Below are 72,089 nucleotides of genomic sequence, written 5' to 3'. Positions count from 1 at the left end.
TGTTTCGTAAACTAATGCCACACCTCCAAAGTGGCTAGAAAATGCTAGGGGACATGGTGTTAGGAGACTTGTGTAATGTGTTGCATATTACTTGCAAAAGGCACCCTTGACCGTTAGTATGGCCACGAAGGAGAGCTACATTTTTAACTTGTGGGTGTATGTGTGTGTGTGTGTGTGTGTGTTTTTGTAACAATTTGGATGTTGAAAATCCAAATTGCTACAAAAGTTGTCAAATTTTGTAGCAATTTGGATCTTCAACATCCAAATTGCTATTAAAAAAAACACCTCTTCCCAAAAAATAGAGAAAAGTAGAGGGTGATTTTCATAGTGTGGTTCCCCTCCTACGCTTTCTGCTATTATGACCTCCATCGGATGCTCACGAGCTGCTCCTATGCTTTCTGCTGCTGTGACCTACATCACTCAGGCCGGTGAGCTGCTCCACCACTTGGGCCACTGCACACAACTCACAAAAAGCAGCGGGAAGGCAAAACAAAAATGATGCACTCGACGGAGGCAACAAAGCGGCTGGCGAGCTTGTTTTGGTAGAGCCTTGTAGGCTGTGAGAAGTCCCCAAGGTGCTTGGCAACCATGGCTCCAACCAAAGGGTCCCCAAGGGCCAAGGATGTGTTCATATAAGAGTGTTGAACCTTTTTTTTTTTAATTGAAAATCCCATGTAAAACACATCACTCACAAGCTTCAAGTTCTTCTTGCTTGGTTGTGCGCTTGGCAACCATCGCTCCAACCAAAGGGTCCCCAAGGTCCAAGGGTGTGTTCATGTCAGATTGTCCCGAACCTTCACAAGCTTAAAGTGGCCAAGGGTGCAAGGGTGCCTACACAAAGCCGGTCTACACAAAGCCATCCCATTCGTATTGCCCCCACCTCTTCCCTCTTTGCCTTTCCACCCACCTTTGGCCTCTCACCCCCCTCCCCCTCAAAGCATCCTACCCACTTGTGTTTGTTTCCCTCTTGCTAGAATCTTGAAACTTTGAGCAAGTCCAAATTTTAAATAACAATTCTGTATGTTTTTCTTTAACTCTATTTGTGTACCTAAGATTTGTGTAAACTTTTGATATATTTTTTGCTGATTTATTCCTTGCAATGCAATGTTTCTTTTTATTTAAGGGAAACGAAAGTAAGAACTCAACAAAAAGAGTGACTGAAGAGACAAAAGGATTTGATTCTCCACCGCAAGTAGAGATTATCAAGAAGGCCAGAAAAGCAGGCTCTGAACCAATAGGAAATATTACTTTGGCCTCAACCATACCAAAGAACAAGTCCTTGTTTTCTTCGTCAACAAAATCATCTGTATCTCAAGAAAAGAAAGACTCAAGTGTTCAATATTCTCAAGATCCACAAAAGGCTCTAGGTTCACAGGCCACCTTTGGAACTATATACAACTATATACAACTTTCCAAAGAACACCATATTAGATAATTTGGGAAAAATATAACACCATATTAGATAATTTGGGAAAAATATCACTCCTATTTGAAAAATGGGATCATGGTAAAGTCTAAAATTTTGTCAAAACCCCCTTATGTGACATATCATTGGAAAGATCTTGAAAAGTAAATCTCTAACAAATTTGAAGTTGGTATGTTTAAGATATATCCAAAATTGAATGGAGTGTTTGATTCCCAGAATATGACATTTTTCCCAAATTATCTAATATTGACTTAAAGGGTTCTTCCCATGACAAGGCAAGTAAAGAACCAATCCCAGCTTCTCCAATGTTTCCTAGTGGTGGAGAAGAAATATCTCCTTCTCAAGAGAATTCAAAGTTTGATGATAGATTGATGATTGTTACAAAGATGGATCCAAACCATCCCAAAGGAGTAATTTCAAAACAACAAGCTACTATGTGGCTCCTTCATAGAGGTACCAGGGTTTTATTCATGCTCCATCTCAAATACCCTCCCTTTTTGATGGTTTTGATGTGTCAAGACATTCATATCCAAATCACGAGTGGTATCTTAATTTTCAAGATAACTCAAATTTATATTTTGTTATTGCAAAACTTAGTGAGGACAGAAGCTTGAAGATGGTTAAAAGATTTGTGGAAAAGTCTTGAATGTTGACTATACAGGAGAAGATGAAGCAGGAGAACATGTTCTTCTTTACAATTGCTACAAAGGATTGTGTAATTGATTTTCTTATGCAGCAATGAACTCTCCTTGATTCACTCCACCTCTTCACTTTTCCCAGAATATCTACACACATCCTAAATCTTCTCATACTACCCTTTATTCTCTCCCAGTAGATACCTCTCACCTTTACACTACTTCTCAGTCATTTACAGATTCTCTTTTACAACCTCTTAACTAAGGGCTTGTTCCCGCACACACCCTATTCACTTGTATATTTCAACACCTCCCCTCAAGTGAATAATCCAAGCACACCTGGATCCTATACCAAGTTTCCCTCTTACTTGGTAGTTTGCGACTAGTGCCTCAAGTCCCTAAACTCATAGTCCTTGACACACTCTCTCTCTATGTGTCCAAGGCTACTACAAGTGCCCGTGACCTTGACTAAAGTGCTCACATATACATCTACAGCATGGCCTACATCATCGGTGGCTGAGAGGTGGTTTTACTCTGTTGGGGCAGGTTACATTGGGTTGTGGGATTCTCTCTCTCTCTCTCTCTCTCTCTCTCTCTCTCTCTCTCTCTCTCTCTCTCTCTCTCTCTCTCTCTCTCTCTCTCTCTCTCAGAAAAGATGATCTGACTCCACTTCCTTAGGAGTCTCCATGAAGTTTGCCGATGTCATTCCTTCTCCACTGGGTTTGCTGTAGAGCAGTCTCTTACCATGTGTCATGGCTTCCCACACTTGTGGCAAGTGAAGGTCCTTCCTCCTACTCTGCCTCTTCCTCGTCCTCATCCTCATGAGAATCCTCCTCAGGTGAAGAATACTTTTTCCTCACTAGCTGTTGAGTCCAGCCATTTCTTCTCTTTGACCTTGGTCTCTTGCTTTAGAGCTCCTTCTATCTCATGCAGCTTCAATTCAGGTACATTCTTTAAGGTTGCTACAATGTTTTCATATTCGCCTTTGTCCACACTTTTCAGAAGCACTGCTAGTGCCTCATCATCCTTTACCTTCTTGCCAATGGCTGCCAGTTGTTGCTTAATGCTTTTGTATTTATTCAAGTGTGTGATTAAAGGTTCACTTTCCTTCATGTAAAGTTTGTAGAAATGAATTAACAGATTTATCTTTGAATTTTTTGCTTGAGTGCCAAATAATTTATTTTCATCCCATGCATCTTTTGCCCATTGTATCCATGTGATGTGGTGAATGATTTCAACATTTAAACTGAGTGCGATGTGGTGAATGATTTCAACATTTAAACTGAGTGCGATGAGTCCTAATGCTTTCTCATTCCTGCTCTTCCACTCATTTTTCCCACTCACCTCTGGGCATTCATATCTTCCCTCAACTAGCCCCCACAGACTTTTCCTCATGAGCAAATACATGGTTTTTGTTTGCCATTTGTTCCCCATTAAATTTGGCTATCTCTTGTGCCGTGCTCATGATGATGTGAAGGGGGTCTTACCTCTTGATCCAATTTCAAGATTCAAGGGCAGTGTCTACCCTTTTATAACTCAATCTGGTGTTTAGGTGATGATTACAACAGATTTATCTGCATAAATTCACAAAAAATTACATAAAGCCCTTGGGTAACAAATCTGTACTGAATGGTTGGAGTATCAAACCATCTCCGAATTGTAATATGAAGTTATAGGGATCTGTATCAGATACCCAATGGTAAATTCGAACCCTCAATTGTACCAAAATACAATGATTAGTACTGATTAATCATTGATTAGCAAAATAATCCTCTATTTTGTGTACAAAAAATAGAGTATGTGGGGAGGCCAGGTCCGGGGCCTTAGAGTTCAAATGAGCTCAACTCCTTTCAAAGCTATTAATAGCAGTTAGTCTAGTAGAGGATCAAGCCAAGAAACACAAGATTTGACCAAACATTGAATGCTTAATCTATGTTTTACCAAAGTCACCTGCAGATTTGATGCAGAGCTTGATGCCACTTCTCCTTGAGGAATTTCACAAATCTAACATCATCAGCATGTAGAGCACCCTTGAAAACCCCTATGTTTAAGAGGAATTAGACTAATTGCTTTTGTGGAGGAGTAGATCTGCAGATTTCTTCCAGAAATAGGCGCTTAAAAAATCATGATTTTCAGCAGCACCCGGTAGTGGTTTGGCAATTTGATGCAATGGGCTGAAGCTTGGGGAGTGTAGCTATGTGTGGCTAAGAGGCTATTACCTAATGTTAAGCCTGGAGGGAGATCAAGCCCCTCCTCCAACTGGGGGTGCAGAGAGCTTGTTGAAAATTAACTAAAAGTTTGATTATCTATTAATCCTAATTAATTGTGTGATTAGCAAGATAATGAGATCATAAATTTGATGGATTCTAACCTGGCTCTGATACCATGTTAAATTTACAGTAATGTGATGAGCTATGGGGGATCAAATATAAGAATCAACATCATTAACAAAGAGATTAGATGAGATTAGTGAGTAATTAACTGATAGCTTAATGTAGACATGGATAATAAAAAACAAGCAAATTCTTATTAGGCCAATGTCTCAATTAATAGAGTTTACATCTAAGCATCTAATCCCACTGATCTCTCCTTGATTCACTCCAGCTCTTTTGCTTGATTCTTTCCACCTCTTCACTTTTCCCAGAATATTTCCTAAAGTTTATTCCAAACACGACAATGAAGGTAGCTAAGATGACACATTTAGAGAGCTCCAAACAAGTAAAGGAGGCAACAAAGACTGGTCGTGGGGTGTGGATTTTAAGAAGTGTATTGAGGAGAGGAAGGAGTTGATTGAGAAGGAAAAGCAATATGCATGTGATCAAGCAAAAGAATGGTGGGATGACTTCTTCATAGAACAAGAATACATACTTGAGAGGTGTCTTCATAAAAATTGGGATTTAAACACTACATTTGTATGGCCATTGATAAGTGCTACATGGTGAATCACGAGAGATGTATTTAGGATCTCAACGCTCCACTGAAAGGAGGTTACGACTTCAAGAGATGTGGAATGGTGATACACAAGACATAAAGCAGGCGCTCTGCTAGCTTCCATTCCTGTGAAGCACCAAAGAAGTTTCAAAACCTTAGAAAAAAATGGATTTAAATGCTACATATCAAATTAAAACCTATCAAACTTAAGAAACTTAATGCATGCTACAATTATTGATGCTTCACATAGTTTTCTTGAATAGCGGGGGCCTCACTTGCATTTACTTAATCCATATAGAAGCTCGACTTAAGCTGGAGCCTAGATCTAAGTTGTGCACTCATATGCTAGGGGTACGCTAGCATAGAGAGGTAAAGCTCAAACTCAAGTTTTAGCCTTAAGGAGGCGAAGTTCCATGTATGGGAGGCTTAAACTTAAGCTGGAGTCTAGATACAAGTTGTGCACTCATATGCCAGGGGTACACTAGTATATTGGAGCCTTAAGGCCAAGTTCCATATAGGGAAAATCCAAACTTAAGCTAGAGCCTAGATCCAAGTTGTGCACTCATATGATAGGGGTACACTAGCATATAGAGACAAGGCTCAAGCTCAAGTTCGAGCCTTTAGGCCAAGTTTTATGTAGGAGAGGCTCGAACTTAAGTTGGAGCCTAGATCCAAGTTGTGCACTCATATGCTAGGGATACGCTAGCATAGATAGGGAAGGCTCCAACTCAAGTTGGAGCCTTAAGGCCAAGTTCCATGTAAAGTTAAGCATGGAGAATGAGCCTTAACACATAAGTTCCATGTAGGGGAGATTCAATCTGAAGTTTGAGCCTTAAGACTGGTGTACACTAGCATCGAGAGCAAAGGCTCCAACTCAAATTTGAGCCTTAAGGTCGGGGTACACTAGCATGGAGAATAAAGGCTCAATCTGAAGTTCGAGCCTTAAGGCCGGGGTGCACTAGCATGGACAGCAAAGGCTCAAACTCAATTTCGAGCCTTAAGACCGGGGTGCACTAGCATGGAGAGCAAAGGCTCAAACTCAAGTTCAAGCCTTAAGGCCGGGGTGCACTAGCATGGAGAGCTAAGGCTCAAACTCAAGATCGAGCGTTAAGGCCGGGGTGCACTAGCATGGAGAACGAAGGCTCAATCTGCAGTTCGAGCATTAAGGCCGGGGTGCACTAGCATGGAGAGCAAAGGGGCAAAGGCTCAAACTCAAGTTCAATTCTTAAGGCCGGGGTGCACTAGCATGGAGAGCAAAGGCTCAAACTCAAGTTCGAGCCTTAAGGCCGGGGTGCACTAACATGGAGAACAAAGACTCAATCTAGGTCGAGCCTTAAGGCCGGGGTACACTAGCATGGAGAACGAAGGCTCAATCTGAAGTTCGAGCCTTAAGGCCGGGGTGCACTAGCATGGAGGGCAAAGGCTCAAACTCAAGTTCAAGCCTTAAGGCCGGGGTGCACTAGCATGGAGAACGAAGGCTCAATCTGAAGTTCGAGCGTTCAGGCCGGGGTGCACTAGTATGGAGAGCAAAGGAGCAAAGGCTCAAACTGAAGTTCGAGCCTTAAGGCCGGGGTGCACTAGCATGGAGAGCAAAGGCTCAAACTCAAGTTCGAGCCTTAAGGCCGGGGTGCACTAACATGGACAACAAAAACTCAATCTAGGTCAAGCCTTAAGGTCGGGGTACACTAGCATGGAGAACAAAGGCTCAATCTGAAGTTCAAGCCTTAATACTGGGGTGCACTAGCATGGAGAGCAAAGGAGCAAAGGCTCAAACTCAAGTTCGAGCCTTAACGCCGGGGTGCACTAGCATGGAGAGCAAAGGCTCAAACTCAAGTTCGAGCCTTAAGGCCGGGGTGCACTAACATGGAGAGCAAAGGCTCAAACTCAAGTTCGAGCCTTAAGGCCGAGGTGCACTAACATGGAGAACAAAGACTCAATCTAGGTCGAGCCTTAAGGTCGGGGTACACTAGCATGGAGAACGAAGGCTCAATCTGAAGTTGGAGCCTTAAGGCCGGGGTGCACTAGCATGGAGAGCAAAGGCTCAAACTCAAGTTCGAGCCTTAAGGCCGGGGTGCACTAACATGGAGAACAAAGACAGGTCGAGCCTTAAGGCCGGGGTACACTAGCATGGAGAATGAAGGGTCAATCTGAAGTTCGAGCCTTAAGACTGGGGTGCACTAGCATGGAGAGCAAAGGCTCAAACTCAATTTCGAGTCTTAAGACCGGGGTGCACTAGCATGGAGAGCAAAGACTCAAACTCAAGTTCGAGCCTTAAGGCCGGGGTGCACTAGCATGGAGAGCAAAGGCTCAAACTCAAGTTCGAGCCTTAAGGCTGGGGTGCACTAGCATGGAGAACGAAGGCTCAATCTGAAGTTCGAGCCTTAAGGCCGAGGTGCACTAGCATGGAGAGCAAAGGAGCAAAGGAGCAAAGGCTCAAACTCAAGTTCGAGCCTTAACGCCGGGGTGCACTAGCATGGAGAGCAAAGGCTCAAACTCAAGTTCGAGCCTTAAGGCCGGGGTGCACTAACATGGAGAGCAAAGGCTCAAACTCAAATTTGAGCCTTAAGGCCGGGGTGCACTAACATGGAGAACAAAGACTCAATCTAGTTTAAGCCTTAAGGCCGGGGTACACTAGCATGAAGAACAAAGGCTCAATCTGAAGTTTGAGCCTTAAAACTGGGGTGCACTAGCATGGAGAGCAAAGGCTCAAACTCAATTTCGAGCCTTAAGACCGAGGTGCACTAGCATGGAGAGCAAAGGCTCAAACTCAAGTTCGAGCCAGCATGGAGAGCAAAGGCTCAAACTGAAGTTCAAGCCTTAAGGCCGGGGTGCACTAGCATGGAGAACGAAGGCTCAATCTGAAGTTCGAGCCTTAAGGCCGGGGTACACTAGCATGGAGAGCAAAGGAGCAAAGGCTCAAACTCAGGTTCGAGCCTTAACGCCGGGGTGCACTAGCATGGAGAGCAAAGGCTCAAACTCAAGTTCGAGCCTTAAGGTCGGGGTGTACTAACATGGAGAGCAAAGTCTCAAACTCAAGTTCGAGCCTTAAGGCCGGGGTGCACTAACATGGAGAACAAAGACTCAATCTAGGTGGAGCCTGAAGGCCAGGATACACTAGCATGGAGAACGAAGGCTCAATCTGAAGTTCGAGCCTTAAGACTGGGGTGCACTAGCATGGAGAGCAAAGGCTCAAACTCAATTTTGAGCCTTAAGACCGAGGTGCACTAGCATGGAGAGCAAAGACTCAAACTCAAGTTCCAGCCTTAAGGCCGGGGTGCACTAGCATGGAGAGCAAAGGCTCAAACTCAAGTTCGAGCCTTAAGGCCGGGGTGCACTAGCATGGAGAACGAAGGCTCAATCTGAAGTTCAAGCCTTAAGGCCGGGGTGCACTAGCATGGAGAGCAAAGGAGCAAAGGAGCAAAGGCTCAAACTCAAGTTCGAGCCTTTACGCCAGGGTGCACTAACATGGAGAGCAAAGGCTCAAACTCAAGTTCGAGCCTTAAGGTCGGGGTGCACTAACATGGAGAGCAAAGGCTCAAACTCAAGTTCGAGCCTTAAGGCCGGGGTGCACTAACATGGAGAACAAAGACTCAATCTAGGTCGAGCCTGAAGGCCGGGATACACTAGCATGGAGAACGAAGGCTCAATCTGAAGTTCGAGCCTTAAGACTGGGGTGCACTAGCATGGAGAGCAAAGGCTCAAACTCAATTTTGAGCCTTAAGACCGAGGTGCACTAGCATGGAGAGCAAAGACTCAAACTCAAGTTCCAGCCTTAAGGCCGGGGTGCACTAGCATGGAGAGCAAAGGCTCAAACTCAAGTTCGAGCCTTAAGGCCGGGGTGCACTAGCATGGAGAACGAAGGCTCAATCTGAAGTTCGAGCCTTAAGGCCGGGGTGCACTAGCATGGAGAGCAAAGGAGCAAAGGCTCAAACTCAAGTTCGAGCCTTAACGCCGGGGTGCACTAGCATGGAGAGCAAAGGCTCAAACTCAAGTTCGAGCCTTAAGGCCGGGGTGCACTAACATGGAGAGCAAAGGCTCAAACTCAAGTTCAAGCCTTAAGGCCGGGGTGCACTAACATGGAGAACAAAGACTCAATGGCCGGGGTACACTAGCATGGAGAACGAAGGCTCAATCTGAAGTTCGAGCCTTAAGACTGGGGTGCACTAGCATGGAGAGCAAAGGCTCAAACTCAATTTTGAGCCTTAAGACCGGGGTGCACTAGCATGGAGAGCAAAGGCTCAAACTCAAGTTCGAGCCGCATTAAGGCCGGGGTGCACTAGCATGGAGAGCAAAGGCTCAAACTCAAGCTCGAGCCTTAAGGCCGGGGTGCACTAGCATGGAGAACGAAGACTCAATCTGAAGTTCGAGCCTTAAGGCCGGGGTGCACTAGCATGGAGAGCAAAGGAGCAAGGGCTCAAACTCAAGTTCGAACCTTAATGCCGGGGTGCACTAGCATGGAGAGCAAAGGCTTAAACTCAAGTTCGAGCCTTAAGGCCGGGGTGCACTAACATGGAGAGCAAAGGCTCAAACTCAAGTTCGAGCCTTAAGGCCGGGGTGCACTAACATGGAGAACAAAGACTCAATCTAGGTCGAGCCTTAAGGCCAGGGTGCACTAACATGGAGAACAAAGACTCAATCTAGGTCGAGCCTTAAGGCCGGGGTACACTAGCATGGAGAACGAAGGCTCAATCTGAAGTTCGAGCCTTAAGACTGGGGTGCACTAGCATGGAGAGCAAATGCTCAAACTCAATTTCGAGCCTTAAGACCGGGGTGCACTAGCATGGAGAGCAAAGGCTCAAACTCAAGTTCGAGTGCACCCCGCCTTAAGGCCGGGGTGCACTAGCATGGAGAGCAAAGGCTCAAACTCAAGTTCGAGCCTTAAGGCCGGGGTGCACTAGCATGGAGAACGAAGGCTCAATCTGAAGTTCGAGCCTTAAGGCTGGGGTGCACTAGCATGGAGAGCAAAGGAGTAAAGGCTCAAACTCAAGTTCGAGCCTTAACACCGGGGTGCACTAGCATGGAGAGTAAAGGCTCAAACTCAAGTTCGAGCCTTAAGGCCGGGGTGCACTAACATGGAGAGCAAAGGCTCAAACTCAAGTTCGAGCCTTAAGGCCGGGGTGCACTAACATGGAGAACAAAGACTCAATCTAGGTCAAGCCTTAAGGCCGGGGTACACTAGCATGGAGAACGAAGGCTCAATCTGAAGTTCGAGCCTTAAGACTGGGGTGCACTAGCATGGAGAGCAAAGGCTCAAACTCAATTTCGAGCCTTAAGACCGGGGTGCACTAGCATGGAGAGCAAAGGCTCAAACTCAAGTTCGAGCCTTAAGGCCGGGGTGCACTAGCATGGAGAGCAAAGGAGCAAAGGCTCAAACTCAAGTTCGAGCCTTAACGCCGGGGTACACTAGCATGGAGAGCAAAGGCTCAAACTCAAGTTCGAGCCTTAAGGCCGCCAGGGTGCACTAACATGGAGAGCAAAGGCTCAAACTCAAGTTCGAGCCTTAAGGCCGGGGTGCACTAACATGGAGAGCAAAGGCTCAAACTCAAGTTCGAGCCTTAAGGCCGGGGTGCACTAACATGGAGAACAAAGACTCAATCTAGGTCGAGCCTTAAGGCCGGGGTACACTAGCATGGAGAACGAAGGCTCAATCTGAAGTTCGAGCCTTAAGACTGGGGTGCACTAGCATGGAGAGCAAAGGCTCAAACTCAATTTCGAGCCTGAAGACCGGGGTGCACTAGCATGGAGAGCAAAGTCTCAAACTCAAGTTCGAGCCTTAAGGCCGGGGTGCACTAGCATGGAGAGCAAAGGCTCAAACTCAAGTTCGAGCCTTAAGGCCGGGGTGTACTAGCATGGAGAGAAAAGGCTCAAACTCAAGTTCGAGCCTTAAGGCCGGAGTGCAGTAGCATGGAGAACGAAGGCTCAATCTGAAGTTTGAGCCTTAAGGCCGGGGTGCACTAGCATGGAGAGCAAAGGAGCAAAGGCTCAAACTCAAGTTCGAGCCTTAACGCCGGGGTGCACTAGCATGGAGAGCAAAGGCTCAAACTCAAGTTCGAGCCTTAAGATCGGGGTGCACTAACATGGAGAACAAAGACTCAATCTAGGTCGAGCCTTAAGACCGGGGTACACTAGCATGGAGAACAAAGGCTCAATCTGAAGTTCGAGCCTTAAGGCCGAGGTGTACTAGCATGGAGTGCAAACAATCTACGACGAGCAACGATTGACAAATGGCACACTTAGCGTGCAATCAAGTAAGCGTTTATATTGATATAGACAATCAATTAAAGAAGGACTTACTTGTTGCATAAAGTATTCAATTAGATAAGGGAACACACGAAACGTAGATAGGCGCACGAAAGTCTCCGATGTCACACATACGTGACGGATGCTTGAAGTCTTCGATGGTGTGTGGGCATGGTGGTTTTGTAGGAAACAGAGGTCGAAACCAACGCAGGGCTGAGCGAGTACTTCACAGATAGGAAACACAGATGATTACGCGGGCACCGAGCGGGGGGAATTTGAAATCCAAATTTGAATTTGGTGAAAATTTGAAATTCAAATTTCAAATAGAGAGGGTCGAAATTGTGGCACGAGTGCCGAGCAGGAGAAAATTTGAAATTCAAATTTGAATTTGGTGGAACAAATGGAGAGGGGGGAAATTTGAAATTCAAATTTCAAATGGGGGGGCGGGGCGCTGGTGATGATGAGAGGAAGGGGGGCGGTTTGCGAGAGGGGGGCTGGCATGGGAGACGAGAGGGAGAGGGGGAAATTTGAAATTCAAATTTCAAAAGGGGAAAATTTGAAATTCAAATGGGGGGAGCAGGGCACTAGTGATGGCGAGAGGGGGAAATTTGAAATTCAAATTTCAAATGGGGGTCTGGCGATGGCATGGCTGCGAGAGGGAGGGGGGCTGGCGAGTCTACGAGAGGCAGGGGGGTTGGCGATGGCGTGGAGATGAGAGGGGGGGTGGGCGTGGCTGCGAGAGGGAGAGGGGGGGTTGCTACGAGAGACGAGAGGGAGAGGGGGGGTGGGCGTGGCAGCGAGAGACGAGGGGGAGTCTGGGCGTGGAGATGGCGATGGCGATGGCGTGGAGACGAGGGGGGGTGGGCGTGGTTGCGAGAGGGAGAGGGGGGGTCTGGGCGTGGCTGCGAGAGGGAGAGGGGGGGTCTGGGCGTGGAGACGAGGGGGAGTCTGTCTGGGCATGGAGATGGCGATGGCGATGGCGATGGCTGCGAGAGGCAGAGGGGGGGGTGGGCGTGGCTACGAGAGGCAGAGGGGGGGGTGGGCGTGGCTACGAGAGGGAGGGTGGAGGGGGCTGGTGATGGTCCGAGAGGGGTCTGGGCATGGAGATGGTCTGAATCGATAGGGAGGGGGCTGGCGATGGTCCGATTGATAGGGAGGGGACTGGCGATGGTCCGAGAGGGGTCTGGGCATGGAGATGGTCTGAACTGATAGGCATAGGCTCCGATCAATTGCGATGGTTCTTGGATAAATTGATACTTCTTGTCCTCTGACATTCAACGAGGGCGCAGGCTTTGTCATGCAGAAAGGAATTTCGATTTTGATTTCATTCCCCAAGCCCAAGCCCAAGCCCAAGCCCAGGCCCCAGGTCCCAGGTCTTTTGATTATAGTTAGTTTCACTTTTGTCTATATACCCTTCTTCACCCACACCCCACTTGTTCTCTGGGATTATTCTAGCTTCCCTTCTATTCCTACTTGCTTGTGTAATAGACAAGGCTCAAACTCAAGTTTGAGCCTTGAGCTTGAGCTTGAGATTTCTTCTTCTCTTCCCTCTTCCCCACACCCAAATATACTTTCTAGCTTCCCTCTCTATTCCTACTTGCTTGTGTAATAGACAAGGCTCAAACTCAAGTTTGAGCCTTGAGCTTGAGCTTGAGATTTCTTCTTTTCTTCCCTCTTTCCCCATACACCCAAATATACTTTCTAGCTTCCCTCTCTATTCCTACTTGCTTGTGTAATAGACAAGGCTCAAACTCAAGTTTGAGCCTTGAGCTTGAGCTTGAGATTTCTTCTTTTCTTCCCTCTTTTCCCATACACCCAAATATACTTTCAGCTTCCTACAACTTTACTTTCAGCTTCCTAGAAGCAAACTAGCATCCGCGGGTGAGGCTCAAACTTTTGTTGGAGGAGCCTACCCTTCTAGCTAACATATGCAAACTAATATATTATGCAAGTGAGGATGATAACTTTAATTGGAGCCTCCTAATAACATATGATGGTGAGGCTCATGAAGCCTCACTGTATGATGGTGAGGCTCATGAAGCCTCCTACTAACAAGCTAGCATTAGATGGATGGAGCCTAGCCTCCTAGCAAACTAGCATTGATAGGTGAGATTCAAACTTTGGTTAGAGCCTTAACTCGTGTTGAGATTGAATTACATTTATAGTTCTGTGTACTACCGTAAAAACATCGCTTTAATCTTTCTTATTGAGATCTTGATTTTCTCAGGGATTGGAGGGTCTAAAACAAGGTGCTTCAGTGTTTCTCATTGATGGTTCTGCAAAGGAAGGTACGCGGGGTTATTCATTCCATTGATGCATCTCAAACATGACATTGTGGTTTTCAATTCATTGGTGAGACATGTGCAGCAATACATGTTCAACAAAGCTTTGATGACACATTTCTCATTCCATTTGCCACAATGGATGCAAGAACAATGTCTCAAGCAGTTGGAAGCATCATCAAATGGCCATTGGTCAACCTTGTTATGGACAAAGACATTACTAATACCAAAGAGGATAATTTTGCGGAACTTCTTGTTGATCAAGAAGATCACTTTATAGATAGGGAGAGCTGAAAAGAGAAAAGTGTCATCCTCTAGGATGACAACAGATCTACAAAACTTGGCAATGGAGTAGGTATTGCTGGTCCACCCATACAAGGCTATAAATTATAGAGAACTAGGGGAGAGTAGCTTGGGTGTCATTATAGAAGGATCTTTGCATCCTAGTTCAACTTGTGTTTCAAGTCTGAATTTGGCTAGTTTGTCGATCAGGCAACTCACATTTGAGAATGGTGAACCATTAGTGAAGGACACAGAATCTTCTTCTATTGATGAGGGTATTCAAGATCACTTCATGCAAAAAAATATTGACAGCCTAAACAATTCAAGTGATGAAAAAGAGGATGATGATGTAGAGAGCAATGATGGCGATAGTTCTGATGAGACAGACACCATGATGCCATGATCACTGACTATGATATCATTGAAGGGACAAATAAGAAAAGGAGCTATGTCCATAGGGTAAGGGTAATGAAAATTTACGATAAAACCCATGGAGCTAGCAAAAAATGTGATGTTGCAAACATTGACAACGTCACAACCATTGATTGTTGCGAGAAGCGATGTTGTCAATTTGGAGATAGATCCAAAATCATGTAAGCTAGGGTACACTTTTGGGGACCAGAGCTATAGTACACGATACACATTTGTACGAGATTGCATGGGCATGGCCTATAGACAAGGTCAAGATGACGAGTGCTTTGAGTTCACATTTGATGGGAAGAAGGTTTGTAGTAAAGCATGGTATGTAATGCATGGCATTGGTAAGTCAACGTTCTATAGGCTCAGAAAGAAGTTCTTGAATGGTGCATGTAATGTCAGCCATGGCAACAGTGGGATAATACGGAAGGGCATGACACATGTTGAGATGGCAAAATCAATCATACAGGGCTTCATAGATAATAATGCCGATCAAATGCCACATAGGTCAAGGACAACTATGCATGGAGCCCGCGAGACCCAACGTGTTCTACCAACAATGTACAAACAGGTGGACATATTGCGTGAAGTGAATGACACACTTGTCTCATTCGAATACCGGCCACTGTCACAACCATCATTCGAATATCGGCCACTATCACAACCATCATTCTCTCAAGATTGTGGAACACAGAGTTCAAGACAGTTAGTTTATCAAAAACCAGCACCTTCTCAAAATGCCACATTTGTATGGCAATCAAGGTCAAGTTGGAATCAACAAAAAATCAAGAGAAGCGTGCTAGATACATGGCACAAAGAAGGGCACACATGTTGCAGCAAATGAGTTGTAGAAATCTATACTATGCTTGGAGGAGCTCTTCCGAAATGAACCCAAATAGGTATTTGTGTATTATACATGATAAGATGGACCAAAGCAAGACTGCCATACCACAAATTAAACCAGTTCCTAAATCTCTCAATGGGGTTGAGAGGCTTCCAGTATCCTTAAGAGGAATGCTCACTCATGGTGGACATGGACAAACAGCTTATGGTCACTTTGCCTTGGGGTTATGGCCAAGTGATCCCAACTTCACAATTTCATCTCTCTCAAAATGTTTAAGAAACTTAGAAAGAGGAGAGCAACACATGTATGGTGACTTGAGCTCACAAAACTCAGATGCAGAACCACGAACAGATCTTTTTTATTGTGTTTTGTCTACTATGGCCCTGTATTAGCATATGGAAGTGCTAAAGGAGAGAAACGCATATTGTAAGCAGAGCATTGAGGATGCACATGCAAAGACACATGTAGAAACAAATGTGGATACAGAGGGAAATTGTTCTTCACATATGCAGTCAGTCTTTCATATGGAAGTGCTAAAGGAGAGAAACGCATATTGCAAGCAGAGCATTGAGGATGCAGATGCAGAGACACATGTAGAAACAAATGTGGATACAGAGGGAAATTGTTCTTCACATATGCAGTCAGTCTTTCATATGGAAGTGCTAAAGGAGAGAAACGCATATTGCAAGCAGAGCATTAAGGATGCAGATGCAGAGACACATGTAGAAACAAATGTGGATACAGAGGGAAATTGTTCTTCACATATGCAGTTAGTCTTTCATATGGAAGTGCTAAAGGAGAGAAACGCATATTGCAAGCAGAGCATTAAGGATGCAGATACAGAGACACATGTAGAAACAAATGTGGATACAGAGGGAAATTGTTCTTCACATATGCAGTCAGTCTTTCGTACTAACACACGTGCAGGATAGGGGCAATGTCAATGCCTCAAGTTTAATGCCATCAAATTCAAGGACATTTTTCAAGAGATTGCCAAGGACGTTGTTGTTACAACTTGACAATTGTGGTTCTGAAAATAAGAATTGTTATGTATTTGCCACCCTTTAAGTATGTTAAGGAAAATGAGAAGGTTGTGGAGGGCTTAAAAAACATGTCAATTGGTGGAAAGAGCACTTGCAAGAGAAAGGAGACCAAAGTGATTATGCTAAGTGGATCAATCCGGACCTTGCCTATTGGGAGAATCTTATGCTAAACATGCAAACCCCTAGTGCAAGGGAAGACATTGGATTTCATGACTTTTGGCCAAGGAGTGTATGCAAAAAAGCTGAGCCTCTTAACCTTCAAGTGGAGGATGATGTAGATGAAAGGTTTGATGTAAATGAGGACCATTATTGTGGTCCAATGCACAACAGACCTGCTGAAGAGTTCAACCCGACTCTTGATGTGTCTAAAGGAGATTTTGTGCTTGTACAACCTTGTGATGCAAATTATCCAATATGGTTGGGAGTGACAACAAGTGATGTTGATCAAAACAACAACTCGATAAACTACCTACAAGTTCAAATACAATATTGGGCACCAATTTCAAAGAAGAAGAATGCAAGTGATGTGGAGGTTTATAAGGATTGCTAGAACAAGTATTGGCGAGAGAACAGAAATGATCCTCAGTGCTGGGAAGACACTAGCTGCATCATTTGGGCATGGAAGCCCAAGGGTGGACGACTTCCAGAGAAAATCAAGATTCCAAAGGCTATAATACTCAAGGCCAAACAGAATCAATTAATCAACATGAAAGTGAGGCACCATCACACGTCAGTGCAGTTGAGCAAGAATGATTTGTTAGCACATGGGCAACTAGCTTCGTAATCTTTTAGCAATGTTGTATGAAGCTACCAAACTCATAGTTCAATCATTATTCAGATTGTAAGGCTTTCTTAAGCTTTTAAATTTATGGTTCACCCATTGTTCAAGAATTTTGATTCAATACAGATGGGGATCTTTCTAATTCTATCACCTAGTCTTTCTTACAACTTAAAGTTACATTGAATATCCTTTCTTTGTTGAAGTTTCTGTGTTTGATGGTCAACTGGAGGCTGTGTGATATAAACAAACTTAATTCTTGGTGTGCATGTGTGTGTGTGTGTGCAGGCAAATTTACATCCCACCAACATTCATATATACTTGTTACAAATGTACAATAGTACATAACTCATATCACATTATTCAAATGCTTGTTGAGAACATCCAATAATAAATCTTGCATATCGCACAGTAAACATTATATTGGATCTAACAAAGAATTGTCCCAAAATTGTGCATATTTCCCAAAATTCCTAAATTTGAGTTACAGTTAAAACTATTCAAGTAAGCAAACCATCAAGCATGAAGTTTATAACAGAACACAAGCAAGAGAAGAGAATAATGATAGCTCATAAAAGAAGCTAATAAAAGGGACAAGCCTACATGTAAACCTATTCAAGAAATAAAATCATCAAACATGAAAGAGTCCAATAAAACACAAGCAAGCGAGAGTGGAGAAGAAGGAGAGCTCACAAATATTATATTATAAGGGAATAAACGTGTATTGCTTAATGTAAAAATGACCTTTATACAAATGACTAGCTTTCACACTGGGCTACATAAAAACATATAAATAGTCCCTTAGTACTAGTTCTAGTCTTAAGTAAATATATATGTGAAGTTTATGACTTTCCTATTTGGCATTAAGCTTAAAGTAAGGTTTCTTTATAAATTCCAACATCATCTTAGAAGAATTTGGCTTTTCACTACACGACGTGGGTAAGATGACAAAGCGCCTTATGATTGAGTAAAACCATGTTAACGTGTGAAGTGATTATAACAAAGCATATTGAGATGGCTGTATGAACTTAACGCTTGGTGAAGATAATAATAACGTAATATCATTATGGCATTTTAAACTTGAAATTGTTATTACAAAATATTTAGTATGGCTTTATTTTTATCAAAATATTTTAGTGCAACTTACTATGAGTGTACTATTTTTAGAATTCTTAATGCTTTCTTATTAAAGTACATTTTAAAAAGAACAGGTCCTTAAATGACATTTTGTTGGCATTCTCGAAATGCCACTCAGCATGGGAGCATATGATTTACCATTTATAATGATGCTCGTCATTTGAAGTAAACATTTATGTTATCTTTCTCAAAAGCTACTCTTAGAAAGCAATGGTATTTAGTAAATGTTTTCATACACTCAAAAAGTTTAATAGGAAAATTTTAGTTCAAACTTAATCCAACAAAATATTTTCAGTATGATACTGACCTTGCAAGTTGGCCATTTCAACTTGGTAGACCTATGCATTTTTTTCTAATTTGGTTTAGAGTTGATTCAACATAATGTTTTCTATTCGATGTTGTAATTGGGTTGCCTTGATATTTGTGATGAGTTTTAAAGTTGAAATTTATAATATGCAATTATAAAAAAATTGTACCTTAAATATTTCTTATCCTTGTGTCTAATGGGTATGTATCATGCTTGCAAAAAAGTCAAGGATTGAGATTATGCTTGTGCATTAGATTGAAGCTCAAGTCTTTTCATGAACACATGAAATGACTTATTAGTGTATCTTGTGTATGTTTTCTTTAGCAAATAATAAAGAAAACTCATAACCATTCACAAAGCCAATACAACCAACAAAAAAAAATAAAACATGCTCTGTCTTGGTTAGGTAGTTTTGAGGCATAGTTTATGCATGAATATCATAATAAAGTTCAAGTGCCATCCGTTCCACGTAAATATTGATAATAAAAATGAAGTGTCAAAATTATGCACCAAATATGGATTTCAAAGGTGGATGATAAAACACATCACACTTTTTTTATTCTATTAGTTTTTAGATTCCAAAGATTAAACAACATAATTGTTATAGGCGCTCATAGCCTATCATAATATAAAAATTATGCAAGTTGCTAGGTTTCAACTACTCCATGTTCTTGGAACTATATGAGCACATGAAGGACATGTCAAAAGTGTGTGCACTAGAATGAATAGGATGCAAATGAAAAAAAAACTCTAGACATGTTTATTTAACATGCTTACATCATGCATGTATATTAAATTTTAAGTCATTAGATCTATCCATATAAACACTAAAGAGCTCATTTTATATTTTGATCATGGCAAATGGAAGTGGAATTTCATGTAATGCTATGATTGATGTGATTTGGAGAAGCTTTTGGTCAATGTCATCATATTGTAGCTTTCAAGTAAACTATCACGTCCTTGGGAGTATGGTTTTATGATAGATTTGTAATAATAAACTTCGTAAATACTCTTTAACTTTTTGTGAGTGACTTGAACTTCTTTTTGGATAGTACACTTCTTTTAAATTTTATTTTTTATGATTTGAACTTCTTTTTGGATAAACTATAATGCCGACACATACATTTCAAAACATAATGAAAGTGAGGTAAAGGAAAATGAAGGTCAACTAGGTGAATAATATGCTATAAATAAATGTGTAAAAAATATGGAGGAAACATATTTTTATATTTAATCAACTGTTTTGATTAGAGTGAAAAAATGTTACAAATGTAAATGGTAAGGGAACTTATGAAAAGGATGCTATCTAAAATGATTTCTATTTTTTATAAAAATATGTAAAGGATCTAGGTTGAGGTTTCTTTGGCCATGTTACTTTTATGATGGTTGGAATGGAATCTCCACAAACGACTTGAATGAAAACTCTTTCAAGTCTGAATTAAAAAATCTAGTAACCTTTTGGTAAGATTGAAGTGCAAGAATGATATGAATATGAAGGCTTTGAAGAATTTATGAAGTAATTAAGTGACCTTTCATAAAATATTTGTGTAGGAATGATACATATATTTTGTAGGAAAGTTTTAATAATATAGATTCACAAAGCTTGTGCACGTTTAAAACTCGATTTGAATGGTAGCAAATGTGACATCCACACAATGGCTTCGCTTTGAATTGTCTTATCTAGAGCATTCATGCTCACAAACACATAGATTACACAAGGAAAGTAGTAGGAGACTCACCTCTAAGCTTGCTAGTCAAAATCACCCTTGAGCTTCGGAGAGATGAAAGTGTGCACCACAATAGCATGAGCGTCAAATCTTTAGACCACCTCTTAAACAGGCCATCGTGAGTGATATTAGCCCACAATCCCTAGACACGTCGAGGGGGCTACTCTAGATTTAGTAGGCCTAACATCCTTAGTTATTATTCCACCCCTTACTTCTATAGGACTCTAGCACTATTAAACTATCTCTCACAATAGCTAACCTCTAACTTATGTTGCACTTCCTTAGCCCCTTAAGCATCAACCCATGCTATGTGCAACATTTCCATTGAAATTGTTTGAAGTGCATGACTAACTTTGATACTTCAATGATGCTAATGTTAATTATTTCATTAGGGTTAAAATAAGTTCTCTGATCTCCTTATTGATACACAAGACTAGGATGGTGCATGCCTAATGATAGATCTAAATATAACATTTGATGGAGATAGTTGTCCCACAACTTAGTTGCCAAAAGTAATAAGTATGATTGTAGACAAAAATTGGATGAAAGGTGATAACTATGTTACTTTGAAAGATACCATTTAAACTTTTCTTATTGAATTTATGATAAAACAAGAGATCAATATGTTTCAAGGGTTAAAAATTAGTTTAAACCATAAATGTTGTGTGGCTCTAACATCAATGATGATTGTTCCCACTATATCCTTAGCTCTTTAAAAGGCATGAGATATTAATAAAGTATGGTGTTGGTATAACCACTTGATTTAATAACATCAAACCCCACGAGATGACACCTAATGATACCATATAGTTCTTGTGGTCTAGCAAGAAGAAAAAGTAGTGCTGAGGTTGTTGATTAGAAATGTAAACCATTTTCCATCTTTAGGTCACACAACCCTAATTTTAAATTTCATCTAAATGTAGAGATTACATGTCTTCAAAGTGAATGAATGCCACTCAAATCATATGGAACAAATAGAGGGCCAACAAGGTGGAGTGACCTTTACAATCACGTAAACAAAGCTTGGGGGATATTCTTAAATTACAAACATTAGAAAATGGGTGGCTTTCCCTCATTATGAATGCTTAGATGACTCTTTGGTGTGCAAAGGCACCTTTTAGAAGCCATGATATCTTTATCATGACACCTTCTTGTAATAAAACTTTATATTATTTAAGTCTCTATTGTAGTCTTATCTATTTACACAATGAGGAATATCGATTTACAGAACGAGGAACATGAAATATGATCGACCATTTGTGGCGTTTACTTACATATAATTAAAACTTTAAAAATATAAAAGTGCCATGACTATTAAGGAGCTTACATAGTGAGAGGAACATAAAAAAATGATTTGACCATCGTGGAGATTACTCACATAAATAAAACATTAAAATTTTATGACTTAATTACCATGCCATGACTACTAAGGAACTTTACACTGCTGTAAATAGTTGAAGCACCTACCTTGCTAAATTTGGTACACTATGACTAATAAGGAACTTTGTTGCCTTGCAAATACTTGAAGCGCCTACTTTGCTGAATTTGGTACACCATGTTTTTTTCACTCTACAATAGTGTAACTTTGATGGACCCTGATGATGCAAGCCTGTGAAATACCCACTTTTGAAATGGCACACATGTTTTTCTCACTCTAGAATGTGTGATAGCAAGTCATGTCGAGCTGTGTTATTTAAATTGGGGAGGTCATGTGATTGGTAAGAGGTGACATGGCAACAAAGGCTTTAGAAGGGGTGAGGAGGTTTCTGAAGAAAATTGAACATGAGGAAAAGCTAGGAGGTCTTGTCGAGGGGGTTGGGGGTGGGGACAGGGGGGGTTGAAAGAAGAGTCGAAGGGACATGTTTTGGTAAAAGGCAAGGAGGAGGAGCCACGAGGACTTGTCAAAAGGGAGGTCACTACTAGGAAGAGAGAGGTTACAGAAACCTTTGAAAATGAGGGTGGTGTTGGAGGGAACGAGCGGAGGCCAGGAGGGGGGCACTTTTGAGGTTTTGGGTGTGGGGGGGAGGCCATAGCCATGTAGAAGGGATGGGATGGAGATTTGAAAACTAAAGGGGATGGGATGGAGGATTCGGCGCTTGAAATGCAAAAAAAAACAAGGTACTGATGTGAAAGTACTTAGGCGTAAGTTATTGGCCCTTGTTTTTTTTCCCCCCCCCCAATTTATTTTTTCACGTCGGTCCGCCCGTCCGGACAAGAGTGAAAGCGACTTTTTTTTCCCCTCCTGTCCGGCCTTTTTACACCACTTTTGGTGTAGGCCTTCCGCTGTGGGGCCCGCACGCCACGTGGCCGTTCGGACACCCCCCCGCTTTGGAGTTTGGATAATGGGCGGCTTCCACGTCACCTTCGACGACCAATCAGTAGCTTTCCGATTTTAAATACCGGACGCTGACACCGCAGCATATCCCTTTCACACGTGTGACGCTATTTGGTCGCCCTCTCGCGGCCGGACACATCAGTGACACGTGGTGTAAAAAAGAAAAAATTATAAACCGTATGGTAAAAATCCTTCGTCTTTCAAAATTGGAGTTTTTTTTAAAAGTGACTAAGTATTTTGTAAATATCATAAAACTAGGAATTTGGAAAAACTTCAATTGTAAAGTTTGCATATATTTTTAAAATTTCATAGGTACACCAGTTTGGCACAGGCTACATATGAAGCAACATGAGACTCTCACAAGATGTGTTTAACTGGTGTGAAAATCCCCATTATTTGTGGTACAATCAATGATACTAGTGAGGACCCGCTATTACTACAACAGTCTGTCCCCCCTTTGTACACTGTTGCCAGTGGGCAAAATGAGATTGGTGACACGTGTGGGTGAATGATGCGACAAGGGCAAGAATAGTGAGAATAATAGTGTAGAGATAGAGGGGCTTTTCCATGATTATAATCTAGAAGGATTCAATGCTAATTGAGTAAAGCTAAGTCAATTCCATAACAATAAGGCCCTCTTTTGAAATGAATTTCAACACCCCTACCATGGGTCAAATGTATTAGAGGTTAATTAAAAAAACACCTCTTTTGCGACAGTAAACAATGCAAGTGGACCTAATGAAAAAAACATGTGCACTTAGGTTATATCGTGCAATTTTTATAATGGCACTTAACCCTCCCTTACTCGTGTTAACCATATAATCAATGTGCCCCTCTAGTTTAATTGAGGATGTACATAGGTGTTTCATTCAATAGATGAATCAGTTGTTTGCCAAGCATGCACCCAACTGTATACTTCTAGATTAGGCTAATTGATCAATTCTTGAGAAACAAGTAAGCTATGTAACTACTAAATAAAGATAAATAAACCATTATCTAAGCTAATTATCAAGGTTATCTCAAATTGGGGTAATTAAGGGTAAAGATGCGCTTAAGAATTCTTTACCTCTCTCAAATGGAATGAGTACACAACATGAAGTGAAGATTAGGATAGGAGTTCAAATGAAAGACTGAGCTAGTAAGAAAGGATACATAAACTTTTAGCAAAGCTTTTGTGACAATTGCAAGAGCTTTTCATGGCTAGAATCATTCATCAGGAAAAATTGTTTGGTTTTACGTCTTAAGGTTGCCTTTTTTGTAAGACGAAGAATCAATTACATATTTTTCCCCCTTAAGTGACTTTATTCATGGCTTGTAAACTGAAGTAACTCTAACATATGAGGAAAAAATAAGAAGCAATCCCCTTATAGATGCATAAGAGTTTGTATGGAATAATAGTACACTTGGAATTATCGACACACATTTGCTAATCAACTATAATGAGTTCTAGTAACATTTAACTTTTCACAATTGTATCATGTGAATAACAAAAAGATTGGTTTATATCCTGTATAAGAATAGTTTACGTCGTCCTTGTAAGCATATCATTACTACAATTACTACAATTAGAGCATCAATAGTAATTAAGGGGCTTCAGACCCTTGCACAATGGTATTACATTTTCCTCATTTTCTTAGTAGCTATTATAAAAAATTCAATTAAGGGGCTGTAGACCCTTGCACAATGGTATTGCATTTTCCTCATGCACTCAATAGTTATAATAAAAATAAAAGTTTAATTTTCAAGAGAAATATTCTGATGTCATCACATTCTCAACTACTAGCCCATTCCCTATGAATAGTTCTAGAGTGCTAATTGGCTAGGACTGTCATATAGGGACTTAACATTGGTTTGAAGGTGACTAAAGATTTGCTTTCACTAAACTATGTTGCTTTTGCACTCTTTCATGGGCCTTCTTTGAGTTGGGAATAATTGTGAAAGAGTAAAGCACCAAAGTTTCAACCACCTTCTTTTCAAAGGAGCTCATAAATGAATAGCCCAAAAATGACCCTTAACTCACATTCACACATTCACAAAGGCATCTGAGTGATCCTATCAACTATTTATATGTGTGCTACTAGCTAAAGTACCCTGATATGGTTGTAGTGGCTCTTTTTAACATGGAAATGCTTAATAGGGGGGACCCACAGTGCGAACAAGAGGACAAAATCCTTGAAGAAGCATCTAGGATCAAAAGGGCCTTGCAATAAAAGTGTGGAGTAGAACCACGTTATCGGCGAGGAAAAAACTCTAAGGCTCATTCACTTTCTCAAGATTACCAGTAGCTTATACACATATAAGATCATATAAAAGCTAGTAATGGATGGTAAAAGATGAGCCTATTGATTGTTAAATTGGAAACATGAAAGTACTAAGTTGGATCTTTGTAAAGCTAGGTGTTGCGAATAGAAAGGCTAGGTAAAGTTAGACCTTTGTAAAGAGTAGTGTTGTGAATAAAAAGGCTAGGTAAGGTGTCTGTTAAGTTTTGCACCAACCTGTGGAATATAACAGAGGGAACACTTTGGCAATTACCAGGTGAGCAATTTTACATGTTTGCTGGGTGTGTTGGCTTTGATGAGGGAGTAGCTCGTGGGGGAAATGTCTATGCCTCCTCACCGCACCGCACCGCACTCCACCGCCTCTTTGTCACGGGATGCATCACAAGATTGGAAGTAGGGCAGAAGGTTGTCCTAGCATGGAGGTTAGAAGACATCAATTGTGTCAGCTCATCTTGGGGGGGGGGGGGGGGTGTTGGTGTGGGGGATAAGAGGTGGGGGGTTGTGGTCCAAGGCTCCAAGGGCAATACGCGTGCACAAAATACTTTGAAACCTTAGGTGTGGGGACGGAGGCAAAGGTGGAACTACCTGCCGAGGGTTGAAAAGAGGGTGGTATGACAGAGATGTGTGGAAATGAAATGCTGAGTGTAAATGGACCCTCGAGTGGGGGGTGCGGGTGTAAATCATCCCCTTTTCCAAGACCCCTCGGTCCGCCAACCCTTGCTTCCCTCCATCGCCAGCGTCCCTTCTCAACCCCCTTCTTCATTGCCTGCCGCTTTGATTGATTGTCTGGACAATTAGGGTTTCTGCAGCTTCGTTTTTCGTTTTCTGTAGTATCTCTATGGAGGACAAGGCGTACGAGTCGAAGCTGGTTGCTCCGACATGGCTGAGCGGAGCCGTAGTCCGGCAGCAGGCAGCTGCCAGTTCTGGCTCCTCTTTTGTAAATGAGGGGCAGACTGACGGGACACGAAAATGGTGCGGTTGCGAGGCCGGAGGCCAGTGCGTCCAGTGCAGCTTCTTGCATCTGCAATCGTCCGGCGGCGGGGCTGGTGGAGGCGGCGGCGGGGGAGCGGCCGCTGCTCCAGGAGGCAATGCTGCGAGTGCTGGTAATAACCCTTGGCTGAGCTCGGCGGCGATGGCGATGGCGACGGCGACGAAGGTTTCGGTTGCCTCGACAGCAGAGATGATGGGCGGTGGGGCGCAGGGCGCCCAGCAACAGCAAGGGGAGGCGGGCATATTGGCGATGTCGCACGGAGGGTCGACGGCAGAGATAACACAGTCTCCCGCCGGCGCGCACGCCCAGCACGGCAGGGGGGGTCTGCTCGATCTACACTCCGACACGGCCAACAGCAGCGATTTGGTGGACGGAGACGCCGCTACGGCAGAGCACCAGCAGCAGCAAGACAATCAGAGTATATGGCAGAGCGCCCGGCTAAAGGCCGACATCTCGATGCATCCGCTATACGACCAGCTACTGTCCGCCCACGTCTCCTGTCTTCGCATAGCTACGCCGGTGGATCAGCTACCGCGCATCGACGCCCAGATAGCGCAGGCCTCGCAAATTGTCTCCAAATATGCTGTGCTCGGCCGCAACCACCTCTTGGTGGGCGAGGAGAAAGACGAGCTGGACCAATTCATGGTGATCCTCCAAGCTTCACCTTCCTGCAACTGGCGTAACGCTAATACAGCACAAATTAACCCTAAACCCCTTAATTGCCCTTACTCTGTGTGCGTGTGTGTGTGTTGTGCGTTTCACCGCCTCCAGAGCTCCATGTCTGAGCCAAAATCAACCTTCGAGCTAGCCCCATGTCTCCCAGCATTCCCTGCAAATACGTTGTAACCTTCTCTCTGCAAAAACCTAGCTTCCTGCATCTCTTCCATAAGAACTTCTTGAAGGCCCTCGACCCCCTAATTACACACAGAAAATTAGAGGGAGCTCTGATCTTCTACCTGCAAAAATCTGCGTGGAAAACCATTGCAAAATCAATAACAACAATTCCTGTTTGCGCCAAGCCCATAGCCATGGCCGTTCAAATTTTCTTGCACAAGCCGCTCTGCCTTCTCTCTCTCACACACAGACACACACAAACGCACGCACACACACACACTCTCTCTCTCTCTCTCTCGCTCGCCCCTTTCTCTTCATTTCATGATTTCCGCGGCCATCTCTCTGAGCATTAAATTCAAAACTCATCGTAATACGCACTGAATTTATGTGAAGTGACTGCTGTGCTTAACACCTTAATCTAGCCATATCTGCCGATCTTTGTTGCGACTTTCATGACTAAAACGGCCGCCATTCTTGGTGTAGGCGCACTATGTGCTTCTGCTCTGCACATTCAAAGAGCAGCTACAGCAACACGTCAGGGTTCATGCCATGGAGGCGGTGATGGCTTGCTGGGAGTTGGAACAATCGCTTCTAACCCTAACAGGTGATATCGTGTGGTGTTTGCCTTCTATTGAGTGTTTTTTTTTCCCCACCTATTAAGCAAGCATGCAACCAGCATGAACATTCACTCATCTTCTGTGCCTGCGGGCGTAAACCCTAACTGTGTTCGCCCTTCTGCAGGAAAGCTTATGTTTAGGGTTTCTTTTCTCAGGGCACTGGTTAACCTTGTTTCTTCCTGAACAGGTGTTTCTCCAGGAGAAGGGACGGGGGCAACCATGTCGGACGATGAAGATGACCCGGGTGAGACTGATCCTAGCATCTACGACGCAGCCTTTGATGGGCATGACAGTGGGGCTTTCGGTCCCCTCATCCCCACAGAAACAGAGCGCACCCTCATGGAGCGCGTCAGGCAAGAGCTGAAGAGTGAACTGAAAACGGTAAGCTCCAAACCCTAACCCTAAACCTAATTCTAATTGTTAACACTTCATTAAGCTTGATTCTCTGACTTCCTTTGGCTCATCTCTGCTTTGATTTCTGATCTCTAGGGCTACAAGGACAGGATTGTAGACGTGAGAGAAGAAATCCTTCGGAAGCGTAGAGCTGGCAAGCTTCCTGGTGATACCACCTCCGTGCTGAAGGCCTGGTGGCAAGCTCACTCCAAATGGCCCTATCCAACGGTAAGGATTCAAAGAAAGATCTTTTCCGGATTAAGTTTTCTAGTGTCAGTTGTTAGTTAACTTCTTGAAGGCTGCTTTGCAATTTACCTGTTTGTACTAGTCACATGTCTATAGGTAGCACCCATAAGTTTGCATTAGTCACAGGTGTAGCCCTAACCGGGTTGCTATGTCACTCGCGCCATGCCTGTTTTTGGGTATTTTGGCCATTAGAGTCACTCACGTCATGCCTGTTATCGTCGGTATTTAGGTCGCTAAATTCATTGGCGTCATGCCTGTTTTTGGGTATTTTGGCCATTAAATTCACTGGCATCATGGTACTCATTTTGAACCATTAAAATATTTTGGTTGTTCAATACATGCACTTATTTTGAACGATTAAAAAAAAGGGTGAAATGTAGAAAAACATGCACTATTTTTATTCAACTTGTCATTTGAAGGGTGACTGGTGGGTTTAAAATCATCTCTGGTAGCACCTAAGCCTCCCAAAGTAGAGGTTGTTGGTTTAAATCTACCAAATGGCGTAATTCAATACCAATTCTTACCAAAAAAAGAAAGAAAAGAAAAGAAAAATCAATGCCTTGAAACCTAGAATTCTAACTAATTGTGCTTGCACTAGTACGAAGAAAAGTTAATTGTATTGCACCTCTTAAAAGGGATTACATATTTACAAAGATGAATCCCTTGAAAAGATGATGCTTTATGAAAGGGTTGTGTCTACTGACATTTATTGTGTTATGTCCAAATTAACTTCAACATGCCCCCCTTAACATTAAAAGCTTAACTTAGTCCATTATTCTTGCATCATCAAAAATTCCGGTTGCATTTTAGTTCCTTCCTCATAAATTTGGCTTTAAGTTACATTTGTGTAGACCAAATGATCAATGTGCATCATCTTCTCATAGTGTTAAGGGTTCTTTGATGAAGCAACGATGCAAGATTGATTATTACAATAAAGGTTAGGAGACTAGAGCCTAGAGGTCTTAACATAGTTTGGAAGCACTTGAATTTGAAGCATGAAAGCAAAAAATTAAACTTGCATTTTTATGTAAAGAGATTGGAAGGGCATACTATATTTTAAAAAAAAAGCCAATGTGCCTATCTTTTTCTTTCAAAGTATAGGGTAGGAGGCCTTCAATTTCTTGGTGTGGTTGCCATTGTTCACATGGCCATAGCGATAGCCTTTTTGGACAGTATTAAGCTAAATAATTCTTTTAGGTAGATTTAAGAACAATATTAAGCCATAATTCTTTTCACATGTTATGTTGTCACATGTTGTCATGGCTTAATATTAAGCCATAATTCTTTTATCACATGTTGTCATGGCTTAATATTGCCTTATGGGCTAGACTAGATCTAGACCCACACACTATTTGTTTAACATCTTGTGATATGCCACCCAATAAATTACATAGGTCCTTAACTCCTATTAATAAACTTGCTTTATGAGACTATTAAGTGGTTAACCCATGTTTCACGCTATTCCTTAGTCCGCCCATGCAATGCTTGTATCCATCTTTGCTATTTAGAAACACAAGGCTGGGGTGATTTTGGGTTCAAGATAAGATGTTAAAATTATTGCACCCTTTCACAAGTGCATTGTGTGACACTTATCCCTCACACCAAAACCATAGTTAATGAAGTATAGCATGGATTAATTGGAGGTGATGCTACTTTATAGAAGATTCAAGAGGTTTCCATTTAATTCAGAAGTTTAAAATCAACATTTTGGGTTATATGTTTGACAGCCCAAGTTAGAGACTTTGCATACATCCTTCGAGTTACTTTATGCTTCCTTTTTTGAAGTCTACTTAAGGTTGTAGATGACCACTACAACCTCCTTCCCCTGAATTGTTTAAGGAAGCAATGCCGAGCACATAGTGTGTTCATAACAATTCAATCTTCGTAGCAGGCTAGTAACATCTTTGAGATGCAAGGAACTTATAAACTAATACTTGGCCAAGCTATATGGTCATCCACATATTTAGATACTAGCATCGTCGTAATTGTTTTTATTAGAATTTGTAAAAAAATTAAGTCCTGTGTTTTTCATAGGAATACTTTATTGCAAAGATTAAGAAATTGATATCATAAAAAAATCTATAAAATTTGATACTTTAGGAGTATTATGTAATTTCTCTTAATTAGTAAAGCATCCCTTATAAGAGACAAATGTTTCCAATTTGTGTGGATGTATAGCCCCTGAATCCCTTCATTGAGTTCTCACTAAAGTTCTATAAGAAGACTCACCTCCCAAAAGTAATTATGAAAATTATCAACACAAGTCATAACCATGGTCTTTTATAGCAAAATCCATTGTCCCAAAGGCCAACATATCTCCTCATGGTAATTTACTTAGTGGTGTATGTCATTTAAAAATTACTATCGCTCAAAACTTCCTCATTTGTATATGACCAAGGGACAAAGGAGAAATTTTGAATAGATCCAACAAACCATCAAATATTGCACTTTGAAAAGTCTTCAAACTAAGATTCTAGGAATCTTACTCTTTTTGATTACTACACCTAGTCAATTGTATCTTCATGATAACTCTAGGAGAATTAATAATGCATTGAAATGTGAATTGATAAGCATTGCTTATATCAATTGTACGAGTTATCGTGAACGTGTTGCCTTCACTTTAGAACCAAGCTTATTACAAACTAAAAAATCATTTTCACACTTATAACATGAATTAGCTTTAAATTCAACCATGCAAGCTCATGCTTATTACATACCTTGCATTAGTACTATGATTTTTTGTTATCACCTATCTCTTATTTTCTCAAATTCATGTGCCAATACATAACTTAAGCCATTTTTATGGCTTGATCGTAAACCTAGAATTAAAGATTGGTTATTTAAATATAGGACATAGATGCATGGAACTAAGAAAACATACAAACATTTTTGTCTATTGACAACTTGGGATTATTAAAGAGAGTTTATTTCTTTACCAATAAAGTAATAATTCGCCTCTGATAGTTGAAGATACCTACAACATGATGTCTCCGCCACTGCCTCCTAGTGAATTGCGGACATCGGTGACCCTTGTGCCTTTCGATGCTATGATAGCATGGTAGACTCCATGGAAATCTTGAGAGCTATTAAAGAACTCCACCCATCCTCCTCCTCAATGGATTTGGAGTGACATGCGTGGACCTCAAAGATTGATATGGGATCTGAGATAGGTTTTCCTTTGTTTGTCGGTACCACCTTGCAGTACTACCTTTATTCTGGCAATGTCTGCATCTCGGGGTCATCCTTTGGAATGTGTTTCTTACTTGGGAACTATGTCTTCAATTCCACTTTCTCTCTTAAAAATTGTATAGTAGACTCAGACACTCCCTTCTATTGAGCTTCTTGCATGGGTGGACACACCATTGTACTTGCTACCTTTCTTGCTTGAATCTCTTGTAGGCATGTTACCAACTGGTTCTTCCAACACTTTTGGAAATCAACATTCCACTCGAGGAACTTTTCTCTCTCCATTATGGAGTATATATTCTTCACGGTCTGCTCCCAAATCACCAACCATCTATCTGGCATAGTCTTAGTGACCTTCATACTCGACATGTTGCTAAACTTTAGGCAATTGAAATTGACTTGAAGCGGGGGTGCACTTACCCCACCTATACCCACACCATACCCAAAAATGGCTTCAGATCTACCTCGAACTCTTCGCTTTATTTTTCCCCTTTTGATGGATTGAATCACCTAAATTTGGCTTGGATATGGCTATTAATTAACCCCTCATCTGCTATCCTAATCTAGCTACCCTTGGGGAATGTATTAACTTCTGTTTTGCTACCTTAAGAACCATCGTTTGGATGCTTGTAGAGCAGGCTGAATTTCCCTTAGACATGGTCACCTAAATGCACCCCAAAAGGTTCCCAAACTTGAAGCATTGATGGAGAGATGGCCGCTCTACTTGCGTATTTCTTCAAGCTAAAGAAGACCTGCATTTTTTAGTTCTTGGGGCTACCAAATGAGAGGCAATTTGCTTCAAATGATGGCTTGACTTGAGGCTTGACTTTGCTTGACCTTGGAGACCTTAGGAATGACCTAGAAACTTTGATATGAAAAACAAAACTAGCTGCAACAAAAATGCAAGTCCGAATTATAACCCTAATTTTTTGATACCAGTGTAACATGTAACTAATAGCGATAGACTTAAGATGAGATTGACATAATTAATCATGGATTAACATAAAGGTGCTTGACAAACATAGAAGATGAGAGAGATTTGATCTTATCTTCTATATATTGATATGAAGGTAAATTACAATGAATGGAAAAGTAAAACCCTAAAATGGAGAGCTTTCTTCGATAATGATGTGGATGAAGCATGTAGTCAAGTTTGTTGGTTTGCCACAATATCTAAACTCTAAAGTCTACATGCATGACTCTCAACATAATAAACATGTCCAACTTTGGATTCTCATTAGGTGCTTGAACCAAATACAATGAAATGATTGATGGTAGAGATATGTTCGAGTCATTGACACTTGGTTAAGAAGGAGCTTGTGTAGCACGAGAGATCTGAGAGAGGTTGTAAACTAAAGTAAACACAAGAATGTAAGGAACCAAAGCTATTAAGAGAAAAAGAATGGTCAAAATAAACGAGAGGAGAGTGTGGTTATTAACAAGGATACCCTATAGCACAAGAAGTATGAGGTGACACACATTGTTATTTGAAGTTGGACTAGATATGTGGTTGACAAGGAGACCCTATAGCACAAGAAGTATGAGGTGACACACATTGTTATTTGAAGTTGGACTAGATATGTGGTTAACAAGGAGACCCTATAGCATAAGAAGTGTGAGGAAGTATACATTGTTATTCCAAGTTGGACTAGATATTGCAAGGTACAAGAAGGCATCTTGTATACGATGTAAGAAATGTAAAAGGTGACATATGACATCATCTAGACGGTCAATCATACTATTAAGATGGTCTTAGTTGAATCTTTGTAATTATGCTTCATAAGTAGCATGATTTAGTTACAAAGTAAACTCTTCTATATTTTGTTGTGAAGAGTAAAAAAGCAAACAATGTTCCACAAAGAATATTACTAGTTTTTTTTGTGTGAGTATTTGGCTATATTAAAAAAACACTAATATAAGGTGTTATAGTTACAAAGAAAAGCTCCTAGATCTCGGTAAAAAAAGAGCAAATATGCATTTTAATAAAGACCATCATTCATGTGCATACATTTACTATAACAAACAAAGGGAGAAATGAAAATAGCATATGTTTGTGCTTCAATGAAAAATAGTGCTCCTTCATAATAGCACTTCACTCATTTCATTTAATATCTTAAGATCATCATAAGCATGAGGGTGGATTCAAAGAAAATAACCTATAAACAAAAAACTATATCTAAAGAAAACCATTTTATCATGTGCGCACTTTTTGAGGTATTGTGGACATGTTTCTACCCATTGGCTAGCTCAAAAGCTGAGTGTGGCCAGTTTCATGTGTATGTAAGGGAATTTGTATCTATTCACTATATTCTTGTCCAAGCGCCCAATGAGTAGCCAAGTATAGACATCAGCCAACTAGCCCAAATTCCATTATAAATAGAGGGCTATGATTGAGGGTCATAAATAGAGGGCTATGGTTCGAGACTCTGATTAGGCATAAACATTTAGATTTATCATGATTAATGCCTAATCAAAGTATCAAACCCATGCACATACTTCTCTCTCATGCAAGATACATAGTAGATAAAGAGATGACCTAACAAGCTGTCGTATTCATATGCATGACTACAATGGAACTTGGCTGCTCATATGCTTGTTATTAATGTTAACTATCACCAAAAAAAAATTTAACTCTTTTGAGTGGAAAATTTTCTTCTTGGAGATTTATGTTTTTTGCTATAGAAAAGATGAATATTCATTTCTTTTGGCATTGAACGGGAAGCTTCCTCTGTGCCAAGGTTTCTACTAAGGAGAGTTGCATCCCCTTCTTCCTCTTCGTTTATCATAATCTCCACTTTCTCTCAACTTATCACTACTTATAGGATGCCTAACCAAGAGGGCTAGGGTGGGGTGAAAGGCACTTCTTACTTAATTCCAAAGCTTCTTCTCTAACATGTCTGGAGAAGTCTCCGTGGTGTAGAGTAAGTAATGTAACCACCAAGTTGGGGAGAGGTCGTAAGGCTTGTGTACACAAACAACTAGATTCGCTCTTTTACCAAGTCATCTTTGATCTACTCTTCGGCTTGATACGTATATTCTTGCTAAAGTGAATATGTATTGCTTAGTGCTAGGAGCTCAGGAGAGTTTAGCCCTGTGTTTGCAAATCTAGAACACAACATTGTGTGAATCCTTTGCTACCAAGTCTAGTTCTAAGACCTATACACCTCCCCTATCCCCCCCAAAGTTGGGTGGGGAGTTGTAATTTAACAATTTCTCAATTTGGTCTTCTTGTGCAAAATGGGATAGCTAAAAATATTAACGAGGACTTTAATCAAGCAGTCTGACCTTGATCCAAGTTCTAGATTTAATAAGAAAATGACATTTAGTATTCTTACAGGATTTAGGTACATAGGGTCCTTGATTGAGATATATGTTACCTTGACATGTAGTTCATGTTGTTATACATTATGGCATTGATTATGGACCTCAATTGAGATATGTATTACTTTGCCATGTAGTTCATTTTAGAATACATTGTGGTACCAATTGTGAACCTCAATCCAGGTACTTTAGCCTCCAAGTTTGTAACATGCAAAATCTTTGGGAGTCGTCTTTCAGCCCTAAACACCTATCTTGGAATAACTTGATTCAAAACACAAGCAAGAGATGGAGAGAAGAGAGAGAGATAGTTGAGTTTCACTATATTCATATAGTACAAAAAGGTAACTGACGAAGGTGCGACCATGGACACCTCAGCATGGCCAATACTGAGTACACGTCGGGAAATGCACATGTCAGCTTGTTGTCTTTAGAGAACATAATGCCACTATAGAGAGCAAAACAAAATTTGCTTGGCTCCAAACTCAAAGTAGAACTGTGAACACATCACATCCCCATGAAAGAATGTGCACAAGCGGAAGCAATGAACATGAGAGAGAGAGAAGGATTGCGAGCAAGAACTGAGCTTTATTAGCTTGAGGTTACAGAGTACCAGAGCCAGCAAATAGGGCAAGGAATGATATGTTGAATGAATAAAGGGATCACCTCTTATATACTTGTACATGAAGCAACCAGCTGTAGGAAAACAGTCCGACAGCTCCACGACAGCATAAAAGAAAGATGCAATATTTTAACACACCTATGTTGGTCGACTGTTGTTGGCCAATAGCAAAAACACATGCTATGCTTTATTTGGCACCGACCAGACGAGAAGCACAAACTAATGCTAGCCAACTTGATCTAGCACCCACCGGAAGTCTCTTGGGATTCCCTCTACCTTGCTTAAGCCCTAAAAGTTCTGTTTTTCCTATTGTCCCTTTAGGGAATAGCTTACGAACTAGCATGTACATGTCATGCACATGACAAAGGTTGATAGGTGGCATGCTCCATGTTGGATGAACAAAACTCCCTCATAGTCTCTTTCTAAGGTCTTCTTAAAAATTTGAGATGTACTTGTGAGTTTGTGTCTTTTTTTTTTTGGGGAGGAGGGAGGGGCTTTGGGACCCAACATTGTGTTCTTCAATTTAGTTGTGTTAATTAAATCACATCCACAAGACTCATGCGATAAGTTTAGCCCATTTATCATAACAATTAGATGCATATGTGTTATTAATTGTTAATACTTACGATTGGAGTGATGCCATTTTTATAGAGAAGAAACAAATGTGTCATATGTCGCTATTGTAGAGGCATACATGGTACAAGATGAGTAGTTGTACTAGATGCCACAATAAATTGAACTAACGCTTTTTAATCACTCATACTTGAAATATGTGTATCTGTGATCCATTGAGAGTTACATATTTTTTACAATTATTGAAACTAGATTTTGTACAAAAAGATGGTGATCCTTAAATCAAAGTAATAGTCTAGTTTAAGAAAATTTGGTTTTAAGTTAATTTTAGTGATTGGTTTATTACTATCTTTAGTCCCTTGATTATGACTAGTCTTACGTACACGATCCCAAATAATTAGTTGGGTTAAATTGTAGAATGGATGCCACTTTTGTGCTAGTTGTGGAATACATGATTTTTAAATAAATAATACCATATTGGATAATTTGGGAAAAATCTCATTCCCACTTGAAACATGGGATCATGGTGAACTTGTCCAAAATTGTGTCGAAACCCCCTCATGTGACATATCATTGGAAAGATCTTAAAGAGTAGAATCTAGATCTACAATCTCCGGCAAATTGGAGTTGGAATGTTTAAGATATCTCCAAAATTAAATGGAGTGAGTGATTCCCAAAATATGGAAATTTTCTCAAATCATTTAATATTAACTTAAATGTAATTATGCAGGCATTGATGGTTGAAATTGTCATACTTGTAAGAGTCTTATGCCATTCTCCTATGGTTGTGTGTACTATTACTAATTGTCATGTTTCACCGTTTCTTTGTGAAGAAAATGTGTCTTACTCTAAGCTTCTTAAAAGCTTAAAGAAGGTCTAGATTGATATCTAGGTCTTTGTATGCATTAGATACTTTAAAAACTGGAGCTCAGGGTCTTGATGCCTTATGAATTGGAGAATTCATTTGTCCACAATTGTCGAATTAGGTGGAATATCTTGATAGAGATTGAAAGAGGAAGCTACATCTTGAGAAGTTACTTTCATGTATATTAGAATTAGATAGTTCACGTGGATAGCTTCCAAATATTTCAAAACAAGGAATTATTTTTTGAAAGGAGAGATTCTTTTACGTAATAATACAACTTGTGATATAAATTTTTTGGGGATACAGATCTCTTGAACTAGTTACATGTTAGTTATGCCTGGAGATTCGATGATGTTTAGTACGAGTCACCATGATCAAGCTCTGACTAGAGAGCCAAAGATAACTAGTATATGGATGGATGGGAGGTTAAGTAATCTACTGCTGCTAGGGTTTCTTGGTATTTTGAGAGATTCTCATCTTCTCCTCCATATTTGTGTGTGAAGCATTGAGCTAAGGTTAGGATTTTGTTGCTTACACCTTTGAAGGTTTAATTTTAGTAATAGTAAGTTAGATGGCCATGTCTATGATGTACATGTGACACTTTGAAGGGGTTGTGTCAAAGATTGCATGCGATGGCAACATGGACTCCAAAAATCTATAGGGTGAGCATTAGTTCTAGCTTACCCATAACAGGTGTGTGGATACACCAAGTAAGTTATTCAGAGAGAAATCACCATGAAGATGCAATGCGTGTATTGCTTGTTGTAAATGTTTAAAAGGAGTAGGTGATCTTGACACTCAAAGAACATCATGGAAACAAGGAAGTAATTCAAAGTCATTGGCAATGATTGAAACATGGAATTGATTGGTTTTGGAATAGATCAAGCTAATCATGGACCATGTTTGATTTTGGAACAAATATCGAAACATTTGTGATATTGTATTCTTAGAGGTTCCTAGTTGTTTTGTGACATTTTTCCTTCGAAGATGCAACTTGGAAAGCTCGGCATGTGAGTTGTAGCTTTGTCCGCTCTTTTTCATAAGGACAAAAGGGAGATGTTACGACCTTTGTGATTAGAGTGTTTGAAACTAGCATGGAATCCATTCCCATCATATCTAGATAGGGAGGGACTCATTTATGTGTAGCACGAGGTCCGACCACTAGGACATAGGGGTGGTGTGGCTCATCATGTTCACAATAGTGGCTCGAAGGTGGGAGGTTAAACAATCTATCCTATGCTAGGATTTCTTGCTTTTTTTGAGAGTGCTTCATCTTTTTGTGTAGAGATTTGAGAGAGAGTCTAGCTAGGGTTTTTTTCTTGAGAGAGATCCCTGACAACATAAATTATAGAATGTTGGTTTCTATTTGACAAAGATTAGACATAGGTATAAAGCCTTCATTATTTAATGGTACTCAAGGGGATAAGTGAGTGCACATGCCAGTAGCTCTTCTAAGCTACACCAATCAATAATTGATGTGAATTGTAGTCATTGATATATGAAGAGCTTTAATGAGTTAATCACAAGAAAAAGAATATGCCAGGCTTACCTATGTGGTGCACATGGTTCTCTAATGATGGATGATTGATCATCCCATGCTTGTTGTGGCTTGACTTGGGGTGAGGCCGGTTGGGGCTTTTAGGTTGAAACCTCTCCAAGGTTTTAAAATATTGATATAACTAACTGCCCTAGCATGTGGAAAGCGCTTCAATGATAGACAAACATGTAAATATTTGGGTGTTAAATTGAATCATTGTGCTTTATTATTTCTTGCACCATTAATAATGCTAGTTTTTAAAGATCTTTCAAAGCCAATATATGTGCTTTGTAAAGAATACTTTTATGCCAAAGTAGGTAGTGTCTTCTGTGACAAGGTTAGCTAATCAAGGTGGAGAGGGCAAGGTGGTGGTTGTTGCTGCTTATGAGCTCATAAATCATCAATGAGGAAGTCGTTTGGAATACAAGATTAATAGTTTTAGCTAGTTGCAAGCTTGAAAGCCTAGGCCAGAAACCTCTTGACAAGGATCTTGCTAATGTAGTACTACCGAGGACTTGAATTTCTTGCTTTTTTTGCGAGTGCTTCATCTTCTTCATCACGTGTGAGCTTTGAGACAAATTCTAGGGTTTGTTGCTTGAGAGAAGGCCCTAACAACATAAATTATAGAAATGTTAGTTTCTATTTGACAAAGATTAGACATGGATATAAATCCTTCATTGTTTAATGGTACTCAAAGGGATAAGTGAGTGCACATGTGATTAGCTCTTCTAAGCTACAACAATTAATAATTGATCTGAATTGTAATCATGGATACATGAAGAGCTTTAATGAGTTAATCACAAGAAAAATAATATGCTAGGCTTGCGTATATGATAGACATGGCTCTCTAGAATGATGGATGATTGATCATCCCATGCTTGTTATGGCTTGATTTGGGGTGAGGCTTGGGTTCTCGGGATGGGGACCTTTTGGGTTGCAACCTCTCCAAGGTTTTAAACTATTGATATAACTAACTTCCCTAGCATGTGAAAAGTGCTTCAATGATAGACACAAATGTAAATATTTGGGTGTTTAATTGAATCATTGTTCTTTATTATTTCTTGTATGCTTCTCACCATTAATAATGCTAGTGTTAATTAAAGCTCTTTCAAGGCCAATATATGTGCTTTGTAAAGAATACTTTTATGCCAAAGTAGCTAGTGTCTTCTTTCTGTGTCAAGGCTAAGGTCCAGAAACCTGTTGACAAGGATCTTTGATTAATGTAGTATTTCCAAGGACTTGAATATTGTTAAAGAGAGATGGGCCTTTTGATTTCTAAGCTCCAATGCGGAGGTCAATGTTGAAGTTGAAACTCCATAAAAGGATAATAGCACAGCAACCCTGCTTCAATACACGAGCAATAACCTCCTTTGAAGCTTGTTTTCGTTAGATCCCAATTGCTTGCAAGTTTAGGAAACTTCATAGACACGATGTGTCTAATTGTTATAGATATCAGTTCTCACTTCTAAGCTCATCTGGACTGCCACTTAATAGATAATTTGTGGAGAGAAAGCCGTTGCCTAGGATACAATCCATCCTCTGATGTAATCTAAAAACATATTCAGTTTTCTCCTCAGAAATGCCAATCATGATAGAAGCTTGTGGACTGCCTCTTGGAGATATCCATGCAGCATACACATAGTTCATCAGTCTGACAAGATGACGCTCACCCAATGTTACCAAAACAGCTGAATGTTGTGAATCGAGAACGCTGGCCGAGCTTTGCAGGGGCGTTCCCAGAGAGGGCATTGCAACAGAGATGAACAGTGACAAGATCCAAAAGAGAGAGAAAGGAAGGATGAACGGTGCCAGAGAGTTGATTGTTCTTGAGGTTGATCAGAATCTGCAGAGAAGGGCAGTTAGTTTAGCTAAGTTCAGGTAACTCACTTTGAAAAAGCTATTTGTGTTGGCACGTTAGAAGGTTTGGATATGGCGGAGCTATCCAACCACTCTGACTGACAGATTGTTACTGAAGATTAAGGCTATTGAGATTACCATGCTCTGAAGGTACGCGCCCATTGAGGCAATTGTTAGTTAGACGTGTTGACATCTCAGTGTAATTGTCGACGATGCAAAGGTTGTGACAGCCCTGTCATTTGGCTAAGCTCAATTGGAATGCACCCAATGCTGATCGGCGAGAAGAATGAGCACATCTAAGCTCACAAGTCTTGCTAACTCTAGAGGCAAGGTTCTCTCTATGGAGACGTAAAGAGACCGTTGAAACTGAGATCCAATAGTGAAAGTGCTCAAAGGGAGCTGGATGGTGCCGGTGAGCTGGTTAAGCCTGAGATCCAGCAGTCTAAGAGCTTGGCATTTTTCTAGGCCAGGAGAGAGAAGACCTTAAAAGGTCGTCGTTGCTAAGCAGTCTAAAAGAGGTGCCCCGGGGACGACTTGCATTGCTTATATTACTTGCCTTCTGCATTTAAAACACAGTTTCTCTTCACGCTCATTGGCTAGTCTTGCATTGCTTATATTACTTGCCTTCTGCATTTAAAACACAGTTTCTCTTCACGCTCATTGGTTAGTCACCGTTTAACCTTCCAATTCATTCTATTTTTAGCTCATTGGTTAGTGCTGGAAAAACACTATTTTCTCAAAATTTTGAAAACTTTCATATATATAAAATTAAAAAGTCTCCTAAGTGTTCTGTGAGGCATGGCTTTAAGGTCGAGATCAGTGCTGGAAAAACACTATTTTCTCAAAATTTTGAAAACTTTCATATATATAAAATTAAAAAATTATCAATGAAAAGATTTTTTTAAATTAAAAAAAAGGTATTTATACTATATTCCCTCAAATTTTGCAAGTATTGGTACCTTCAAGTTATAAATTTGCAGGTATTTTTTAAAATTTGAAGGTGATATTACACTAAACACGGGTTTTTTTCGAGCACTGGGACTCGAGATGTGTGAGGGAATAGATGTTACCCAGAATGATGGAACTGATCATTCTGTTGCTTGCCCATCACTTGCTCAGCAAATAGTTGGGCCCAAGTATGTGCCAGGCCTTGGCAAATTTCAAGCTTTGTGTTTTCTTGGACCCCCTCTTATGCCTGGCCACCTGACATCTCTATTAGGCATTCCAGAATGGTAATGCCAGTGGAGGGTAGTTGCTGTGCCCATAGGCAGAATACAACCCTCTGCATGTGAGGATGTGTCGGCTGCAGCAAGCTGGGATTGAACCCAAGACTTTCTGCAACTACCAACTCAACTACATTCCGCGGATCAAAGTTGTTCATCATGGAATTATCACAAGATCATGGATTTCTCTGATTTTGGTGCTCCAATCAGTGCTCGGGAAAAACGACAACTTAGTGTATTTTTACTGACTATAATCATGAAAATTTGCCTTCTCTAAAACTGGGTAGATTGAGGAATTGTCTGAGTATTCATGCCGCAGATCCAGGCGAGTTTGTTTATCATGGAATTATCACAAGCTCATGGATTTCTCTGATTTTGATGCTCCAATCAGTGCTCGAAAAAAAACTGCAACTTAGTGTATTTTTACTGACTAGAATTATGAAAAATTTGCCTTTTGTGCGTAGATTGAGGAATTGTCTTTATTTCAATTGAAGTATCCTGGATAACAGAAGCATTAACATCTTAATGTGTTTGAGCACATCGGATTCATTGTATGCAAGGACTATCTCAACCATAAAGGATTTAGATTGGTACTAACCTACCATAAGACAGTGCACATGATCTGTGCTAACAATGTTGTCAATAATGATTTGGAGTAATGATATGCTGCAGCTCTTTGACTAGTTATATGTTGGTTCTGTTGTAGAGCTGCAATCTTGTTACTGATGTCAATATACATGTATGTTGTGGACGTGATCAGGAGGACGAGAAGGCCCGGCTTGTCCAAGAAACAGGACTGCAACTGAAGCAGATAAACAACTGGTTCATCAATCAGCGCAAGCGGAATTGGCATAGCAACCCATCATCAACAGCAGCTCTCAAGACCAAGCGCAAACGATAGATGGTGAGGACAGTGTACTGTAATGCGGCAGCTAATCCAGCAGAGTATCATCTCTCTGTATAAAACAGGCGACCCACGATTTTTTCCGCCTTTTCTTTGCTTTAAAACTTTGAATGTAGAGCTGTAGAGCTAGAAGCTGTCGAGCCTCATCGTGGGTCTTCATGCCAGGGTAACGCTTGATGAAGCTGCACCGGGAGCACACCTGTTGTGGGCATTATAATAGCGCATATAGCAGAAGAGAGAGAGAGAGAGAGAGAGAGAGAGAGAGCTTGAAATAAGAGCAGGTTATCAATCAATCATCACATGTATATTTAGATTAGATTAATTTCATAGAAGCTGATAATTAAGCTATGCTTAGTTTACTGTTGCTGGGCTACACATTCTTTGTACAAAAAGGCGAGGAGTCTCCTTGTACATCTGCACCGAGCTTGCACCCAAGTAAGACCCGGACAATATCGAGCTGCTGTTGCATTATCCCCTGCAACATGATCATCAACTGGGCCATGCAGATTGGCGGAATAACTCCCACTAATCCACCTCTTAAGAATTAATACCTCAGCTGCTGCTTCTGCTGCACAGCCTCAACGCTATGAACTTGACCCAAGCAATAGGCCTGGAATGTCCTTGTATGATTTTGTATCATTGCTTCCTAGGCTTGTTTGGTGTACATTATAGCAAAAGCTATTAAGTTTTTTCCCCAATCTTTCTTATTGGAGAGAATGACAAAATGCAGGTTAATATAAGTGACAAAAGTGAAACTCCGGCCCTAATTGAGCATGTACATCAAACATTAATCATGTTGACACCATGCATGGCAAATGCATGTGCACATACACACGTGCACACACAGGCAGGCATGCATGAGTACCACCATATGCTGGCTGTGGTACTAGACCTCAGAAGTGAGCTACTCTATGTGTAAGCCCTGCAATCAGTATCAGCAATGCTTATGAGGGGGCTTGGTTTCATCTGTTGGTTGGTAATGAGAGGCTGTGATGCCTCCATAAGAAGCTTGTTTACTGGTTACTGTCTATCCATCCATCACCAAATCATGGAGACATTGTCAGAACATGCATGTGAATGGCTTTGCTTCCTCAACGAATCATTCATAATACTAATCAGTTGTAATAAGAAAGGAATATATTCTCTCAATCTTGAGTCCTTATGTTTGCTTCAGGGTTGCTTTTTGATGGGTGTCATCCTCGTTTTTGGGCAATTAAATACAGCCACTTATTTTGAATGGCCATAAAAAAATAAGGTTAAATGGCCACTATTTTTTATTAAACTTGTCATTTTGAAAGGTAACCTGATGTCTAATGAACTAAGGCTCTTTAAAACTTATCCTTAGCTTAAGGCTCTTTACATTGCTAGAAAAAAGCTTTTAAAAGCTACTCTATAGGCTCTTGAAAACTTATCCTTAGCTTAAGGCTCTTTACATTGCTAGAAAAAAGCTTTAAAAAGCTACTCTATTATTATCATGTCTATTAGTATTAAAGAGCAGCATAAAAATCCATGTACTTAATAAAATCTCTCTCTCTCTCTCTCTCTCTCTCTCTCTCTCGGAACTAATGTCAAAACACACACTCTTTTTTGCTAGTGTGAATGTGAGTGCCAGTGTACACACTTGTGAAAAATTGGAGTGGAACTCATAGCCAAACTATGTGCTCTCTCTCTCTCTCTCTCTCTCTCTCTCTCTCTCACACACACACACACAAACACAACTCTTTCTCTCTCTCTCTCTCTCTCTCTCTCTCACACACACACACACACACGCGCACACAAGGTAATTTTTTGTCGGATAAACTATATTAGCTATTGCTTCAAAAAAACACCCATGAAAAACATGAAGTACAAGGAACATAATCTTTATGACTTCGAGGTTTGAAAGGCTACTTGAATGGTTGAGATCCATTATACATGCAAAGATCAGAACATAGCTCTACTCTCTTGGTAAGAGGGTACAACTAAAATGTGGCCATACATTTAGATTGTGTATACCATAATAATGTAACATAGTGAAAGGACATCCTTTGCATGGTGCATATTTATGCTAGCTAATGCACTTGATGGAGAGGATTTGTTTTAGAACAATAGATATGCTCTTGGTGTTATAGATGTGAAGGATTTGCATTTAAGGTGATATTCATAGTAAAAACAATCATTGGCAATAACAAACTCCCAAAAGGTGGTATAAAGCATTGACATCGTTAACACCTAGGCATTTTTTTTGTGAAGCTTGTAATTGCATATAGTATCAATTAGTACTAACCTCTTATATTTCATGGATGGTTGCAAGTGAGAAGGTGTCGTTGGGTATGTTGAATTTCAAGTTTTTTGTATTGATCTTGTATTAATTCAAAGTTTAATTGTGTATGTTTATTTATGTTATTGATGCAATTAATGCTTAAGTTTCATTCTCGCCCCCTTGGTCATTATAATATTGGTGATGCTTAATATACTTACTTACACAATGTAAGTGATTAATGATGCTTCTTTGATACACTTAGTGTAATACACAATGTCTTCTATGATGAAGCAATTCAAGATTAATTGCACTGCTTAATGTGCATACGTGGCATTGATATGTTCTTCCTAAAGACACAGCCGTTGCCTTTAATTTAGACTAATAAAGTGATGATTGAATTTCAGGCTACTTCACTTATGGCATCAAGACACTCATATCTTGGGGTTTAGGATTCTACAATTATGTAAGATGTCGGGCATTGTTACCTAGCCCTAGCCTTGTATTGTGGTAGTAAAAAAATTCTTTGTGATCAACTTCTCGAAATATTTTCAAGTTTGGGGTTTGTGACATCTATCCTTGGTGACATTCCCCCATAAAGCATCAAGTTAGCTCATCCAAGAAAGTACAATACATGTATCCTTCTTGCCATCATAGTATTGAAAAGTGAAAGCTTTACAATTGATCTTACTACCCTTCCTAGAATGTTGAGCATAAAGAGTGGCTTCAATAATCATCCGGATTCTAGAGACTTTAGAATCTCACAAGTTTACATTAAATGTGTCACTACTATTTCTTTGGGATAGATTATCTTCTAACTCTCTTCTCAACTCTCTCTCTATAGCTATTTGATTGTGCAAAGTGTTAAGTTTCTCTTGGATAGATGGAAGTTACGGATTCACTTGTGATAACGAAAATTTAAAGAAAAATGGAAGATAAATTATAAGTTCTGACAAAAAGAGACATAAAAGTGGCTTATCTTTCACTCGATGGTAGAAGAAATAAAAGTGGCTTATCTTTCACTCGAATGACGAAACAAAACAACTCATGACCAGACATCTAGTATGGTTTGTCACAACTTTTAAAGTTCATGCAATGCTCAGGTATTGAGCATTGACATGCAGTTAAACATATCTTTAGGCAAATACTTGCAAGACACTCAAGATCTTGGATTGTTGTATGCCAAGGGGGATAATTTAGAACTACAAGGCCTTTCGTGATTTTGATTGGATAGGTGATGATACATGATACTCCACATCTAGAAAAGCATAAACCTTATGGAATAACAAAAATAGATATTCTGAATGAATTATTTTGTGTATTAAGATATATCACCACAATGTGAATAGACCATTTCAACATGCACGGAGACAGCCCTAATCGCATTGTGGTAATTTGAAAGATAGTAAAGGAATAAACATTATGAAATGAACAAAAACATAGCATTTTAAAAACATAATATTTGGAATACAATATAAGGGTTTAGGGTGCATGCCTTACCGAGAGAGGGGGCGAAGCTTTGATAGCAAGAAGCACGTTGATGATGGACAAGCACACTCTCAGAGAGGGGAGCAAAATGTTACATTGAGGGAAAGGACACTGAGGGAAGAAAAAGTGTACACATTGCCAAAAATGGGGTATAAATAAACAAATCTACATAGAAATAGAGGTGTACGGCTACATGATAGATAGTAGTATTGTGTCACTTCGACAATAAATTTTCACGTGACAGAGGTGTAAGAATGATGACATGGACAAGTTTCTGCATGTGTGATAGAGACGTGGTAGTGGTGCATTAAATGCTCATGCATATGTGAAAGACACATGGAAATGGTGCCCTTCTTAGGATGTGGTGATTCTAGATATGTTATTTATGTGTATTAAGGTAGAATTAACACAACACAAAATGGCCTATTTTTGTTTGTAGGGACACAGCCTTCTCATGTTGTGGTGATTTTGGATAAATTTTTTTGTTATCATTAGGAGAAATTCAGACTCTCAAATGGGCCCTCTAATTAAATATTAAAAAAAGAAAGGCCAAGCCAATGAGAGTGCAAGGATGCAAGATTCATGTAACTAAATTTGTAATTGTTTTGAAACAGGTACTTCATTTACAAGGCAAACATTGTGCATATGTTACAACTATAGGTGGTGGCAACTATGGAAGGGAGACTGTCTAAGAATGGATCAAGATATGCAAGATGGAGAGCATTCTTCTATCATAAATGTGGTAATAAATTGGTAGGGTCATGACCCAATCATTATTAACATAGAGAGCCATTGGGCAATGAGTTTCCTTAGACAAGAGATTCGAATGATGTGTAATGATACCCCTCAAAATTTCTACTTTGAGTTAGATGGTAGAAAGGTTGGAACTATAAATGAAAGTTGTAAGACATGCCATGATTCTAAAGAGCCACATATCCTTGAGGTAGTGGAATGATTGTAATTGCACCTCTTTGAATACAAGAAGACAACATTACAATCACCAAAAAGATTAATTGTATTGATGGAAAAAGAAGGGAAACTGTATTGAGAACGTACAGTTGCCAAAAAGATGGAAAATTGTATTGAGAATGTATTGCAATGCAAAGGATTGACATTAACTTTCAAAAGTTTAAAGACTATTGTATTCCTTTGTAGCATCATCGTTGTCAAGCTTAATCCTTTTTGAAGAAGGCTAATCATATGTATTTCCCTCAAGGTGCTTCCTATCAAACCTTTGCCTTCCATTTCTAAGAAACTCATGCTTTCCATAATCCGTTAGCACCTTGGGATTAATGACACCAACCGAGAGTTCTTACGCTCTGCGTATAACAAGTAGTACAAACTTCTCAATGCATGGGTGACTGGTCCTTGTCCAAAGATTTGCAAAGCTGTTTGCTTTTCCAATAACATTACTCTGTCACTATTCCACCTAACTGGATAGCCCCCAAGATATTTTGACAAGGTCTCGATTGCAAACAAGGAAAAGCTATGTTGTCTTTGGAGAAATTCTTGTGGAAAATAACAACATGACATTGTGGATACTTGAGCCACTTTAGAGTCCTTTCTTCAAACCCACTGCTGGTACGTTTATCTTTACCACGATGGAGAAAATCATACTCAAAGACAAATAACTGCAACTAAAAGGACTTCAGAGAATTTAGAGTAACCTTCTTGAAAGGATATACAAAAAACTTGTGCTAGGGATAGGGATGATGAACAGTCATCTTGATTTTCATCACTAGTAAGTAGATTATCATGCCAGAGGTTGATGCTAGTTGCCATCTCTGTCCCCTTGGAGGGCTCTCCTTTCTCCAAATTCCTTCCCAAGTTTTTTGAGTCTCTCTTTAATCTTTTGAAATTCTTCTTCTATGGGGAGACCTCTTTCCTCATAGCTAGCAGCATCCTAAAATTTCATTGATAATGGATCTGAGCCCAAATGAAATTGTTTATCGCTTGGAGGTCTTAAGGGATATATATTTATCATTCTCTTCATCAGAAACAAAATCTTCCTCATGTTCAAGATTTTGGGTAATGATCCCAAGATAATAGTCTTCCTTAAGATCAAATACCAAAACATGATGGTAGCCTCCTATAGGAATCGATGAAAGAGCTGGAGTGGGGACAACATCCACTTTCGGTGGACAGACACATTGCACTCTTCTTGAGAAACTGGCAAAGATTCACACCCAAGCCGGTCAATATCAAACATTTGGCTCTCCCTTTCCTCCTCGGCTTCATCAATTTCTTCCTCTAATTTGATAGGTTCATCTTCATCTTTTGCCACCTCAACCACTTCTTTCTTGACCTCATCATTAGCATCTTTATCACAATCATTATCTAGCACACAATGTGTAGGAAGCAGAGCATACTATATTCATACATGACGAGTCGAAACTTGCACCAATGGATGGGGAAAATCCTATCCACCATCTTGAAAGTCTCTGGCACCTTGAGAAGGTCCCTAACTATTAACCTTCTAACTAAAATCATGGGAGTAAAATATTTTGAAATCACTGATGTGTACAAACTTTGCAGAATCAATAATAACTTTGCTTGATGAAGTGAGATTCCAAATTTCCTACTCTTTCTCAACAGTTTCCTCCTATTATGCGCCGACACAATAATGTCATTGAGAGGAAAATCAGAATTGAACATTGTTGCAATGTTGGCCTCCTTGTGTTAACCAAAACATACTACCTTGCACAAGAGAGGGAGATAAGAAGATAGTGATGCCATGCAAGGGTCGACGATTCAGAGACTTGCATTTAGCCAACCCTAATAAGGGTTAACTCCCCTATGTGAGGCCGTAAAGGGGATCACTCCACCTCCACTTGTGTCACCCAAATGGAGATCCACAAGCTAGGTAGTAGTGAGCAAGGAGGAAGAAGGAGGAAGAAGGGAGCTATGGAGAGCTCTACCTCCACTCAATGCCAATGTGCATGCAAGAGGGATCTTGAGAGGAAGACAAGAGAAGGGGGAAGAGAAGAGAAGCTTAGACTAACACCATCCACTCCATGCATACACCACAATCAAGCAAGCAAGCATTCACAAACACAAGCTTACAAACATAAACACAAGAGAGTGAGAGAAAGAGAGAAGGCAAGACTCAATTGTGACAAATGGGATTGTGTCTTTTCATATTCCATAAAATCATTTATATACATGAGCTCACTTTTTACAATGGTCGGCCGCGCCTATTTACAATTGGGGGCTCAAAATTGGCTTCCTAGCTCTATGTACATCTAGCTTATTCCTATGACCGGCATTACACAAGCTGTAAGCTCAGTCATCCCATATATCTTTTCTCAATAAGCGCTTTTAGTGCAGTTACATAATGATGAATTACAAGAAGCATAGTTATGCCTGAAAAATGATGTTAACCAGTGTGGTTAACACAGCTCCCTCCCGAATTCAGGTCCTTCCTCGGAGCTGGCAAGGGATCTAGTGGTAGTAGATTGAGTATGTGCGGACGAAGTCTTATCGTGATGTGGGGTGTGGGGAGGGGGGCGATTGAAGACTTTGTAACTGGTCCAGAAGGTTGTCTCCATCATATCTTCAAATGTCTGTATAGGCGCGCATCCACCGGATGCACTCGAAGGCCATGCCTTGACTACCCTTGTGGTAGTGTCGCCAATCTGGGAAGGTCTCCAAGAGAGTGATGATGAGGTTAAAGAACCGGATTGTGGCCAACACTGCTCGATCGGCACTTGCTTGTATTTGTTAATGAAGTCATGGATGCACTTGAGCATGGTGTCCTCTGTGCATGGGTTCTAGGGCATTGGGAGGAGCTAACCACGGGAAGTTGTAGAGAAGCTTTGGGTTCTTTTTCTGCTCCTGATAGAAAAGGTTCCAGGACCAGCGGGGTGGTAGATTGACAGATATTTTAGATTGATGCAGAGCTGGCACTACGCCTTGCAGTATTGCTCCCATATGAAGGGTTTGAGGAGGAAAAGCCGTCGCTAGGTCGGCTTCTTGCCAATGAGTTCAAACGTGATGGGGTGAGCAGTTGGGAAGGGGGGGCTGTGGTAGCCTCCATGTTGACGAGGGGGGTGGTTGGGTGCTTGTGCTGGGGGGAGGAGCTAGGAGGAGAGGGTTGATGTGGGGGAGATGAGGGTGGGGGTGGGGTGGTTGGGTGCTTGTGTTGGGGGGAGGACCTAGGAGGAGGGGGTTGATGTGGGGGAGATGAGGGTGGGGGTTGCTGATGGGGGTGGGTGCCCACCAGGGCTCCTCCATCATTGTCGTTGTTGTCTTTGTCTGAGGAGGTGTTGTCAGGGCTTTTGGAGTGGAAGAAGGCTTTGGCTTCTACAGCTTCTTGGCGGGTGAACTCCATGGGGAAGGCCATGTCGGAGTCGTCAAACTGCATTATCCTCATGGCATGTATCACCTCCACTTATAGATGGCACCGATATGGTAGAGGATTAGGAGACCCTCAACTGAATACGATGGGAGTTCGTAACATCGGAGGGATTTGTATGCTACATAGACGATATTCCATCTGGTGCAGTGGAGGTACCGGAGGGCGTCGGCTGTTCGGGGGGAGGAGTAGGAGTAAGGGAATAGCCCAGCTTGGATGGCGAGGTCAATTGGGTCGGTTTGCTCTGTCTCGCTGGGTTGCCCAAAGCTGTAAGATTCCTCCTGTTCAGTATCTAGAAGGTTAAGACATCACTGTACACTTTCCCTTGACTTTAATCTTTGAAATAGTTCATTTTCTCTTAAATTAACTTAGAGAGAGAAAATGTTCTAGATAGAGGTAATACAGTTTTGAGATATTTTTGGATACAAAATTACCCTTTAATTTTAAGATGAATTCCCCTGAAATAGAAGTTCAAAAAGAGTTTTCCAATGTGCATTAGAAACTAATTGAATATGTGCACTGGACACCTTAACCTAGGGGTACCTATTTTCAGAAAATTTTGAATTAAGGTCCAAAGAGTGTTCTAATGGGCCTATGGGATTAATCCAAATGTTTGGATAAGAAAAATGCAAGAAGAAAAGAAAATCCACCAAAAATGAGTAAATTTTCACATAAGATGAAGAGTTGACTAGTACTGGTACTTAATCTTGAAAAATGTGAATTTTGACACCTTACCCAGCTTGGGGGACACTCCAAGGAGCCAAGGACTTGCCTTTATGTAGGTGCCTAGTAAAAAAGTATTTCCCTCCTTGTTTTCATCATTTTCAAGCATGTGGCACCTTAGCAAACTAAATTGAATTGGATCAAAACTAGATAGAAAAATGGTCCAAAAATGACCAAACAGAGCTAGAAAATTCTAGAATCAGTTTGTTTGGTTAGATGCTCACTTTTTCCTATAAATAGAGGGCTCCTCCTTTAGAAAATTTAACAGTGTGAATACACCGTTACCCTCATAATTTCTCGACAGCATTGGACATTGATTTTTACCATAAATCAATTGTTCTCTTGTTTTAACCTCTTCTAATCTTGGCAAAGTTGCTTTTAGAAGTGAAAGGAAGCTCTCTCCTCAATCCAAAGGACCTCAAAAATCAAGAAGTAAGCCTAATCTTGAAAGGTTTACTTCCAGTTTTCATGAATTCTTATCTTAATAAGTTTTTCTTCCATAATCTTGCTTAATTCTATTCTAAGAAATAGGAATGGTTGTCTTTGATTGATGAATCTTGATTTCAAGCTTTAAGAATGTATAAGGGAACAAATTAATAGGATTCTCAAGGTTATGTCTCCTGAAAAGGCTTTCCCTGTCTTCTCTCCATTCCAAACCATGCTAGTCTTATTAGAATCATAAATGGATTAGATTAATCTCTTTTATGATGGATTTAACTTTCCTTAATCTCTTTCTTGATTAGAAGGATTAGTGATGCTCTAAACATGGTTAATTAAATGGATTGAGAATCTATGCATAAATGAAATTTTATTATATGGAAAGTGTTATTTTGAAAATCCATGGATAATGCGGGGAAGTTGTGGCAAAATTTTTAGAAGTTGAATTTTATGCATAATAAATTTTTATGCTAAAAGTGGAATTTTGAGCATTCTCATTTCATAGAAAATGCGAGGAAGCCTACGGTAAAATTTTTAGAAGTTGAATTTTATGCATAATAAATTTTTATGCTAAAAGTGAAATTTTGAGCATTCTCATTTCATAGAAAATGCGAGGAAGCTATGGCAAAAATTTTATCATTAGAAAATGAATTTAAATTTATGCATAATAAATTTTATGCTAAAAGAGGAGTTTTGAGCATTATTCATTTGCTAGAAAAATAAAGAAGGTTATGCACAAATTTTTCTAGATTCATTCAATTTATGGGAATTATGGAAAGATTCACATAAATTTTTCCTTTCATCAAAAGTGGACTTTTGAGTATATTATATTTTAGAAATTACGAGAATATTATGTACAATTCTTCTCTCAAATCGGATTATGAATATAATTCATTTAGATAAAAATGAATTAGTATGTGTGCATAAATATTTTATGCTGAAAGAAGAATTATGGGTATAATTGATTTTGTAAATCCCATAAGGATGTATGCATAAATCTTTTATTCAAAAAGAGGAATATTGAGCATATTTTATTTTGGAAAAATTGAGAAAAGAATGTGAAAATATTCATAGGAATGCATCGAGAAAACATGGATAAATTTTTAATCAGAAAGAGGAATCACGAACATATTTAACTTTTGGAATTATGAAGTATACGTCTAGATTCTCGAAAAATAACACCATTGAGCAATATCATTAGGCCTTTGCCATTCTCTTGAAGTACGCCCCATCTTTCTAGCGAAGAGATGCTTTTGGATAAGTTCATTTGGAAGATGAATGAACCGCTGTGGATACCTTAGTCAAGAATGCCAAGCTAGCCTCTAGAAGCGGTATAGATGGCTAAGGATTTCTCAAAGGTTTTTGTAGTCAAGACTCCAACCAAGATAGTGCCTTTGTCTTTTTAGAGGTTTCAGGCTTCAAAAAAATGCCTCAGACCTCCTTCCTCCAAAGAGACATCAAGGGTTTAGCTAGGCCCAGAGTGTAGGTGGCTTGAGGAATGAAAGAAGATCTTTTTCTTGTGATGCAGTTTTCGAAGCGTCGGCTTTTACGAGGGAAGATCATCAAGTTCAGAAAACAGATGTTTTGGATGCCAAGGTTTTGGGCATCAACTTAAAGATTGTCCAACCCCTTCTTTGATCGAAAACCAAAGAAGTCAAGGACTGGATTATCCAGACCCGCCTCCTCTTTTCAGTATAACCAGGGATTCCCTCGCTAGAGTCAGGGAACTCCCCAGAGAAGAGTGTCGGTCCAGCCTGCAATTTTAGTACAGAGTGACCTTTGGACCCCTTCCTAGAATTGGGGGAACCAAAGAAAAAGAGTCTCACCCCTCAGACATCGCACAGTAAGAGCCGCCACGGTGGCAGATGTAGTGGATGAGGAGGACGGACATATTTATGTCACCATTGATGATCAAGTCTAAAATCATCACTTCTTTGTCATGGAAATGATTTTTGGAATTTAAGTACCGCTCTGGGAAAAAGAAGATCATTTTTTAACCAAGACTACCCCAGATGAGGGCATCTTGCATTTTTCAAGTGGGAGAGGATGTAAGATTCTTCCTCTTCAGTATCTAGAAGGTTAAGACATCACTGTACACTTTCCCTTGGCTTTAATCTTTAAAATAGTTCATTTTCTCTTAAATTGACTTAGAAAGAGAAAATGTTCTAAAGAGAGATAATACAATTTTGAGATATTTTTGGATACAAAATTACCCTTTAATTTTAAGATGAATTCTCTTGAAACAGAAGTTTAAAAAGATTTTTCCAATGTGCATTAGAAATTAATTGAATATGTACATTGGACACCTTAACCTAGGGGTACTTGTTTTCAAAAAATTTTGGATAAGGGTCCAAAGAGTGTTTTAATGGGCCTATGGGATTAATCCAAGTGTTTGGATAAGAAAAATGCAAGAAGAAAATAAAATCCACCAAAAATGAGTAAATTTTCACATAAGATGAAGAGTTGACCTAGTATTGGTACTTAGTCTTGAAAAATGTGAATTTTGACACCTTACCCAACTTGGGGGACACTCCAAGGAGCCAAGGACTTGCCTTTATGTAGGCGCCTAGTAAAAAAGTATTTCCCTCCTTGTTTTCATCATTTTCAAGCATGTGGGTGACACCTTAGCAAACTAAATTGAATTGGATCAAAACCAGACAAAAAAAGGTCCAAAAATGACCAAACAGAGCCGAAAAATTCTAGAATCAGTTTGCTTGGTTAGATGCTCACTTTTTCCTATAAATAAAGGGCTCCCCTTAAGAAAATTTCATAGTGTGAATACACCGTTATCCTTATAATTTCCCGACAGCATTGGACATTGATTTTTACCATAAATCAATTGTTCTCTTGTTTTAACCTCTTCTAATCTTGGCAAAGTTGCTCTTAGAAGTGGAAGGAAGCTCTCTCCTCAATCCAAAGGACCTCGAAAATCAAGAAGTAAGCCTAATCTTGAAAGGTTTACTCCCAGTTTTCATGAATTCATTATCTTAATAAGTTTTTCTTCCATAATCTTGCTTAATTCTATTCTAAGAAATAGGAATGGTTATCTTTGATTAATGAATCTTGATTTCAAGCTTTAAGCATATGTAAGGGAACAAATTAATAGGATTCTCAAGGTTATGCCTCCTGAAAAGTCTTTCCCTATCTTCTCTCCATTCCAATCCATGCTAATCTTATTAGAATCATGAATAGATTAGATTAATCTCTTTTATGATGGATTTAACTTTCCTTAATCTCTTTCTTGATTAGAAGGATTAGTGATGCTCTAAACATGGTTAATTAAATGGATTGAGAATCTATGCATAAATGAAATTTTATTATATAGAAAGTGTTATTTTGAAAATCCATGGATAATGCTAGGAAGCTATGGCAAAACTTTTAGAAGTTGAATTTTATGCATAATAAATTTTTATGCTAAAAGTGGATTTTGAGCATTCTCATTTCATAGAAAATGCAGGGAACCTATGGCAAAATTTTTAGAAGCTGAATTTTAGACATAATAAATTTTTATGCTAAAAGTGGAATTTTGAGCATTCTCATTTCATAGAAAATGCAGGGATGCTATGGCAAAAATTTTATCATTAGAAAATGAATTTAAATTTATGCATGATAAATTTTATGCTAAAAGAGGAGTTTTGAGCATTATTCATTTGTAGAAAAATAAAGAAGGTTATGCACAAATTTTTCTAGATTCATTCAATTTATGGGAATTATGGAAAGATTCACATAAATTTTTCCTTTCATAAAAGTGGACCTTTGAGTATATTATTGGCTAGCATGATAAGCTCTTCCTTGGTGATGTTGGACCACTCCACCCCATCCTTGGTGGTGGTGCCTTGGTATGTTCTGCGAGCCATACGGGTGGCGTTGGTCAGTTGCACATATGATTAGTCCATCCTCGGGAGGTGAAGGGCTTTGTGGATCACATCGAGACCCAGATGGACGGTCTGAGCTTGGCCTATAGCATCCAACACCCAGATGGACGGTCTGAGCTTGGCCTATAGCATCCAGTGGGGCAGCATTGGCATTGTAGGTCTTGGTAAAATAGAGGCAATTGAACAAGTCATCCCATGGTTCCAATGTGGGCAAAACGCCGAGCCCAATCCGCTCCAGGCGGGTGACTATAGTCGTGGATCCGCGAGACAGCTCTATATAACAGGGTCCTGTATAATATAGGAGCTTGTGCTCCACCTTATGATTATTTTTCATAAGGTTGTGGACAGTGTGTCCAGTGACCTGACACATCAAGGGCTCCCCAAGATGAGACAACTATGTGGGGTGCTTGGCATATTCCTCAAAACGGCCCCTAGCTAGATGCTTCTTCTTCTATGTGAGGTGTGGGTGAGGACTTCAAGGGAGGAGTCTGAGTGCTCAGCCATTGTGTGGAGGATGGGAGGAAGGAAGGTGCAAGCTCAATAAAAAATTGGCAAGGGTAGGAAAATCAAGTGGTGGGTCCCTTTTTACAATTTTGCAAGGACACGGGCATGGTAGAGAATGGTACGACCATGGCAACCAGGAAGGTACGAGCATGTCTTCTTTAGGGTACAGACATGGCTTGAAGTTGGTACAGCCGTGGCTTCTCTTAGATATGGCAGTGGTACATTGGATGGAACAGGGGCGTATGCTCTAAATGGTGAGAATGGGACGAGCGTGGCTTCTCCAAGTATATACGATTGTGGCTTGAAGTTGGTACAGCTGTCGCTTCTCCTGAATACGACCGTGGCAGATGGTTGGTATGGCCGTGGTTGAAGTTGGTATGATCGTGGCTTCAAATTTTTTTTTTTGGGAGGGGGCACCTTGCAAACAGGTTTTGTACCCCAAGGCTATGTAGCCAGCACCTCATTGTGGGTTTTGTACCCCAAGGCTATGTAGCCAACACCTCATTGTGGGTTTTGTACTCACTCCGTGCGCCCAGTTTGCCAAAGTGAGAAGACGACTCCAATTTGGTGGTGGCGAGGCTGGTATATCCCTTGGGAGTGCAGAGGCTTTCAAGGAGGGAACAACTGAGGGTGGAGAGGCCAAGGGTTTAGTGGGAGTACATTGAGGGAGCCGGACCCCAAGGCTATGTAGCCAGCACCTCATTGTGGGTTTTGTACCCCAAGGCTATGTAGCCAACACCTCATTGTGGGTTTTGTACTCACTCCGTGCCCAGTTTGCCAAAGTGAGAAGACGGCTCCAATTTGGTGGTGGCGAGGCTAGTATATCCCTTGGGAGTGCAGAGGCTTTCAAGGAGGGAACAACTGAGGGTGGAGAGGCCAAGGGTTGAGTGGGAGTACATTGAGGGAGCCGAATAATGAGGGGTGGGGGAGTAGCTGAAGTCGAGGGTATATCACGTGTTCAGATTGGGGAGGGGGCTCTTTTTAAGTGGTATGGATCAGTGATGATTGGAGAATGGAATAATAGTGGGTGAGGGGAGGAGGGGGTTTATCATCTTGGAATGAGTGATCGGATGGAATGGGTTCCTCTTCTATCATAAGGACTTAGCTAGAGGCGAGTTGTAGGGTGGCATTCATGGCATCCCAGTCGATGTTATAGTGGTTGTGTCCCATCCATCCTCGTCCGAGAAGAATTTCCTCAAGCATAGTTCCTACAAGCGTCACATAAAACTTCCCTTCCAAGGGATTATTTATAATGTGGAATAAGGTTGTGATTGTGCCTAAACATTGAACTACTTTGCGAGGCCATTGTTGTGATCGTGGAAGGGGTATCTTTTAATGGGGGCCTCCTTAAGGAGAGCCATTGTTGTGATCGTGGAAGGGGTATCTTTTAATGGGGGCCTCCTTAAGGAGAGCCATATGTCATAGGACATTAAGTTGTGATTAGCCCCTATATCGACAAGAGCCAATTTTTGAGTGAAGCTTGTCGGGGTAGTCATTCCTAACCATAACCGAGCAAGTTTCACCTCCCAATCGTCTTCTTCAAGGTCTACTACTTGGGCCATGTTGACCACAATGTTTTTTCCTGCGAAGTTTGGCTTGGCTTTATTTAGCCTTGCCTTGGATTGTTTCTTTCATCTCTTCATGCTATATTTTTTGTTGGATAGCCTATAGTGTGGACTCGGTGAGTGGGCCATAGTAGCGTTTCAATTTTCTACCATTGAAATACCCTGCCATCTCAACATCGTCGAGTGTTTTGATGCGCACTATGCCTTGCGGGGTTATCTCTCAGTGACTAGGAAAGGTTTTGAGCCTCTGATCTTAAGTTTCTTTTTGTGGTTTTCTGTGCTAAAGAGGAGGACCATGTCACCCTCATTCATTTATTTGTCCTTAAGTTGGTAATCAAACCACTATTTATGCCTCATTTTTTTGACAATCATACTATAGCTAGTGAGGAGGTGTGTTTCATCAAGCTTTTCAAGGTCAAATAGGCAATAGCTGAGGATATTGCCCGTGAGTTTTTCCTTTACTGCAATTCACAACAAAAGCAGGGAACCAAGAACACCATAGGCATGACCCCTTCAATACCATAGGTTAATCTCAAGGGTGTTACATTGGTGGTAGCCCTGTATAATTTTCAATAGGCCTAGAGTGCCGTAGGTAATTTTGTTCCCGATCATTTTGACTGGCCTCAACTATTTTGGTTAGAATGGCACAAAGGACTTTATTTGTGTTTTTCGCTTGGCCATTGGCTTGGGGATAGTAAGGGGAGGATTTTTTGTGGAGTGATTTTTCGCATGAGCACAGTTGGAACAGGGCAGCATCTGGTAAATTTTCATCAACTCCCACCACAACGGCTCGCCATTGGGGATGCGTGACATATGGTCCACCAAGACGTGTTGTGAGCCCTTTCGTACTGTGACAGTGAAGTCAAACTCAAGCAAGATCAGCAACCAATCGGGTGATCCTTCCGGTTCTGCAGGGTTTGTTTACCAAATAGAGAAGAGCTTGATGGTCTACAAAGAAGATAAATTTGGTCGCCAAAAGATAATGGTGAAACTTCTTGACCGTGTAAACCATAGCTAACCCTTCCCTCACTGGTGGCATAATTTTGTTTTTGTTTTGCTTTGTTGAGTTGGCGAGACTGGAAAAGTTGATAGCGAGACTAGAAAAGTTGATAGCGAAATGCATCTTATGTTCACCAGGTTGAGCCAACACACACCCAACTACAAAGGCAGAGGCGTCAATGTGGACATGAAATATGATGTTCCACTTGGGGGACTTCAAAGTAGGAGCACTTTCCAAGGCTTTCTTTAGGGTGTTATATGCCTATTGGCATTCCTCTATCCACTCAAAGAGGATAAGGAGTCCGTAAAGGGATGAGCTATATCAACATACATGAAAATGAAATGTTGATAATACCCAGTGTGTCCCATGAAGCACTAGACTCTCTTAGATTCAGCTCAAGGATGAGTCGCACCTTGTTGTCTCATCAGTGGAGATTCCTTGTTTGGAGACAATATGTCCTAGGATGACTCCATGCTGAGCCCAAAAATGGCATTTGAGAGGGTTCAGGGAAATATGGTAGAGCCTACATCTTTCTAGCACCTTCCGTAAAACATTCGAGGTGTGCTTTCCACATGGAATTGACATAGAGGTCGTCCATGAAGACTTTAACAAATTTTTGGAGATACTTCTTGTAGGTTGTGCACATTAGATGTTGGAAGGTGCTAGGGGCATTGGTTAGACCAAAAGGCATGACATTGTATTATGCATAAGTTTCCCATTCGGTAGCAAAGGTTGTTTTATGTTGATCTTTTGGATTGATCAATACCTGATTGTATCCGGAGAATCCATCCAGGAAGTTGTAGGCTTCCTTTCCTGCGACTCTTTTGATCATGTGCTATGTGAAGGGTAAGGGATAGTGATCTTATATAGTGACAACATTGACATTTTTGAGTTCCATGCACACTCGCACCTTTCCTTCTTTTTGGGCATTATCACTATGGGTGAGACCCATTCCGTGTGCTCAATTTCAGAGTGAATCCGATGTCTATGAGTTGATCAATTTCTTCCTGGACCATCTTGGAGTAATTTGGATTCATGGGGTGTCACGTAGGCTGTAATGCCTGTGAGACCGACGGCAGACCGGATGGCCATGTCCGGGGTTCTGTGGGAGAGGACGCCCATGCGGAGTCATGGGCGGCCAGGCTAGTGTGGACGGCAGGCCACACACTATATAGCCTGGGGGATGAGGGGCAATCCTCATTCTTCCTCTATGGCTGGGTGGTGAGCCAGAGGCCGTCCCCTCTTGTGGCAATGCCCGTAGCGGCATTACGGAGATCTAACACTGGTATCAGAGCGTGGTTCGATGGGATCGTGAGAGTCCGCGCGTGAACGGGAGACCAGAGCCCATTCGATGGTTTTCAACCATTCATCTTCTCACCCTTATCTCAAATGGAGGGTGTGGAGGGAGGCGGCCAAGACAGAATGGAAGGGAAGAACTCTCTCTCTCTCTCTCTCTCTCTCTCTCTCTCTCTCCCCATCTCACACAACTATACGAATTGCAGGTAAGCATCTCGTTTTATTTCTCTCCTCTCCTCTCTCTCTACGTTGAAATTGTCTGCAAATCGAATTCGTTTTTGGTAGGAGAGAAATCGCCTATCTCTATCCTGTGCGTGGGGGAGGGGGGGGGCGAAGCCCAAAACCCGTAGCTAAAATGCTAAATGATTTGCTAAACTGTGTGGGGGGCGAAAGCCATGGAGCGACTTGGTCGGTTGTGGCGTGCAGCGCCGTCAAACGAGGGGGCGAAGAGCCCACGGCAGCCATGGAGCGACTTGGTCGGTTGTGGCGTGCAGCGCCGTCAAACGAGGGGGCGAAGAGCCCATGGTAGCCAGCCTTAGGCGGCCAGCCAGGTAGCAGAGCGGCCGGCCCAGGCGGCCAGCCAGGCAGCGGGCGACCACACAAGCAGCGGGCGGCCACACAGGCGGACGGCCAGCCCAGCGGCGGGCGGTCGGCCCAAGCGGCCAGCCAGGCAGCGGGCGGCCACACAGGCAGCGGGCGGGGCCTGGCCACAGTGCCAGCGGGCGGCAACGGAAGAAGGGGTTCCCGATCGGCCCGTTATTTTTTATTATTTAGAAAAAAAAAACAAAACACACAAAACAATGGTACGCCCCACGAAACAAACCCAACACGTCCGTCGCGCCGTGTGGCCGTAGTGTCCGTTTTCCACAAAAGAGACCCATCGCATATGGCCGTAGCACCGCGTGCTAAGAGAGACAAATCCCATGGCCGTAGTGCCGAGCCCTTCGAGAGACAGCCGTTCTATAGCCGTTGTGCCTAGTGAACACTTCTATGGCCATAGCGCCTAATGGAAATTTCATCCAGCATGTGTGCACTGCACGTGTGCACCTAGAGGAGAAAACATACGGCTGTAGCGCCTGGAAATTACTCTTTCTTTTATTGTTACTGTTGTGTATTTCTGTTTTATTGCAAGTAAATAAAAATGTCTTCCCGTCCCAGTGTGTCCCCACCCACTAGTCCGGTAGGTTTTCAGGACTTCTCTCTTCGCTCGCGGGCCTTACCCTCCGACCGAGTCGGCTGGCCGTAGACGCCAGGCCATCTCCCGTAAGCAGGGACGCTCTCCGGGCACGTCTTGTGACCCGCAGGCGCCTTCCACGTCTCATGACCCTGCCCTTAACCTTGGCATGCCCGTAGAGGACGCCGACCTGGCTGACCCCGCTCCGGTCGATGAGCTGGATTATATGGACACTGACGTCGCCGAGGGGCACGATGACCTCTTGGCAGACCACGACTTTGACCAGTACCTTACTGACCCTGCCGACATCCTCACGGAGACGGAGCGCTCTAGTGGGATGTTTAGATATGTTAACACGCAATTGACGACCTTACAGAGGTTCCAGGACGACGTTGTCACGATGCTGCAGGGCATCTCCACACGCCTAGACGTGTTGTCCGCTATTTCGACATCTTCTCCTCTTCCTCGTGATAGACGCCTGCCTGCGACACACGGAGCGCAGCCTCACCCGTGGTCTCGAAAGGATAGGCCGCAGTGCCTGCATAGAGGCAGCCTCGGCGTTACTTAAAGATTTTAAGTTGCCTAGTTTTGGCGGCGAGGAACGAGAGCGTAACAAGGATTTTGTTAATATGTTTTTAGCGAAATGGTCGGACATTCATGAGCTGCGTAAGTAGCCTAGTCATGTGCAGCCCGTAGAGGCTAGTTTCTTATTGTTTGGCAAGGCATACAAGTGGTGGATGAGTCTTACCACTTGGGCAGCTTTCGAAACAATGTTTCGAAAGGAGTTTTTGCTAGGCAAGGAAGAAGAGAGAAGTTGGGATGCGTGGGACAAGTGTTCGATAGAACACAAGACCCTCAGAGAGCTCATACTCAAGTTGAAGGGAATCGATGCATTCCAAACATTGAGAGGCTTCAAACGAGGCCTAACAAATGATTATCTTGAGTATGTAGAGCCCTTGCAACCTAAGGACCTCTCTCAGGCCATCAAGTATGCGTAAATCTATGATGACATCAAGCGCCGTGGTGCGCGAGATGGGGCAGGGAGATCAGTGGATAAAGAAAAAAAAAAGGGGTCGGGGTTTAAAAGAAAGAGTTTTCGTAGTGAAAAATCAGGGGAGAGGACGAAGGGGAGTCAGGGGGTCGTTGGTCTAAAAAACCAAGACCCTTCAAGAAAAAATGAAGTTCTGAAACCCACAAATAGGAGCAATACTTGCAAGCACAAAGGAAAATCGTTGCTTCAACTGCAATGAAGTAGGGCACAACAACGCTGATGGCCCAAAGTTAAAGCAAGCACTAGTGGCAAGGCGTCTAAGAGTGATGGTAAATCCTCTAGGCAGTTGCACACGGTGCAGACGCTACCTCTCAGTGCCGGAGAGTTCAGAGAGGTTACGGTGAGTCATTGTGAGTGACGAGTGTCACGCTTGTTCAGTGACACCAGCTATGTGGCAGCCTAGTGTTAGTCCGCATGAAATGGTGCGCATGTATGGCACCATAGGTGGCCGTAGAGTCACTGTCTTTATAGACGATGGGGCTAGCCATAACTTTTTGAACTATTCATTGGTCAAGAAGTTGAAATTAAAAGAGACCACAAGTGATCATGAGTATACCATTGGTTTGGCCAATGGTTATGATAAAAAGGTATGGAATACCGTGGTCTTGGGAGTCCCTTTGATCATGCAGGACTATGAGGCCGTGCTTGACTTCTAGGTCATGCATTTGGCTAGAGCAGATGTTTACTTAGGCAGGGAGTGGCTGTATAGCCTCGGTCCTAGCCTAGTTCGGAGTTATTTACACACCACATTACAGTTTGAGTCTGGGGGTAATATCATCACCCTACAGGGAGACCGTAGTGTCCCCTTTTCACCACTTATATCATCGCTCGAGTTATGCCACGCGGTCCACAGCGACCAGGTAGCACAAGTATACGCTTGTTACCCTCTTGTAAATTCTGTTTTCGTAGCTGAAACTGAAAGTAATGTTTGCGTAAACAAACACGGAAAACAAAGCCTTGGAAGAGACCCACTGTTTTCTGAAAACCCTGTTTGGCATGCATGTGATGATGAAACAACAAAGTCCAAGGCAAAAGAGACTCTAAAAACAAAGTACGTAGATGCTTTGAAAAGTTTATTGTAGGAATTTCAACATGTCTTTCCTACAAGGCTTCCAGATGGTTTACCACCATCAAGGGAAGAGAACAATGGCATCGAAGTTATGCCTGGGTCCAAACCAATAAGCAATCCTGCTTATAGGTTGAGCCACTTCGAGGCACAGGAGGTGGGAAAGCAGTTGACCGAATACTTAGAGAAAGGGTTTATTCGCCCTAGTTCGAGTCCTTGGGCATCACCGATTCTTCTGGTAAAGAAGAAAGACGGTTCTATGCGCATGTGCATAGATTATCAGGCTCTTAATCAAGTCCCGATTAAGAATAAGTACCCTATGCCGCGTATGGACGAGTTGTTTGATCAACTCTATGGGTCAAAATATTTCTCTAAGATAGACCTGAGATCTGGGTATCATCAAGTTAGAATTAAGGTCGATGATGTTGTGAAGACAGCATTCAGAACATGATTCGATCACTTTGAGTTTTTGGTTATGCCGTTTGGGCTAACCAATGCTCCAGCGACTTTTATGACGCTGATGGACAGTGTTTTACGTCCATACTTAGGAAAATTCGTAGTAGTTTTCCTAGATAATATTCTTGTGTACAGCAAAACGCGTAAAGAACACTTGGCACATTTGCGATTAGTATTCCAATTATTGCGACAACACAAACTATTTGCAAAGGAGAGCAAATGTGAATTTTTTTGAAGAGAAATTCACTATTTGGCCACAATATATCCGCCCATGGTACGCGGATGGAACCTGAGAAAGTGGAAGCTATTCTCAAGTGGCTAGCCCCGAAAAATCTCGAAGAACTGCAGATTTTTCTTGGCATGTTGGGGTTTTACCGACAGTATGTAAAGGACTACGCGAAGATCGCACTCCCGTTGATGGATCAATTGCGCACAAAAACAAAGAATATATGTTGGGAGGGAGACCAACAAAAGAAGCTTCGAAAAACTTAAGGTAGCCATAGCAGTTGCACCTATTTTGACTATAGTTGACCCTACGCTGAGGCCATTGGAGCCGTGCTTTTGCAAAGGGGACGCCCTGTTGCATTTGAGAGCAAGAAATTAGATAGGGCTCAACGTAACTACTCGGCTTACGAGCGGGAGTTACTGGCCATCGTACATGCACTTAAAAAGTGGAGACACTATTTATATGGTGTCACTTTTGAAGTACGTACGGATCACGAAAGCCTGACATGGCTTTCGAGTCAAAACAAGTTGAAAGGTTGGAAAGCTCGGTGGGCGGAGCTACTACAGGAGTTTGACCTTGAGATTCGCTACCAAAGGGGTAAATATAATGTTGTGGCGGATGCGCTTAGCCGCATGCCACAAATTAATGAGTTAAGCTTTACGGTTTTCAAGAATGAGTTCTTGGAATCACTCCGTGGCTTGTGTGAGCATGATCCTGTCTTTACAGAGGTCTGGCGCGCTGTACGCGTACGCACTTTGTCACAGCCGCGCCCACCTTCCTTGCCGGCACGTAATGCTAGTCCAGAGAGACTGGCCGTAGGTGCGGCGGGTAGTGAGGCGAGAGTTAGTCTGGAGAGGCTAGCCGAGTCTTCGGGGTATAGTTTTGAGCCGGAGAGCTCAGACGTAGGCCCTTCATCACCTTTGTTTTCCTACACGGTTTCAAAGGATGATGCTAAACTTTGTCGGGGGGAGAAGTATGCTAACTACTCCATTGACGACGGGTACTTACTCTACAAGGGTAGGGTGTGTGTACCAACTATTGGTGACTTTCGAGCATGCATTCTTAGACAAAGTCACGATAGTCCAAGTGCTGGTCATCCCGGGATACAAAAGACCTATGCACTAGTCAAACGACAATTTTATTGGCCTAGTTTGTTCAAGGACGTCCAGACTTATGTGCTGCAATGCAATAAGTGTCAGGTCAATAAGCATGAAAGGCTAAAGGTTGGGGGCTTGCTCCATCCTTTAAGCATTCCTCAAGGGAAATGGGAAAGCATTTCCACGGATTTCATCACCGGTTTACCCACGACACGTCGAGGAAATGACTCGGTCTAGGAGGTGGTGGATAGGTTAACCAAGATGGCAACTTCTTGACCCTTCCCAAAAAACCTAGGCATGAGCATGATGGATGCATTTTTATGTGCACATCATAAATTCCCACATGAGAACCTTCTCCAAACATCTTAATGGTGAAAGCCTCATGTTTGGAAGATTGAAACACTTGCACTTGTGTAACTTGTGCATTAATATCTAGTGCTTTCTTAATCCTTTTTACAGGTCCTTCTGAAATGCATGTTCTGTATCTTGTGCGATGGCCATCTCGTGACATATCATTTTTGAATGGTTTGTCTCTTCTCTAGGCATTTCTGGTTTACTTGAGCTCATAGGAGTTTGTTTCTCTATTCCCAATGGCTTACTCTGTAAGTTATAGCTTGCAACAAGCATTCATGCGTTGACTTCCTTGACTGTCAGATTTGTGCCTTCGACCATAGTAGGCACATTATGTGGGGGATGGTCAATGTTCTTATCCACAACCCATGATGCCATTATTGTAAAACTACATCATTTTACTAGTCTTCCCATTAGCATGGGCCCTTGTTGAAAAAAATGATGGTGCAGGTACTCCTTTTGCACATCCTACAATCTTGTGACCACACTTACTACTACCTATATAACCCAAACATTTTACTCGGGTGCCCATTGGAGTTCTCCTAATTGCCTAAAATGTCTTGTGTGTGGGTGTTTCCATTATGAATTTGTCACTCAATTCATATCTTATGTCTACATCTTTATCCATGAATTATATTTTCCTACAACATCCAATAGACTTCCTATCTCTCTTACGTGCATGTTGTACTCAAGTCTATGACTAGGATCATCATCCATCAATCACAATACATTATCGTCTCTTGTGTCGGGCTAATTCCTGATCACTTGCTAAACGAGTTGGGGGCCTTGGACATGGGTGTACCTGCAATGGTGCTAGGCTTGGAGTATACGCATTTGCCCTTTCAATGAGATTGTCAAGACTTGGACCTACTCCAATATGCTTGCCCATCCATTAGGTATGAATTTTTCTTTGCACTCTATAATAAAGCATTAGCCATGTCTTATACACATACATTGTAGAGTGTTATTTTTTGTTTGAAACCCTCCCTGGCTAACTAGCTTCCATGTTTAGACTCTGACAAGTTTGTTCATGGCATAAACGACTGATCACCACTCTTCTCCACCTATTCAATAGTTAGAGACATGTTAGAAACATCATTAAAGATACTATTTCTTAAGATAATGTTTCATATACATATACCGAAATCATTACATCGTCCCAATGTGCAATGTGCACTTCCCACTAGCGTAGCCAAAGGTCCATGGCAGGTATATCTGAATCTCTCACATTTCCCTTTTGCCACCATTACCGAATAAGTCAGCCTTGAGCTAGTGTAGCCTTTTTGTTGAGTCGGTCTCGCCACTTCTTGCACATGCTCTTATGCACACCTTGGAGAAAGCCTTTATAACATATTTTATATTTAGGCTCTCTGCCCAATGAAATAAACATGAGCGTTCTCGACCTTTCATTTATTATCCTTCATTGTAGGCTTCTCTAATGGCATTCCAATTTTCTTGGGCTTCATCTGCCATGAAACCAAAGAAGTCCACCTTTTCAAATCCATATGTCACTATGCCATTATTTATGCACTCCCAAAATAATACTTGAGAAGTCTTGTCCTCTTTTTTCATCTCGCAAGTTGCAATAGTTGGAAGCTCTTGTATGCTACAACTAAAACTCAATGTGCTAAAAGAGGTAATAAAAAGAACTACTTTTTTTTTCCAAAAGGCATTATTATTTGCACTACCTTGGATCATAAATGTGACAAGCCATTGTTACCCAATTGATGATGTGTCTAGTGTGATCAAATTGGATCTAAGATCTTCTTAGATCACCATTTCCTAACGTCTCATTCTATTGACAAGGTTGACACTAGAGGCTGGTCATTTAGTAGACATCTTGAAAACAAAACAACGTTCAGTTTCATTGCCTTGACCTGAAAATCGTCTTCTATGGAAGAAGTCATCATAGCCAAATGTAGCAAGTCATCATAAACAAACGATCGGACAGGAGGTCCTTGGCGTGTATGAGCTGCTAACCTTCAAAACCTGCAAGAAAGGAAATTTTAATCACTTTGTATATATAGCCTCAACAACAAATGCTTCTTTAATTTAACTCACCACTTGTCCTCAACTATGAGCCGAGCTCTTCTAGCACATTATTGAATTCTTTATCTCCAAGGTCATGTCCTTGATCTCCTTCTTAGACTAATGAAGTTAGCACCAACTCCTTGGCAACACACATCTGCACCTTCCTTGGACCAGCACCTGTATCAACTTAATTACTCTTTAAACCATTGATTTAGTCTTATCAACCAATGTCTTTGATGTTTTAGCCTGGACACCATGTGAATGAATTTTGATGTGTATCAGAAGCCATGTTAGTCTGTCATTACTAGGAATGACATAATACACATAACAAGCACAAAATGCCTTGAAAGTAGTTGGCTTTTTGTAATAGTGATAATTGAGCTTTCCATCATTAATTGCTAAGACACCAACTGCACAAGTTTTCTTTATGCACCCTTTGAAACTAATGTCATTAGGGAAGCCATTGTTCAAATACCAAGGGCATGTGGTGTGTAAACCAATGCATTTCACCAATGCAATGGCTTATCCTACACACCCCTGGAAAGTTGACATTCAATGTAGCTACCTTCGTCCACATGTGACCATCGTACTTATGATCCATGCCATCCATTCTTACTCTAGAGCCCATGGTTGGCAAGAAACTTCAATATTATATACCCATCAAAGAATCTAGGAAGCTCATTCACCTGAAACACCCATGGTATACGTCTCACGAGCTTTGTCAAAGTGTTCTCCTTCCTCCTGTTCAAGAAGAACTCTACGATGTTTTTTGATTTCAAGGGAGAATGTATTTCTTGGTTAGGAAATTTGGTGTATAGAGGCACTGCATCTGATACAGATGTCTTCTATAGAGAGCAAACTATCATCAAAATTGGTTGAACTTTCACTATTCACATAATTAGAGGTACCAATTGATGTATTTTATTTTGAGCTTACACATACCTCGTATGTAAGACGGAACATGTCATCAAGGAGATAGAGGTCCTTACTTTCTATATCTTGAAGTGGAACAAGGACAACACATGACTCTTTATTTGCTATGCTTTTGATCGCCTCTAAACTCTTGAACTGTGATGGTAAAAATTTTCGAATAAGAATTTCCTTGTTCACAAAGCCTTTGCCATTGCTCAAAGGAACCCTCATCTAACCTATTTCATTGTGGGGGAAAATAAGCTTAGCCTCCATAATAGAGAGAGAGAGAGAGAGAGAGAGAGAGAGAGAGAGAGAGAGAGAGAGAGAGAGAGAGAGAGAGAGAGAGAGAGAGAGAGGGATGTGTGTGTGCGTGTGCGTGCGTGTGTGTGTGTGTGTGTGTGTGTGTGTGTGTGTGTGTGTGTGTGAGAGAGAGAGAGAGAGAGAGAGAGAGAGAGAGAGAGAGAGAGAGAGAGAGAGAGAGAGAGAGAGAGAGAGAGAGAGAGAATCACTTGTTATTAGGAGGTCCTAAATAAATGATTACCAAATATCATTTACGTTATCATTTACATTAGGGTTAGGGTTAGTGTTAACCATTTTAACTTTAGTATTAACAAAAGGAAAAAAATTTAAAATTTAAAATTTTAAACCAAAAAGCATTGTTTTTCCTTTTTTAAGTCTTTCAATTATAATTTTTATTATTCTTTTGAATGTTCTTGTAATTAATCATTTTATTATCATGTCGTTCCTTCCTCTGTATCAAACTCTCAAACACACACATACACATCTCGCCTCTCCCTCTCTCTCTCTCAATCTCTCAAACACGCACACACACACACACACATAATCTCTTGAAGAAAGAAATCTATATATTACGTAAGCATGTTGTGGTGATTACATTTCTCAAAAGAATGTTGTTATTCAAGTTGATTATTGAGGTTCATTGACTTGTGCTCTTTGAGCTTATTAGCATTGTTTTTGCTCTCTCTCTCTCTCTCTCTCTCTCTCTCTCACTTTGCTAATAAGATTTTGTGTTCTAAAGCTTCTTATTAAACTCTCAAGCATGCAGGTGTACAAAACACACACACACACACACACACACATCTCACCTCTCCCTCTCCCTCTCTCTTTCTCTCTCTCTCTCTCTCTCTCTCTCTCTCTCTCTCTCTCTCTCTCTCTCTCTCTCTCTCTCTCTCTCAATTTCTCAAACACACACACACACACAAACCTCAATCTCTCGAACAGACATAGACACAAACCTCACCTCTCCCTCTGTCTCTCAATCTCTCAAACACACAAACCTCTCTCTCTCTCTCTCTCTCTCTCTCTCTCTCTCTCTCTCTCACACACACACACACACACACACACACACACACACACACACACACACACACAAATACCCACACAAGCTAGGGAAGCCGTAAGTTTGATTCGTCTTATAGCTATAAGGTGTTGTAATCCCAAGCTAGATGAAGAAAGAAATTATCTAGTAATAGACTAACTAGTTCTAGACTAATTTATATAATTCACGTAAGAAGAGAAACAACATGCCCTACTACAAGAAAATCCTACAACCAACCTAACCAACATCTCCTCACCCTAAACTTTATCAAGCGACCTGCAACTCCAACAAGAAACCTTACCGCCACCATAAGCGACCTCACATAAGTGCTATTTTTTATTTTCTTCTCTTTTTTATAGTGCATACGATGATGTGTTGTGTTTTTAAGTCAATTTTGGGCTTCATATGTATCCAAGATAAGAGCTTCCATGGGTTGCAAGTGGTGCATGATATCGTGCACAAGGAAAACATAGCTTCAAGTTAATTTTCAATGGCATGTTTGCCATCATTAGGGCATATATCTTGCTTTGCTAAAGGGACCATTTATTGATCTTGCATTTCGAATTAGCGACAACGCTAATGTGGCTTTCATGTTGGCAGCTGACGTGGTAGTTAATTGCCATGTCATATTAGCCACATCATGAAAGAGAGAAGCGCGTGTGTACCATGGTGAAGCTACAAAGCTATTCTGATGACGAGAAGGGGAGTCTGAGGATGGGACATCACTTGTCAAGGAAGCATGTTATGAGGAAGTCATAGTCTCTTGATAAGGGCGTGTGTACCATGGCAAGGTTGCAGAGCTATTCTGATGTCCATGTGGCAATTTGATGTGGCCATGTTAAATCACCATGGCGAGGTTGCAGAGCTATTCTGATGTCCATGTGGCAATTTGATGTGGCCATGTTAAATCACCATGGCGAGGTTGCAGAGCTATTCTGATGTCCATGTGGCAATTTGATGTGGCCATGTTAAATCACCACGTCAACAACAAGATGCTAAGCTGCCACGTTGTATAGATGCTAAGCCGCCATGTCATAAGATGCTAAAAGCAGTGGAGGAGAAGTCAACGTTTGCTTTTACGTTGTTTGAGGTGGAGAAGAAGTTGGCGTTGTCTATTCGACGTTGTTGCGTTAATTGCTACCCCTCTCTTTGATGAATCTACTATTGGGCTTGCTAAACGAATTTTGATGTTGGGCTTGTGCAAGTAGGTGGTGTAAGTTGCTTCATCATGCACTCGATATTTTGTGTGATGGTCAAAAAGCAATAATTTTTATCACTTATTCTTTTTGTAGGTCCTCAATATTTTTGTAGGTTTTGTAGAGTTCTTACATTCATAGAGCTCTCACATGCATAGAGTTCATACATTGATCTCTTATACATGTGAGAGCTCTCACATGCATGCATATGAGAGATTTCACATGCTTTGAGCTCTTATACATGTGAGAGCTCTCACATGCATGTATATGAGAGATTTCACAAGCTTTGAGCTCTTATACATATGAGAGCTCTCACATGCATAAGTTCACTGCACAAGAGTTCTTACATATAAGAAGTCAATGCATGGAGCTCTCCATCCACATAGCTCTTAATGTATATAGCTCAATGCATGACAAGATACTCTTTATTAATACTTTATAATGTGGTTTTAATCACAATTCCTCAATTGGAAAATCTATGTAGTCGACCAAGAATGTGATAATACTGATCGGAACATGCCACAGCCTAATATGAACACTGGTAGTTTCCTAGTCGCCTAAGCCTGTAATTGATCGAGTTGTATAACTCAAGTGGATAGGTTAGGCTTTGGGTTGGGTTAGATTTAACCATAGTTAGTTTGTGTGTGTATAAAAGGCCAGCTTGATACCTTTTTTGTATTGACTACCATCAGGAGCAAGGAGGTGACGTTCTCTCTCTCTCTCTCTCTCTCTCTCTCTCTCTCTCTCTCTCATTTTTGAATCAAAAGTCTTGCACATCTTGCATGCATCTCCCCCCATAAATACACACACAAAGCACAAATTCATATAATCACTCTCTCTCTATCTTTTACACATTGTAAAGGAGATTCTCTCTCTCTCTCTCTCTCTCTCTCTCTCTCTCTCTCTCTCTCATACACATATGTACACTAAAACACACTCAGGTATACACACACATTCTAAAACACACACAAGTATACACACACATTCTAAAACAAGCTCACGTACATGCACACTCTCAATACACTGAAGTCACCTCTCTCTCTCTCTCTCTCTCTCTCTCTCTCTCTCTCTCTCTCTCTCTCTCTCTCTCATACACATATGTACACTAAAACACACTCAGGTATACACACACATTCTAAAACAAACTCACGTACACACACACTCTCAATACATTGAAGTCACCTCTATCCCTTGACTTTTAACTCATTTGCAATGTTGTATGTTGTAGAATGGCTTCATCAACCCAATCTAAAAAAGCTTGTCAGCAAAACCGGAGGTCATTAACATTTCTCAACTGACATTGTATAAGAGCACTGAAAATGTAGGGGCCAAGTGAGATTGTGTCAAATGTGGTCCAAGAAACTATTTTAACAGGCTCCTCTACCCCACCGAGCTCTCGAAAAAGGGTTATCAGGCAATCGATTGCTGGAAGAAGAGGACGAGAAATTCCCCTCCTTACTTAAAAAATTTGGGAGGTTGGTGCAAACTGAGATGTTGCAAGACTGGTTGTCTTCACACTTTATTGATGATGTGAGACTTTGACATGTACTATTGAATAGGCTTTGTGTGAATCCAGCCATTCAAATTACAGATGACCATTTTTTGAAACTTGAAGAGAGTTTCAATAGACACAGTTATATGCCATCGATTGGTGTTATGGGCTACCACACCTCTAAGAGGGAACTCAATGCATTCACCTAAGGGAAGAGTAATAAAACACAACTGTCATAGGGCACTTACCAATGCTTCAAAATTGAGTCCCTTTGAGGCCTCCAAGCTTACTTGAGAAGCTCTAATCCTCTAAGCTCCACCTCCATGCTGTCATCGTAGAGTCGCTCACACCATTACACAAGGCAATCACTCTCTCTCACGCTTCAAC

At 41.2% G+C, this 72,089-nt stretch overlaps 1 protein-coding gene across 2 annotated transcripts; it reads left to right on the top strand.

Annotated features, from left to right (window-relative positions):
- Window positions 1-24,899: 24,899 nt before the first annotated feature.
- Window positions 24,900-42,584, top strand: LOC147611422 (homeobox protein HD1-like). 2 transcript variants are annotated; one of them, XM_086784522.1, is made up of 6 exons: window positions 24,900-26,299; window positions 26,972-27,092; window positions 27,293-27,486; window positions 27,595-27,726; window positions 41,686-41,829; window positions 41,995-42,584. In XM_086784522.1, the coding sequence occupies exons 1-5, from the start codon at window positions 25,502-25,504 to the stop codon at window positions 41,824-41,826; spliced, it is 1,386 nt and encodes a 461-aa protein (XP_086640648.1). In that variant the 5' UTR covers window positions 24,900-25,501; the 3' UTR covers window positions 41,827-41,829; window positions 41,995-42,584. The 2 variants fall into 2 exon arrangements, with proteins under 2 accessions (XP_086640648.1, XP_086640647.1); XM_086784521.1 differs by having other exon boundaries at window positions 41,686-42,584.
- Window positions 42,585-72,089: the final 29,505 nt, after the last annotated feature.

The sequence above is a fragment of the Cibotium barometz genome, chromosome 47 (genome assembly GCF_041138505.1).
Source record: "Cibotium barometz isolate CiBa-2024 chromosome 47, ASM4113850v1, whole genome shotgun sequence".
Lineage (NCBI taxonomy): Eukaryota > Viridiplantae > Streptophyta > Polypodiopsida > Cyatheales > Cibotiaceae > Cibotium > Cibotium barometz.
This window is presented reverse-complemented; position numbering and strand designations above follow the sequence as displayed.

Coding starts and splice junctions, on each gene's coding strand:
- LOC147611422 (XM_086784522.1), top strand. CDS start 25,502: ATGGAGGACAAGGCGTACGAGTCGAAGCTGGTTGCTCCGACATGGCTG. Junction 27,093..27,292: donor ATCGCTTCTAACCCTAACAG/GTGATATCGTGT, acceptor CTTCCTGAACAG/GTGTTTCTCCAGGAGAAGGG. Junction 27,727..41,685: donor CCAAATGGCCCTATCCAACG/GTAAGGATTCAA, acceptor GGACGTGATCAG/GAGGACGAGAAGGCCCGGCT.